We start from the raw sequence: 72,089 nt of genomic DNA on the forward strand, positions 1-72,089 counted from the left end.
CTAGTAATACAGATATGTTACTGATCTAACAAAAATTATCGCAGTATTTAAAGAAAATATGTTAGAAAGACATAACATATTCAAAACATCTACACAAATAGACCACTATGAGCCCAAATACCATGCTTAAACAGCTGAGAGATACATCTCTACCAGAACAGCAATCCGGACAGACATCCGTAATTGCTGTAACATAGAAGCGATGTACAAAACCCTGCCGAATCTACTAGAAGTAGCTCTAAGGACTCACTATACAGTAAAACCAAAAAATATAAGTAAGTAGATAGATATATAAAGAAAACCCTACCCTACAGAAAACAATGGAGGTTCAAGTTCTCGTTCAGCCCTTTCGGTTGTAATGTTCCCAATCTGTGAATCCAACGAGATTCACATTGTAATAATTGTTGTGATCTATTACCACCCCGAGACCAAATAGGTACATTGTCAATGATAATATAACGGAGTGTAGCTAAATTGTGTTGTGCTTCCACAAAATGTCACTGACACCTGTCTTAATGGCTGTCCTAATAGCAGACTGATGTAAGGCCATCCTCTCATGTAATGTGCGGTCTGTTTTCCCGATATAACTCAGACCACTGGGACAGGTAATCATATATACAATAAATTTAGTTGTACAGGTCACTCTGTGTCTGATACTGTATTTCTTCCCGCTGTGAGGGTGGTAAAATGAATCACCAGATGTCATATATCTGCAGGTGAGACAGTTGAGACATTTAAAACATCCCAATTTAGACTTAAGGAAGCCCTCACCTTCCCTATTATCAATGTCGCTGATGTCAGTTCTAACCACCCAGTTACGGATATTCTTACCACGTGTATAACACGATATCAAGTTGGTATCACTCAAATTAAGATCCACATCATTTTGTACAATCGGCCAATATTGTTTGGACACACTATTGATCTTATCACTAATTGTATTAAAGTGTTGTACCCATGGAAAACGTTTCCTAACATGTTTCTGTGTCTGCATGCATAATAAGTCATTGCGAGATTTTAAAAAAGCGCGATCCTTCGCTTTAAGTAACATTTGTTTATCATATCCCCTAGTTACAAAGTCATGTATCATCTCATCAATCTTGCGGGATGCAACCTCGCTCTCACTGCAAATCCTCAATACACATAAAAATTGGGAATAAGGTAGCCCAAATTTAGATGATTTGGGGTGAAAACTCGTAGCATGTAGTAGCGAATTACGGTCTGTGGGCTTCTTATACAGGGAGGTAATAATTTTACCATTTTGATTATGGACCTCCACATCAAGAAAGGTAACAGAAGCCTCATCAATCATATATGTAAATTTAATTGGACTGGCAGTAGAATTATGTTCTTCAATCAATTCAATAAATTTATCCCGTGAACCAGACCAAATAATAAAGATATCGTCAATATATCGTGTGTAAAGCCGACTACACTCCGATATATCTGGCCTAGATAAAAAGATATCTTTTTCCACAGAAAACATAAAAGCGTTGGCGTACGATGGGGCCACATTCGACCCCATCGCACACCAGCTGCACTGGAGGTATATTTTACCATCAAATAGAAAGAAATTGTGAGTCAAGATAATTTCAAGCAATTTGATCACAAACCCACACTCAGGACCTGTATACAAGGGATTCTCATTAATAAGAAGCCAGACAGCCTCTAACCCAGCAGGATTAGGTATCACGGTATAAAGATATGAAACATCAACACTACATAGTAGGCAATCCACCGGTACATCACCTAACTGTAACAGTTTATTAAGAAATGATGTTGTGTCCAACAAATAATCAGAATGCCCCATTACACAGGGTTGTAGAAGTGAATCCAAGTAGACAGACAGGGGCTGAAACAATGACCCGCGCGCCGAAATAATCGGATGTCCCGGGGGATTGCTCAGTCCCTTGTGTATCTTTGGAAGCATATATAGGACTGGAGTCATTAGATCTAGAGGTAACAATGCATCCCGCAAATTATCAGAGACTAACCCCTCCATAACAGCCCCATCCAAACATTCTTGTAACTCAGCTCTAAAACGTGTTGTGGGGTCATGCTGAAGTGGAGTGTAAACATTGGAGTCACCAAGTTGTCTCATAATCTCTGCTTTATAGCAATCCAGATCTTGAATAACAATCGACCCTCTCTTATCGGCGGGTCGTATAACAACATTGGTATAAGATGCTAGTGACTTCAATGCTTTAAACTCATCATGAGACAGGTTATTCCTAGTCACATCATTAGATTTTAATAGATCAACAACATTCCTATCAAGCATATTCATAAATGCTTTAATGGAATGATTATTGGATACTGGATCATAAATAGATTTAGATGTTAATTTAGCTACCACAGAGGGAACATCACTCGATTGTTTAGAAAAGATTGGTTTAGCCCTAGTACAATTAAACTTTTCATGTAGTTTAAGTTTTCTGTTCAATTTATATTTTTCAATTTCCCAGTCCATCTCATTGAACTTCACCGTTGGAACAAAAGACAGTCCTTTAGTCAATACCTGAACTTCAGGAACACTAAGAGTTCTTTTAGATAAGTTGAAAATTAGCGTTTCCTCTGTAATGGAGGTCTCCCTGGTCGTCTTTTTCCGCGACCATTGCCCTCCATGCCTCGTGTGCCGTCTCCTGGACCTGTGCCTCGACTCCGGGTATGCGTCCCTAAAGGGACCTGTGATGAAATCCCGGAAATATTATCAGCATTGTCAGAGTCACTAGTGGTCACAATATCAGAGTCACCATATGGTCTACGATATCCACTCCGTTGTTGTTTATGCTGGTTAGATGGTCCACCACTAATCCATCTATACACATTATTATGCTCATAATCACTGATTACTTTTGCCAATTTCAATTTTTTAAAATGGATTAGGTCTCTTTTATAATTCGCTAGTTGTAAATTGAGCTTTTCAAACCAGTCAACCTGGGTATCAGCACCAAGGGTCTCTTTATGATCAGTCTCGAATGCACAGATTTTATCCTTAGTGATTTTTAACTCACGAGATGCCTCCTCAATCACGAGGAGCATAAGATCATAACTACATTTGTTAAGGACACTAATCCATCTTTTACAGAAAGAGACATTATGGCGACCGATGGTCGGGCAATTGCGTACACGGAAGCCACGAGGAATGCGTTTGTCCTTATAATAATCACTTAAAGTCACTCCGTGATAATAAAAGTCAAGTTCCCTTTGTTTCAATTTCAGTAAGTCACGATATAATTGTTCAGCAGGCTTTGTCATAGTGTCATAAAATGGCTCCTTGAACAATATATTATCAGCTTCAGAATCAGAAAAGGTTAAAGTCATGCCTTTAGTCTGTAGTGCGATATTAATAGCATCATATGACTCATCAATAGCCTCCAGGCCCCCTTCAGCCATGATAACAGGAAAACAGAAGATGTAGTAAAGGATAATCAACATATACAGTGGGTGCCTCTTTCCAAGGAAAAACCAGGGCCTGCCACCAGTATTCCTGAAGATATATAAAGTGTGGATGGCACTCCCACTTACTACCCGAGATCAGGGTGCCCTCTGGGGATAGCCAAAAATCAGCAACCAAACATACACATGTAGCCAGCGGCACTCCACACATACCCATTTTATCCCTTTAGCCCTTTGAATGGTACAATTCATTATGTAAATGCTTACAGTTTGCACACCAGAAGCTCCTTGAGTGGTTAACATTATAGTACATGTTCTGATTTTTCACCACTGCATAATAAATAAAAATAATTTAAAAACACCATATTACTGGCTAACAGCTTTCATCTGAGACTTTTAAAAAGAGGTTTGCCATTCTCTCAATGATTAGCCTGCATCACCTCTTACACTCAGGGAAAAGAGTGAGCATATTCTCAAGAGAGGATATAACATTAAAGAGAAAAATCAAATTAGTCAGTGTTATTTAAATTTGGATTGCGCAGAACTGTTCACTCCCAAGATGAAATTGATCGCATTGTATCTTGAAGCAAAGTTTCAGTCACAAGTGATTACAAAACACAGAAACATTGGTATATTATGATCCTCTTTTGGTAAAATGCTTCAGGGTCATCCTTTGTTTTGTTTCAAATAGAGTTTAGACATTAAGGGCCGTATTCAAGTAGTTGCGAAAAGCCGTTTCCGGTGAAACGTCATTTTGCCAAGTGAAAATTTATCCCCATATTCAATTCCAAATATTTTTCGCCGGTGAGGAAAGTCAATGCATCGGAATAGGCGAAAAGGATTCGCCTATGAAAACTGTTGAAAAAAGTGCAGAATTGGGTTTTTTGGGTGCAAACTTGCGGGAACCACCCTGCACCCTTGGGACAGCTCCCCAAAGAAAAACAAAGTTAGGGAACAAACTTAAAAATTAGCTAAATAGACTCCAGGGGGCTCCCCAAGTATTCCCCAGGTGTTTTTAAGACTGCAGGTGCTTGCGGGAGATGGATTTTTTAAGTTTTTTAAAACTTCACATTAGCAACTTAAAAATATGCTAGCACCCATTTTCATGTACCCCAAATTTGCTGGGACTAGTTATTTTGATGAAAAAAAAACAGCAAAATGCTATTCTTCATCACTTGTGCAAAGACGCTAATTAGCAGCTGTTGAGAGCATTTAAGTACCCCAAATACCTTCAGTAGGCCTATTCGGGGGTATATATAGTGATCCCCAATGTCAGTGCATCTTTTGGGGGTATCAGGTGGATTTCCCCAAATATGATAGCACTTTTCGCCAGGTCCGAATTCGCCAGGTCCCGTTTTTGCCGATTTCTAATTGAATACGGGGATAAGTGGGGACAAGCGCGATACTTTTTCCCATGGAAAACCAGCGATGTCGGCGAATAGTCTGGCATGTGAAAAGTACGGAACTTTTCGCACCTAATTGAATATGCCTCTAAGGGGTATATGTATTAGAGGTCACTTTTAATCAATTTGATTTATTAAAAAACAATACAAATTCGAAAATCATCGATGTTGTGTTTCCTGGACTAAATCACACATTTACTAACAGACAATTTTTGATTTGTTTTATTTTTAAGTATTAGTACTGTAAATGGGTGATTTAGCCCCACAAACACAAAATCAATTTTGATCGATTTTATACATTTTAAATAAATCAAAATCGACCTTTAATAAATATACCATTAAGGCTATATTGGTGAAATCTGGCTATCCTTACAGCTTGGAATCTACAAATGCACTGGATGCATATACTGTGTTTTTTTTGAAAGTCGAGTATTCATTTAGCATACTACTTGAGCTTCATTCAAATTGTCTCACATACAAGAGCAAGCTGGTGTACATTATTACTAGCGATGTGTTGTTCATGTCTCTAGAAAGCTAAATCCACCCAAATTGATGAATCCAGACAGATCAGAGTCACGGTTCGGTTCTCCCAAGGAGCTCCAAGTCGCAGTTCTGGTTTTCCCGCAGTTTGGTATTTGGATTTTAAAACTGAATTTTGAGAATTGGATTGCAAACATTACATGGTTTTAGCCATTTTGAAAACATTTTATCAATTAAAAAAAAAAAAATGCAGAACCAGAACACTTTATTATTAATTATTATTATTATTATTATTATTATTATTATTATTATTATTATTATTATTATTATTATTATTATTATTATCGTTTATTTAGATGGCGCCACAAATATTCCACAGCACCTTACAAAGTACACAAACAAATAGATTGATTTACAGTGACATACAGTACAGTACGATACAATACATTACAGGACATGAATAATATACATTGCTACATTCGCGACCATAACACCCAGATAAGCAACAATGCAAAGCAACCAAGTGTTAGGTGCCCTGGTAGAGAGTAAGAAGTAGATGAAGGTAGAGTAAGGAGAAGCACAAGAGGGTAGAGGGCCCTGTTGATAGGAGCTTACATTCTAAGGGGAGGAAAAGACAAACAGGGGTGACAGAGATGGGGAAGGCAGGGAGGAAGCAGCAAGTTAAGATGAGAGCTGGAAGGCTTTGATGAAATAGTGGGTCTTGAGAGCCCGTTTGAAGGATTGAAGGGAGGTGGAGAGTCTGATGGGAAGTGGGAGAGAGTTCCAAAGGTGGGGAGCAGCGCGGGCAAAATCTTGGAGGCAGGAGTGGGAGGAAGTAATCAATTGGCATGAAAGGCAGTGTGCATTTGTTGAACAAAGAGGGCGGACAGGAGAGTGAAGGGAGATGAAATCAGAGATGTAAATGGGAGAGGAATGGCTGAGGGCTTTGTAAGTGAGCGTTCTATTAAATTGGGTTCTAAAAGGGAAGGAGAGCCAGTGGAGAGCTTGTAGGAGAGGAGAGGCAGATGTAGAGCATTTTGAGAGGAAGATGAGCCGAGCAGCAGCATTGAGGACAGACTGGAGAGGGGAGAGAAGGGATTTGGGGAGGAAAGATAGGAGGAGGTTACAGTAGTCCAATCTGGATATGACCAATGAGTGTATGAGGGTTTTAGTGGCATCCTGGGTGAGAAAGGGTCTAATCTTGGAAATATTTTTAAGATGAAAACGACAGGACTGTGAGAGATTCTGGATATGTGAAGGAGAGGGAGGAGTCCAGGATAACTCCAAGACAGCACACTTTGGGGCTAGAGGAGATAGTTGTGCCATCAATTGATAAAGAAATGGTGGGAAGTGTGGTTATGTTGGGGGGAGGGAAGATGATTAGCTCAGTCTTAGACATATTAAGTTTAAGAAATTGCTGGGACATCCAGGAAGAGATGGCAGAGAGACAGTTGGAGACACGAGTGAGAAGAGAGGGAGAGAGGTTAGGGGAGGAAAGGTAGATCTGAGTATCATCAACATAGAGATGACATTGGAGGTCTAAAGAGCTGATGAGTTCATCTAGTGAGGATGTATAGAGTGAGAAAAGGAGAGGTCCAAGAACAGATCCTTGGGAACACCTACTGCAAGAGGCTGTGGGGAAGAAGAGGAGTCATGAGAGAAGACAGAGAAGGATCAGTCAGAGAGGTAGGAGGACAGCTATGAGAGGGAAGTGTCACATAGACCAAGGGAGTGAAGGATTTGCAGAAGGAGAGGGTGGTCCACAGTGTCGGAAGCAGCAGAAAGGTCAAGGAGAATGAGCAGAGAGTAGTGGCCCTTGGATTTAGCAGCAAGGAGATCATTGCTGACTTTTGTGAGGGCAGTTTCAGTGGAGTGGAGAGACCGGAAGCCAGACAGAAAAGGGTCAAGGAGGGTGTGAGAGGAAAGAAAGGTGGTAAGGAGCTTGTAAACAACACGCTCAAGGAACTTGGAGGCAAAAGGGATGAGAGAGATGCGACAGTAGTTGGAGAGAGTGTTAGAATCAAGGGTAGTTTTTTTTAGTATGGGGGAGACAAGGGCATGTTTGAATGCAGACAGGACAGTGCCTGATGAGAGGGAGAGATTAAGGAGATGGGCAAGATGGGAGCAGGCAGAAGGAGAGAGGTAGCAGAGGAGATGTGAAGGGATAGGGTCAAGGGGGGAGGTGGAAGGGGGAGGACTGGATGAGGGACTTGACTTCCTCTCCAGATACAGGGCAGAAGAACGTTAGCGACTGTAAAGTGGAAGGAGAGGGGTGATCTGGGAAGAGAGGAGGTGGCTAGCAGGGGGACTGGTGGGATATGATGTCCTGACATATGGAGTCAATTTTAGATGTAAAGTAGGTAGCAAAGTCAAGGGCAGAGAGCGAGGAGGGGAGGCGAGGAGAGGGTGGGCGGAGGAGGGAGTATAAGGTGGTGAAGAGACATTGGGGATTTGGGGACTGAGAGGAGATGAGGTTCTTGAAATATGACTGTTTAGAGAGGGAAAGGGCAGCACTGTATGACGAGAGTATAAATTTGAAATGGAGAAAATCAGCCTTAGAGCGTGATCTTCTTCACTGTCGCTCGGCAGTTCGAGAACACTTTTGCAGGTATCTGGTGCATTTGGCATGCCAGGGTTGAGGTGTAAATCTGCGAGGGTGAATAGTGATCGCCGGAGCAACAGAGTCCAGAGCAGGAGTAAGGTAGGTATTGTATAGGTAAATGGCTTTTTCAGGGCAGGAGAGAGACAGGATGGGGAGAGAAGTGAGTCAAGCTGGGAAGAAAAAGAAATGGTGTCAATAGCCTCAATGTTACGCTTAGTGATGGTGGCCTTAGTAGGTAGAGGAAGAGAAGGTGATGGTCAGAGAGGGAGAATGAGGAATTGGAGTAATCAGAAATATCACAACGGTGAGTGAAGACCAGGTCAAGCGAATACCCACTCACATGGGAGGGTGAGGAGGTCCATTGGGAGAGACCAAATGAAGACATGAGGGTAAGGAGTTTGGAGGCAGAGGTTTCTGTGGGGATATCAATAGGAATATTGAAGTCACCTAGGATAATAGAGGGAAGGTCAGAGGAGAGAAAGTGAGGAAGCCAGGAAGTGAAGTTGTCAATGAATTTGGAAGGAGGGACAGGGGGATGGTAAATGACAGCAACTCTAAGGTGAACTGGTTGGAAGAGGTGTATAGCATGAATCTCAAATGTAGAGAAAGTAAGAGATGGTTCAGAGGGTAGGAGTTGGTAGGAGTAACCAGGGGATAGAAGGACCCCTACCCCATCACCATGGCAACCCCCAGACTGAGGGGTATGAGAGGAGATGAGGCCCCCAGAGGAGAGAGCAGCAGGGGATGTGGTTTCAGTAATGGCTAGTTTTTTTAGATGAAAAGGTCATGGGTGGGTACGAGTTTGTTACATACTGATCTGGCATTATAACTAGCGTGCCTGTGTGACCTACAAGTCACGCATGCGCACAAGAGCCCCTGCGTCCAATGGAAGGAGCCAGACCGGGGTGGAAGGATCTGGAAGGATCCCTCTTTGTGACCCAGAAATTCTTCCCATAGGGAAAAAGCAGGTTGCGGGAGCAATTCTCCCACAGTCAAGCTCTGAAAATTTTGTATTTTCAGAGCTTGATGAATTCCTGTCTCCATACTAGTATATGGGGACAGAGGGCAATTCCAGGAGAGAAAAGTAAGCAGGAGATATCTATGAGGAATGTGGTCATTGTCCCAACTGCTGGGATTCCCGGGGTCAGAATGCCAGTGCCGACACCTGTCAGAATCCTGGCGCCGGCATCTCAGCCGCCAGAATTCCGAATGTAAATAGCGGGGTTAGGGGGTGGTTTAGTGTTAAGGTTTATGGTTTAAGCACTAGGAGGAGGGTTAGGGTTAGGCACTAAGGGGGTGGGTTAGATTTAGGGTGCGGGGAGGGGGGAGTTTAGGCACTAGGGGGAGAGGTTAGGTTCAGGCATCGGGGAGTGAGGGTTAAGGTCAGGGTATGGAGAGGGGGAGGGTTAGGATACTGACCAACAGGTGTCGGTATCCTAACCCTGTCGGGATTCTGACCGCTGGGATCCCAAGCGCTGGCATCCCATACCCATCCCAGCTGTGATATCTCCTGCATTATCTTTTTGATGAATGACCTACAACTTAATTTCTACAATTGCTGGTAAAAATGTTAATTTTCACCTGCTCATATGTTATAATAATAGAGCCCTATGTGAGGTTCTAGCTGCTGTTTTATATTTTTGAGAATATTTTAATTAGTTTATCTTTTAGTGCCTAAGTTATACAGTATTTTTCATGTTGCTTATGTACTTTGAAAAACAATATATTTTTGGATGGGACTTTTCATCTTTAGCAGTTAGTTTCTCAGCTTCAGTCTTTGCTAACCTGACTTCTTTTTTCATATATTGCTACATTCCTTGTATTTCCACATGCATTTTCATCCCTTTCTAGTTGTAACAATCTAAATGCTCTTCGCTACTTTTTCCAATATCTTCTTTTTAACTATAGTACACTTTGCCTTTTAATCCTTGGTCTCTGGGTCTGATTCAGAGTCGGACGCTCTTTTGAGAGCGCTCGCTCTGAATCAGGGCGTCCCTTTTTTTTTTCTTTAAAGACGGCCTCTTGGCCGCTCGCATAGCTGTGGGTGACCACCCACATCTTATGCGAGCGGCCAGGTGATGGTCGCGATGGTCAAGACCATCGCGACCATCGGGCTTGCGACGAGACCCTTGTGGTAGGGTCTTGTGGCCACAAGCCCCAGTGGACTTCCTGCTCTAATAGAGCAGGAAGTCCAGCTACTGACATCACAAGTGATGTTAGTAGGACCGCCCACAAACAGCAGGCATTACTGCAGGAATGCCTCCATTTGCCCAGCCACCCCACTGCCCGCCTCCAAAATGGAGCCCACTCCGGCGTGTGCATGTGCAGTTGGGAACCATCGACCCGCTTGTGAGCACTGTGTGCTCGCGAGCCGGTCTGAATGAGGCCCTCCGTTCATTACCATTCTTCTAGCTTCAGTGATCATCTGACCTGATCAAACTTTAGCTATCTAAAATTCAAAGTTTTTGCAGCTATTCCCTTCAAAAATGTTTGAATATCTGAAGTAAAATGTTACCAAGTTGTGAACACTGGGCCTGATTCAGAGCCGCTTGTAAGCAACCGCTCGTTCGCTCCGAGCGATGTTCGAACAACTGCGCATGCATATGGGTCATAAAATGCGCATGCGCCAACCAGTCATTGCGGTCGGAAATCGAGCACTCGCAAAATAGCGAGTGCCTGCTAATTTGAGTGACAGGATGAGGCGTTTGTGGGTGGTAACAGAGGAAGGTGCTTGAAAACGGGGAGTGGAGATCCGAACGCAGGTGTGCCAAACCGTCAAAATGGGCGTTTTAAGGGTGTGCATAATTAACAAAGCAGCATCATTGACCACGTCACTTGGTTGTTTCTTAGCCTGAACTGTTCGCATGATTGTGGTAGGAAAATCCAACCACAGGCACTGTGAGCAGTTCAGACGCCTTTTGATGTACTCGATTAATCAAATAAATAGCCGAGATGATGTATGAGGCGAGCGGCTAGGGGGCGTCAATACAAAATAGCGAGTGCATGTTTCGTTCGCTCGCTCAGACATAGAGGCGTCAACAGACCGCAAAGAGCAAGCGCTCAATTTAAAATGTGCAGGCTCGGTTCTACTCGGTTCCGTTCGGGTGTTTTTACCGAATCTTATTGGCTATCCAAAACTCGTGACAGCTGATACCCAATAAGATTCGGTAAAAACACCCGAACGGAACCGAGTAGAACCGAACCCGCTCACCCCTAATTTAAATAGCCGCCCCCTTTTTCTGAATGAGCGAGCGTAAATAGCGTCCGGCTCTGAATCAGGCCCACTATTCCCTACTCTCCTTAAGATAAAATATAATAGTCCTATTAGATAGTGATAGAGCTTTCCTTGTAGTTTATTCTTCTGTCACTTGCAAAATGTTATTATCTTTTAAACAAGTAGCTCTGGAAAAGTAAGCACATGTTTAATTGCCACAGTTTATATTTGTAATGGTATAATTACCCACCATTTAATTTGTAAAGCTGCATACACACACAACGATTTAGTAAATGAACGATTTTAGTAAACAATTTTCTCAAGGGAAAAATGAACGAAAATCGTTTACTAAAATCGTTCATTTACTAAATGTAATGAACGATTTTCTTGAACTACAAACAATTTTTGCATATTCCCTTACTGAAAATCGTTGAGTTGGTCAGTTTGACTGAACTACAAACGTGAACGCACTTGAACGATAATCGTTCATCGTTTTAACTCAGAAAGTGAACGATTTTTTCAGTGAACGATTTATAGTTATCGATAATCATTCAAAAAATCGTTGTGTGTATGCACCTTAATACAGATTGAGTCTCCCATATCCAAATATTCCGAAATACGGAATATTTTTAGCATGACTGACCTATTGAAACCTTTGCTTTTTGATGGTTCAATGTACACAAGATTCTTAAAACTATTGTATAAAATTACCTTTAGGCCGTGTATATAAGGTGTAAATGAAACATAAATAAATTTCATGTATGTACACAAACTTTATTTGAGCAACAAAATTATTGAAAATATTGTATAAAATTACCTGCAGGCTGTGTGTATAAGGTGTATATAACAGACAAATGCATTCTGTAATTAGATTTGGGGCCCATTCCCAAGATATTTCATTATTTTATGCAAATATTCCAAAATACGTAATATTCCGATATCCAAAATACCCCTGGTCCCAAGCATTTTGGATATGGGAGACTCAACCTGTAGTTATATTTCAGTGCATTAATTAAAGCTAAAGGTGCGTAAACACACAATGATTTATTTGAACGATTTAACTATAACGACGTCGTTATCGTTCAAAAAATCATTCAGTGTAAAATGATAAATGATAAATGATGAATGATTATCGTTCATGCGCGTTCACGTTTGTCGATTGTAGTTTGTAGTTCAGTCAGACTGGCCAACTGAATGATTTTCAATAGAAATTGCAACATTTTTCCTTCAACACACAGAAAATCGTTTATTAACTACTTTGTAAAACAATTTTTGTTCACTTTTTCAAGGGAAAAACTGAATGAAAATCGTTCAATGAAAATCGTTCATTACTTACATCCTTGTGTGTACGCAGCTTTAGTGACTTATAGCGACCCCCAATCAGGTCTATTCATAAAGAACACAAAGTGGCTCACGATAAACATCACTATATATTGAATCACATCGATGCAATATATAGTGATGTTTAGTAGCCATTCATGTACACTTACCTGTCCGGCTTCTTCGAAAGCTATCTGGCCCCTCCGCGATCCCTGGACGTAGTAAGAATATAGACATATCGGGAGTCCGTAGTGCCTGTATTCTTACTGCACATGATCCAGCATCCGAGAGCAGCAGGTCAGGTCAGACATGCTGCAATGGATGCTGGGAAAGGGGGGCAGAGCCAGCGCCAGGTGCTGGGAACATAGCAGGGAAGTATCAGATGGCGAATATATACCGCAGGAGAGGAATGGAAAGCTGAGCTTTCCATTCCTTCATGAATTGCACTCACCAGACAAAATGGTGTTGGTGAGGCGATTTATACACGAAGCTGGAGAAGGAATACTCATCTCCACGGTAACCACCTCTATGAATCACTGGAAAGCAGTGAAAACCCCTGTTTTCAGCTAAACAGGTCTTTTCACTGCTTTATGAATAGACCCCTTTTCATATTTATCTACCCATATGTACTCTACTTACCTTGCTATAATCTTCACAGATATTACTACAGAAATGAGATTTGGTTTCCATGGAAACCGAACACACCCGAACTTAGGGGTTACAAGTTAAATCGAGCCAGGGCTCAGGTCTTTCTGCTATGTTCGGATCTCAAAACGAGTTAAAACGTCATCTTCTCTGCATCTGATCTTGCATGTTTTGGACTGAATATTAATGTCCCTCCCTCATGATTGGGCACCATTTTACACTAGAGACCAGATGGTGTAGGTACTGGGCTGCAGGCCCGCCGAGAGCAGCAGCGGGCCTGGATAAAGGGGGTGTGGCCTAATCGCAATAGGCGTGGCCATGCCCCCTTCGAGGGAATAAAGAAAGATTTGCAGCACCGCTTGCTGGCGAGGGGGGTTCTCTGAGCCCCCCCAGCCCAGCACATAACCAGTGGGGGACGTGATCAGCTTGATCACTCCCCCCACAGGCATAGTAGACTGCTGTGGCTGCTTCATAGCAGCTGCGAGCAGTCTCCCAGTGCAGTCCAGCACACAGCAGCATGTGCTGGGCTGCTGTGATGAAAGAGGGGGGGGAGTGGTACCAGACCTGGGCCCCTGCCGGGCCCCTCCAGCAAGCCCAGGCCTGGGTAATTTGTGCCCGGCCCCACCCCCTCTCAGCGCCCCTGCTGGCTGCAGTACTGAATAAATGCCAATAAGAGGAATGAACAGGAAAAGCCTACATAGGGGCACTTTGTATATATACAAAAAGGATTAGGAGCACTGTTAAGGCAGTGGTACTGTGGGCTAGCTGCTGCACTTTGAGGCACAAAAAAACATAGGAGTGGACTGTAGCATTGTGTTTGTTACTAATATAAAAAAAGCCCACTGAGAAAATGATTAGGAACACTGGGCCTGATTCAGACCCGGTCGCAAGCGCTGAGTGCTCTTAACCAGGTCGATGTTTGCCCACTGGGCATGCGCACGATGGAGTCTGCTCCATCGTGCACATGCGCGAGACCCGGCTAGTGACGGGTGCTCCGTTACTCCGGGTCTCGCACCAAAGGGGGCGAGCTGTCGATGGTGATTGACAGCTCGCCCCATTTGGTAGGCGGGCAGTGGGGTGGCTGGCCAAATGGAGGCGTTTCCGAAGGAACGCCTGCCGTTTGGGGGCGGCCCCACTGACATCACCAGTGATGTCAGTGGGAGAGCTTCTGGCTCTATTAGAGCCAGAAGCTCTCTTGGGCTTGCAGCCACGAGATCCTACCACAAGGGTCTCATCGCAAGCCCGATGGTCATGATGGTCTTGACCATCGCGACCATCATCCTGGCCACTCGCTATAGCTGTGGGTGGTCACCCACAGCTATGCGAGCAGCCAGGAGGCCGCACAAAGGAAAAAAATTGCCCAGATTCAGAGCATCTGTCTCTGAATCAGGGCCACTGTTTTAAAGGGGCACTTTAGAGGCACTGTGTTCTGCTGCAGCACTGTGAGGCCCAAAAAATTGGCTACAGAACTGTGTTACTTAAAATCCTACTGGGGCACTTTTTTACAGAAAATGTATTATAACATCCACCCTAATACTAGGATTGCTGAAAGGCAGTTTATTTTGTGTTCAGACACTTTTAAAAAAATAGAATATAAAACTTGTGTTAAAAAATAGAATGTCATTATTAGGGTGCCACCCTTATACTAGGAGCATTGTAAGGCAGTTTGTTGTGTGTTCAGGCATAGTTAAAAAATGTTAATATAAAACTTGTGGGTTGAAAAATATAACATCATTATGGTGCAACTCTTATACTAGGAGATCTGTGAGGCAATTTGTTGCGTGTTCAGGGCCTTTAGGCAAAAAAAATATAACATCATTGCCACCCTTATACTAGCAGTGCTGTGAGGCAGTTTCAGGATTGTTCAGGCACAGTTAAAAAAAGAAAATAACATCTTTAGTGTGCCACCCTTATTCTAAGAGTGCTGTGAAACAGTTTTTGTGTGTTCAGGGTCTTCAGGCACAGTTAAAAAATGTTACAATAAAACTTGTGTGTTAAAAATATAACATCATTAGGGTGCCACCTGGCTTATACTAGGGGCATTGTGAGTCGATATGAATCAGTCGATAGAAGAGCAGGAGCAGCAACCCAGTACTACGGCTGCAGCTGCAGCAATCAGTCATGATAGTACTTCAACACCTACTAACAGTTGTCCAGGGGAAATAAAGTTAAGAAAGGACAACTAAAATCTAAACAATATTTCACAATGTTACATAAAACATCACCTCTAATAATAAAGGTAAAGTTTATTTCCCAAAAATGTAAAATTGCCAATTTTCCATACACCACACACAGTGGCAAGGAAAGGCTCAAACCATGGCCTTTCTTAGCAGATGGTGGTCCTGCTACTGATGTTTCATTCACTAGAATGCCTATTGCAGAAGCTGGGGCCAAACACAGTCGGGCACCTTCTGAACCCTCCCATGCAACAACTTCTCAGTCTAAGTGTGTCACCTTTAAAGCAGGCAAATAAGTTAATCAAAACAAAACTAATGCTGAAGAACAAGCTATGTGTTCACAAACAAAAAACCCAGAGAAGAGTCTGTGTGTCCATGAGTGCTATGTGTGAGTATGACATTTCTGAACTGTATACTTAGAGAAGCCTTCTTCCATGATTATCACACTCTCTGCAAATGTGGGGATGAGCAGCAGAAAAAGTAAAGATGGTGACTTAGATATTGAGGATGCTACTGTGGAAGTGCAACAGGATGAGAGGGATATTTGTCCATATAACACTAATGAGGATGTTGATGATGAGGATGTTGTTTGTGCAAAATTAAGTCAGCCATTAGTGGCAGCAGTTCTTGCCCATGATTAGAAGGTCTTTGTCATGCCTGGTCATAAGACCAAAAAAGCCATCTCTTTTGTGTGGAATGATTTTTACCTAAATCCTGACAACATTTGTCAAGCCATCTGTAACATTTGTGAAGCTAAAGTAAGTAGAGGTAGGGATGTTAACATCTAGGAATCTCCTCTCTATTACGTAATTTGCAGCAAGTTCATGCAAATTATTTGGAAAAATCACAAAAATCCTGTAAAATGATAATGACTACAACCAGTCCAGCATCAGCAGCCAGCAGCATGAATAGATCCCAGCACATACAATCTCTACCACCAACACCTTCATCATCAGTCTCCTCTTTAATGATCAGAGGTAGTCCTCTTGCATCCAATTTGCCAAGGCTAACTGACTCCTCCTCTATCCAGGGTTCCCCAGAAGAATCCTTGTGCACTAGGACTTCTGCTGCTGGTGGGTGTGAATCTTCATCCCAGAAGGGAACCAAGAAGACTAGTTTGAAACAGTTGACTGTGAAACAATCCGTTGCAAGAGGAAGCAAGTATGAAAGCTGCCATCCATTTGCACACCAGATCACGAAGCCATGATGGCTTTGCTAGCATTAGATCTGTGTTCAATATCCACCATGGAGGAACAGCAACAAGCTATCCAAACAAACACAACAAGCCATGACATAGGGATAGGAGGAGAAATGTACCTATACTCTGTTTTATGCAAGCTACTGAATTCATTGGATGTAGTAACTAAAGAAGTGAGTTCAGACACGTCCAGCTTGAGTCAGGTGAATCTCTTAATGGGAAAGTAGGTAGAGAAACTGAAGGAGGAGATGAAACAAAGTAATTCCACTAATTATGTTAGACTTGTAGATCAACTTCTTTATTCGCTTCACCAGGACCAAAGGGTTGTCAAGATCTTGCAAGTGAATCACTACAAAAAATTGGCAACCATGTTTTATCCTAGGCTTAAGTCAAATGTAATGTCTCTCTTTCTAACTGACACAGGCCCTGATTCAGAGCTGGACGCTCTGACAGAGCACTCGCTCTGAATCAGGGCCGTCCTTCTCTTTTTTTAGAGCAGCCTCCTGGCTGCTCGCATAGCTGTGGGTGACCACCCACAGCTATAGTGAGTGGCCAGGAAGATGGTCAAGACCATGGCGACCATCGGGCTTGCGACAAGACCCTTGTGGTAGGGTCTCGTTGCTGCAAGCCCTGGAGTACTTTTGGCTCTATCAGAGCCGAGAGCACTCCCACTGACATCACTTGTGATGTCAGTGGGGCCGGCCCCAGATGGTAGGCGTTCCCATGGGAATGCCTCCATCTGCCCAGCCACGCCCCCAGCATGCCCACCAAAGGGGGCATGCTGTCACTCACCATCGACAGCACGCCCCTTTTGTAGCGAGACCCATAGCGATGGCTTGCCTGTCGCTATCAGATCTTAAGAGATTCAATCATCTCCTTGCCAGCAAGTTGTCAGCTCAAATGGCACGTAACACAATCTCCTGCTTCAGTTTATCCTGCAAATGCAGCTGCCAGGAAAAACATTACCTTTTTAAGAGACCCACTGGGGTGTCGATAATGAGTCAACTCAGCACACTGAAGTGAAACACAGTTTTGACATCTGGTCAGGCTTTTAAGAATTGTCCACAATTATTGACACCTAACGTTATTCAATCTCATACACTAAGCATCAATAGGATAGTGGAGGTTTGACAATGTACAAATTAACATGTAACACAGTCCTTTTGATTACTGGGAGGTAAAAAAAAAGCAATTTGGAGCCCTTTGCAAAAACTTTCTTTGGCGTACTAAAGCTGCCGACCCTCCAGTGTGTACTCTTCTTACATGGGATTTTTTTTGTTATGATTATTATGAATATTTTATATTATTACTTTTTTTAATTAGATATGATTCAGTACAAACAGGATAAACACCTTTCATTCTTTGCTAATGTTTTCCAGATATTATTTGTTTGCAAAAGACAAGGAAGCATAACATCCGATTTATGTTTTTGTTAAGCAATCTGAAGCATACGTTTTTCTACAAATTGATGTTTTCTCTTTGGAATTTTATACAACAATTCTGAGTCACATGCCTTGGGAAATTCTGGCTTAACATGACACAGCGGGAAGAAGATTCTTGTTAACATCTCATTAAAACTCCAAGCAATTCAGCTTCATTTAATATGCAGAATAGGACCTGTTAGATGCTTTTGATGAGAGAGAAAATCTGTGGGTGTAGTGATGCACAGCTGGATAATAAGAAATGTTTTAAAACAGTAGTTTGGTTAGATCTATGTCTGCACAAAACGTCAAGTGCTTAATTTCAAGACTCATCATTTGGCAGAGCGCAACGTTAATCAACAGTAGAATTGCTGTTAACTGCCAGGCACAAGCTCCTAGCTTTAGTTGCCAACTGCTACTTAGTATATACATACTGTATACATCATTTTGATTCAGCTGTGAGTGGCTGCTCTCTGTAATAAGACAGTGGACTCTAATGTCGAACTATCCCATTTCTATCCCAGATGCCGGTGGTCGGGATACCGGAGCCAGGATCCAGACACTGTTGGGATTTCGGTGCCGGTATTTTGACCGTCATCGTGCTGACTAAATCCCCCTGCAACGAGTCCAACATCACTGGCGTTGGTGACATTCAGATATAAATAGTAAATTGGCAAAATTAATAAATGTTGCAGTGTTACAGTATAAAGGGAGAGATTGCACCAACCAATATTTTACACTACTTGTGTTTCAGGACCACCAAGTGTATGATGTGGAAAAAGTCCCTTTATGATTATTGAACAAATAATTCTGATTGCTATGAGTTACTTTCAGTACTTCAATATCATTTAACATGATCCTTCATCCACCATTGTTTATTTACGTAGCCCTGCCAACAAAACACAGTGCCTGATTCAGAGTTGTACACTATTCAGATCTTTACGCAGCTGAGCGATCATCGGCAAACTGCGCACGTGTTTGAGTCGTAAAGGTTCATTACCATAGTCGCTCGTAGTGACTATTTACTTGTAGTGTGATTGACAGTCTGGGATCATTTGTGGGAGGTAACGGGCAGTGGCGGCAAGGAACGCAGGTGTTTCACGACTGTTTCCTGGGCATATCACTTCCTGCATCTATATGCAATGCAAATGGCTCCAGTGTCTCAGTTTCCGTGGCCATGAGGTTACTCAGAAGACTGATAAACAAATGATCTGCCACCGATGCTGCATCTTTGCACACAAATGCTTGGATTTGCAAAGCCGCAGGTGGGTGTCTCAATGCATTTCTTGGCATCTGTGATATTTGCATTTTTTGCACAGCAGCTCTGTACAGTATCGCAGCTGCAATGGCATTAGCATACAGTCAGGCCCAATGTTCATAGTGTCATATCAGGCATTTCTGATTGCTGCACTAAAGATATTGGCATCTGTTTATCATATGCAGCTATAGTAAGGATTTTCTATCGCTGTTTATTGCAATGGCAGAAAGTCTCCATTCCCTTCAGTTTACCACTAAAATATTCCTTGGGCATCTCTGCAATGGTCAGCTCCCCGGCGATACTGGTTTACAGCAGTAAGAGGAGACTTTAAGCTGCATAAGGTGCGTACACACTGCGCAATAAAGTGGATGACTGAATGATAACGATATCGTTATCGTTCAGTCGTTCACTATATCGTCCATTTTTTACACCAAACCGATGAACGATAACGACGATGTGCGTTCCCGCGGCTCGTTCATCATTGTCGTTCATCGGGCAACCATGCAGGCCAACCTGACGGTATCGGCAAGTTGCTGCATGTTGGGGAATGGGGGAGAGAGCCGGGCACTGAACGATATCGTTAATTATATCGTACAGTGGGTGTGCTCAATGTCATGAACGACATTGAGCACACCCTGCCAGGGACACACTAGACGATATCGCTCAGGGAGCATATCGTCTAGTGTGTATGCTCCTATACACATGGTACAATCTGAACCACCAACGACTTGTAAGATATCTTTCAAAGATATAGTTCAAATATCTTTCAAAGATATCTTTCAAAGATCTTTGAAAGATATCTTTCAGTGAGTCATCCTGCCACTCTGAACAAGCAAAGTTGACGATATCGAGCTAGTTGGCCTGCATGTACGGACGATCATAGATATCGTTATCATTCATGCAGGAACGCGCATCGTTGGTTGTTCACTGCATTAAAATGAACGATATGAGCGATATATCGTTGAACAATATAGTTATCGTTCATAAATACCGTACCGTGTGTACGCACCTTTACAGCTCAGCTGGGCAGTTCTGGGCTTAAATTTATCAAGCAGTGATTTTGTATTTTTTGGGCAGGTCACAAACTGCTGAGATTTATTCAAGCCAAACAGCCAGAAAACCAATGCAAAACCGGCATTTCCAAAACTGACACACATCAAATGGATATGCCAATTGTTTCTATGTAAAACATAAATAAATATTTTACATATACAGTATAAACAGGTACATAATAAATATGTTAAAATAAACAAGGGGTCCCTTATAAATATTTTCTATATAAAGGGGGCCATTCTAAATATAATTTTTTCAAACACAAGGGGCACACATTTAATTTTAAAATAGATTCAAAAACTGCTGTATGGTCTGGAGGGCGATGTCCAGTGCCCCAAAAAACTCACATTGATAAATTTACCCCTGATCCCCTCTGTGTATTTTATCGGTTTACACAATGCTCTGCCATAGACGCCCAGACTATTGGAGGTAGTTGGAGAAGGGGATAACTTGAGGTAGCAGCTGAGAACTATTGTATATCAGATTTAGGGATATTTTTCCCTATGACAAACAGATTTTGGTGTCATTTCTCAGTATTGCTATAATGCACTCACTTTTCATGAAAATGAGAAAAGACCTAACATAGTGCTTACACAGCAGTTATTTTTATCTAGTTATTTTAGAATGTTATAAGGCAATCATGTATTGTGTCTACCATCATAATTATATCTAACTTCATGTTGAATTGTGAAGAATGTTTTGACATTCACTGAATAAAAGGTTGTATTTTGAAATTGTATAGCCATGTTAATTTCATGCAAGAATTGAAACATAATTGCTTACAGCTCCTGATTGTATGCTCAGTAGTGCCCTAATCAATATGGGTCACAAAGCACAGTCTTTCGCAAAATCACTAGGGAATGGTGCTTCACAGATAAAGTAAGGAAAAGCCTTAACATTTATTTTTAATTACCAGCTAATGCACAACTATCAGAATTACAGTAACTCACAGTTCACAGTTTAACTACCAGTTAAGCAAATTGTGAGGCCACCATCTTTGCTTAACTTCCCAATTGTATTTACAAATAGATAAGTATTTTCCATAAATAAAATATTAATCTTTTTCAATATTCTGATATCTCTGAAGAGGGGCGGTGAGCGTGACACAATGATGTGACCCTGAATAAAGTAATCTAATAATACGCTAAAATATTGATTCTACATTAATGGAAGGACGATAAGAAAAAAATGCATGTATGCATATTCTAGGTCATAAAGCTGATTTCATAGGCTACATTTACAAATGTTTCATTCTTTGGGAAATTTTTAAATTGCTACATATCACAAACGATTTTGCTCTTCAAAACTTCTAAATCACATTCAGTTTCGCCCAGATTCCATGCGATTTAGGAAAACCACCATTAACAAATACATCTTAAAAAATAGTTTTTAGGAGTAGGTGGATCTGATCAAATACTGATTAAGCCAATAATGATTGAAAGATTCCAGATAAGCATATGTTAATCTCACTATGCAACAGAAAGCTTTTTGGGAAAAATATTTTAGTTATTATACAATACAGTATGGACCAATATTATTTATTTGTATTTAAGGGGGCATATTATTTAAGTATTTAATTGATGGGGCATCATTTATTTTCTTGGTTAATTTAATAATGGTGCATTATTTGATTGTTTTTAATATATGTGGAGAATCATTATTTTTTTGTTCAATAACGGGGACACTATTATAGATTTATTTCGAGACCTGACCACTATGCTTTATTTAGTTATTATTTTGCAAACAATTTAACAGTATTTACTGTATTATTTTGTAGCCACCAGAATGAGTAGCAGCTACTTAGCATTGGGCTGATATCTCTGTCGGCTGTTCCCCTAGAAGATTGGCCCTGAGGATGAGTAGCAGACTTTTACAGTTGTTTTACAGTTTTTTGTACCTACAGTATTTCATAATTTTATTTCATATGATTGAGAGACCAGAGGGCTCAAACTGCATGTGGTATGAGCTATGCTAGGTTTCGCTATCTCAATCATGCTAAAAAAAATTCCATCTTTCGGAATATTCCGTATTTTGGAATATTTGGATATGGGAGATTCCACCTGTATTACAGAGTGCACATTGGTGGATTTAGTACTTAACATAAAAAATTGTATCACAATGTGTAATATGATGGTTTGTAAAATGACAGTTTTCTGGTTTGAAAACCACAATAAAAATTGCTGACAAATTTACAGTTTCCCTAGAGTGTACTAGGGGTCTGATCCAGAGCGCTCGCTCTAAATCAGGGTGGCATTTTTTTTTGGAAAGCCGGCCTCCTGGACACTCACTAAGCTGTGGGTGACCACTCACAGCTTTTATGAGCAGCCATCGGGCTTGAGGCGACACCCTTGTGGTCCATCACAAGCCCCAGTGAGCTTCCGGCTCTAATAGAGCCAGAAGCTCACTACTGAGGCCGCCCCCAAATGGCAGGCGTTCCTTCGGGAATGCCTCTGTTTGGCCAGCCACCCCCCCCTGCCCGCCTCCAAAACGGGCTGAGCTGTCAATCACAATCGACAGCCACCCCGTTTTGTTGCGAGATCCATAGCGACAGAGTGCCCATCGCTGGCCGGGTCGCGGCGTGTGCATGCGCAGTGGGGGACCATCAACCCGATTGCAAGCGCTGTACGCTCGCGAATGGGTCTGAATCAGGCCATATGTCTCCAAATACTTTATTTGGATCTTAAGGTGGGTACACATTAGATGATAAGTCGCCTGATCTGGAAGATTGGGCTGACCTATCGTCGACATCAGCCAGGGTGTATGCGAGGTTGTTCATCGCATAGACAGATCTGCCATACTTGCTGCTCAATCTGTGATGAATGACCCCATGAATTTGGATGCGGCTGGTGAACAACATATGGTGCAGTTGTTCACCCAATCTGCGGTGTGTACTGACCGCACAATATGTCATCTGATGCATCAAGGGTTGGCTGGATACACTGGTCATCTAATGTTTACTCAGTTTTAAAGAACATCTACCCCATGCCAATATCATTCTCTTCTCAATAAGCTAATATTGAAAGACAGTATGTTTTAAGTGTACAGTAAATGGTTAAACTTACCAATCAGAAATAAAATGAACCTTGTTCTAGTGAATGCCACTTTGTAGCTTCCATAGTTCTACCTAGCTCATAACATTGACAGGAATTTAGTGGGAGATTGATCTCGCTACATTCCTCAGTTTGACCTCTTAAACATTTTGACTGACACCCCTGTGTGCAAAGAACAGTCCCGGCCACTGTCCACAGGCCAGGACAGATTAACCACTCACGTTTAACAATCTCTGTGCAAACAGATTAGGATCCAGTACCAATAGTGTATGTCAAATGAGTCCATGCTTGCATGTTGGAGTATATTTGTGAACAAGATGCAGCCTAACCTATAATGTTCACATTCATACTCTCACTGTGGTTTGCAAACATTATCAACATTCTCAACACACTGCAACATTTGCAAGGACTTGTGACTATGGGATGGCGAGCACTCGTGAAGCTCCCGGAATGTGGTCTGACAGACAACTTGCTGCTGCTAAATGGATTTTTCCCATTTCTGGCTCCAGAGTCTGCTGTCCTACCAAGAAAAACACATATGTGCGGGAACTTGTAAAGGCAAAATATTTTTAAAATGTATCGCAAAGTCTTTCCAAATCCTGTTAGAAGTAACAGAGGTCTTAGTAGATGCATTTTTATTCTACTATGTCATTTGTAGGATTGAAAACAATGTGAAATGTAAATATATTAGGGGTTGCTACAGTATTGGTTTTATGTGTGTTCAACTAAATGTCTACTTTACTACAAAAGTAATTTCATTATAAAATGTCAGATTGTTTTTCGTCCATATATTCTTCAATTTCCATTTAGTATAGTTTAGTAATAGACAGAGATTAGAGAGATTGTGCTGAAATTGCGTTCTGCGACATACTGTAACAGGTCATTCTGCAAAAGTCTTCGATATTCCTGTAATATAATAAGTTTTGCTTTTTCCTCATTAATCCAAAGAATTCTGCTGTATTTCTAAATTCTCATTTTGCAGAAGTTATAGGCTTTGAATAGAGCTAGGTCAAGAGTCAATTAATTCTGCTTTGTGGTGTGATTGAGGTAGGACTGGGAATACTTAGGGCCAAATTTCATATGTGAAACATGAAATATGTTGGTGTGAAATGCAGAATAATAAGATATGTAAATTTTTTAAGAGTATTTGTAAGTTATATATGTATATATGATAATTTTGTGGTAAATATGTTCAAAGTAGAGCCGGAACAATGCTCCCCGGCACCCTGTACTGACCCCATCATCAGCCTGTGAGGGACAATTGAATTGCTCTGTAGTGCGCCATCTAGTGGCCGCCGGTGCATAACACACTTGAATTCTACCCATAGTGGTGAGAAACAGCGTTCGCCTTTTATATATATGATGGTGTCATTTTAGGAAAAGTTCAACCAATGTAATGAAAACATTATAATGCTTGATAATGACACATGTAATAGAGACAGTCACCTTACTCGCAAGATTCAAAGATGGCTTTAAATTTATCCTAAAGTAGTAGCATTCTGGACTTTTTGCACTGTCAAAATATTGGTATAGGGTGCAGGTGCAATGATTGGAGTGTGCGGATAATAAACCATATCTGTTATACTGACTATAAACAAACCATCCTAAGTAAAAACTACAGTAGATATACAAAGATGCAGAAACAGATTTGACCCATTATTTGGCAATGAATACTCACAATTTTATTTTAGTGTAGTACTGTACATGCATCTTACCTGTAGATGTCCCTGCTGCTATTGTTAAACTATAGCAAATAAGCAGTAGCAGAATAAGTAATGCACCTTGTGCTTCAATTAACAAATTATTTTATATTATTTTTAATTTACCTTTTTATTCTCAACAATCTCATGTTTTAGAATGCTTGTAACTGAGCAACAAATATGTACAAGATCCCTGGTTTCAGCTCTTTGGTACAGATCTTCAGAGTCTTTGCATTGCACTGTGTGGAAAGCTGATATTCCATCATCACAAGCTATACTAGGTATGCAGGTGATGTGATCATACACACTTCTGTAATGTGCATGCCTGGTAGATCACACTGCCACAGTATCCAGCAATGTCTGTAAGTCAGGATGGCGAGTGGATCCTCTGCTTTGGACAACACATTCTGGCTTGAATGCATTGCTAATGACAGCACTGTTTTAGGACTAAATCCACTTATATGTTTTTTTTAAGATTTCCAAAGTAAATACCACCCAAAAATATAAAAAAACAAACCACAAAGTGAAAGAAAACATGACTTATCTTTAATTTACATATATATATATATATATACATATATAAAATTATAAATATATATATATATATATATATATATTATATATCAAATGTCCTGACTGACTCATCAACACCCAGCCCAAACCGCTGAACCTAGAAACATGAAAATCGGTGAGTATATTCCTTCCATGATGTAGGTACCCACTAAGCAGGGATTTTTTAATATTCGACTACTAAGGGGGTGAAAAGAGCTAAAATGTTTCCTCCCCCTGTGCAATGTCCTGACTGACTCATCAAGGCTGCAGCACAGTTCTATATTCTAACACCAACTGTCATCCCAAGTTCTACCAAACATCACTGGCAGTTGGTGTGGCACCCCTATTTGAATAGTGAGTGAAGGGAATGAGTTACTACCGAGGTGAGAGAGGAAAATGTGTTACAACAGCAGTGAGAGGGGAATGTGTTACTATAGTGGTGAGGGAGTGGAATGTGCTACTACACAAATAAGGAAAGGGAATGTGGTATTACACAGGTGAGGGACGGGAATGTGGTACTACACAGGTTATGGAGGGGAATATCAAATGTGTTACTGAGGGGAGAGTGAAGGGAATGTGTTACAACATGGAAAAGGGGGGGAATTTGTTACTACAGGGGTGAACTGGTTCAATATGTTACTACAGAGGTGAGGGAGGGAATGTGTTACTACAGAGGTGAGCAGGGGTAATGTGTTACTACAGAGGTTAGGGGAATGTATTACTCCAGAGATGAGGGAGGGGAATAAGTTACTACAGGTGTGAGCGAGAGTAATGTGTTACTACATGTTTGAGTGAGGGATTTTATTTCTACACAGGTGAGGGAGGGGAATGTTGAATGTGTTACAACATGGACGAGGGAGGGAAATGTGTTACTACAGAGGTGAGCAAGGATAATGTCTTGTATATAGCAGTGAGGGAGGGGATGGATGAAGGTAGTGGCATATTTATAATGGGTGCAGGGGCCCACATCGCACACCCTGCACCCATATTTAGTTATACTTACTTCTCCGCAAACTTTGGAGTGCTGCTCCACAGCGCCGAAACAGCGCTGCAGAGCAGCAAAATATCACAGGGAAAATGGCGGCGGTAATTTTCCCGGTGACTTGTGCATGTGCAGAAAAGTTGTCCCCGGTAAAAGGGCATGGGCACCATTTTCTTGGAGACCTGCACATGTGTATTAGCCACTTTATTGTTGTGAAGCAGTTGCATGAAGGAATACCCAGAAAACACTGGTGGGTCATTTATTACAGTAGGTGCAAAACATAAACTTCACGTCCCAAAATCTGCCTTAATTTATTTAAGTGCACCTAGATTTTTGCCATGTCACATAGGTTTACAGAGCAAGATGGTCACAGCAGTTAACACAGGCTGGAAGGAGGAGTTGAATGTAGTCAAACATTCCTAGAAAAGTACAGAGTAGGCAATTTAAGTCATGTTGTAAAGCAGAGCAGATATTTAAAACAGAGCAGATATGTAAAGCAGAGCAGATATAAAAAGCAGAGCAGATATATAAAGCAGAGCAGATATATAAAGCAGAGCAGATATTAAATATTGGGATTTATGTATCAAGCAGTGGAAAAGTTGCCCATAGTGTAATACCCGGCAGAGCCAGGTTTAAGCTCCGTCCCCGTAATTAAGCCCCGCCTTCCGGTGACATCATCTGTCAATCACCAGGAGGACAGGAGGAAGCAGGCTGCAAAGGGGGCGTGGCCTCATGGGGAGAAGGGGGCGTGGCCTCACGGGAGCGCAAAAAGCTTCCTTAGGGAGAAGAAGAAGAAGCTGTGTGGCCATCTTAGGCTGGGGCCGTGGGACAGGAGGAGGGAGGTCCCGCGGTTCCCTGAGGTTCAGGGGAGGGAGCATGGCTGCTGCCATGAGCCACATCTCATATGTACAGGGGAATGCCACTGTAATGCAGTAAGGGGCCCCCTGCGAGAAGCCCCTAGGCTATAAGGGATCTTGAAGTCCCTGGATACAGACAAGGGGGGGAGTCACCCTTCCCCCACCGTCCTGCAAGGGAGCTGCTGTATGAGGAGCAGCACTATTGATAATGAGACTCCCTTATTAGAAGAGGATTGGGGAGTGCTGCAGAGGTAGCAGCTGGAAGCAGAGTGCCTGTTAAAGTGAGGAAGTCACTGCAGAGGATCTCAGGGGAAGTGCTGCCTGATGCCACAGTGGAAGATGAGAGATCTCCTGTGAAGAGACAGCCCATGTGATGAGAGGGTGAGTGTCTGTGATGCATAGTGCTGGATCCCTGGTTGATAGCCCCTGGAGAAGTGCCCCATAGTGAGGGAGGGCTCAGTGCAAAATGGCAGTGTGGCTAGAGGGGAGTCCTGTGGTAGAATCCTATGTAACCATGTGCTGAAGTAGAGAAGCCCAGCAGTGAAAGGGTTAATGGTCTGCATGAAGTTGCCAGCATGTCAGAGGAAAGGTCCCTTGATAGTGGGACTTGTACTAGAGGCAGAGTTCTGGGAAATACCGGACGTTAGTATGCCTGAAGAAAGTGTATGCGGGGTGATGGAAGGAGAGAGGGTCCCTGTGTAATGGGATATGCAGCATGTTAGCAGTTTCTTGTGAGGATAGAGATGAGTGCGATGAACTTCGAATCTGGAGACCCCTGTATGCTGTATGAAGTTTTTGTTGGACTGACATGCGTAGAACTCGTGAGCCCAGCAACACCGGGTATGTGCTACTATTTCACTGCTGTGTCACATGTTTAAGTCTGCGCTGGAGGTGTTCGTTTGGAGTGGAACGTAACTAATCTTCTGTAACCATTAAGCGTAAAATACAGCATTTACCATCTGCTGCAAGAATTGTGCTGGAGGAAGATGTCGAAGTAGAGCTTGTAACCGTTACGCTTACTGTGCTGGAGTATATGGAGGAGTGTAAATAAAGTTTCCTGTTATTGCCTCATGAGATGGTCTGGCGCCCAACATTTCTTTATTGCACTGCACCTGTTGTCCACATGTGTTCCCTCTATCAGGTACTTTGTGCTAAGCACCCAAGTATTCGGGGGCCCTGCTGGTCATGGATGCCATACCCACGCCATAGCCGAAGCAAAGAAGAGTCACCGTGAAGAGGTGAGAGACAGTATTCAGGTACTTCATGTAAGTGTGCCACAGTACCAGTAGGGTTTCACATTAGCACAATCAGCTTTGAAGTAGCATTTATCTAGTACAGTAGAGCTGATTGGTTGCTATGGGCAACTTCTCCACTGGTCCACTTCTCCACACTTTTTACTGCATGATATATAAACTCCATTATTTCATGCTCTCATTACCTCCCGTATTGATTATTGCTATTGCCTTATTATTAGTTTTCCCCTAATAAGACTTTCACAATCTATTTTGAATGCATTGTTTATCTTAATATTATATTCATGCACCAATCACAGCTCCAAACTATTCATCTTCATTATATACTACTATTGTGCTTATATATTTACCAGCACTGTTCTTTTTATCTGCATATGTGACATTTTAACTGCACTTTTTTTGTATCTCACACTCTCCATTCCTACTGTTATTTATCCTCACCCTATTACCCTCATCTACTCCATGTTCCTCCTTATTCAACTCCCGCCATCACTCAGAGGCTATATAATCCTCTCTTCTACCACCTTTTTCCACCTCTTTCCTCCCATCTAGTCTCCTCCACTTCTTCCTTCCCCCCTCTCCCCCCTCTCCCTCCCTTTCACCCCCGTTTCGCTGTTCGGGTATGACAGCTTTTTCGAAGGACCTTTGAAAAAACTGTCATTCCTAAACAGCAAAATGCATCAGCTGATTTGCCTGCCACCTACACAAGTGACTTTCATTATGGATCACTTTTAAAGAAGCCTGGACCAACTTACCGGATATACTAACAAGCATTGCCACCATCTTGGACTTTGGAATTATCTCCATTTCGGGACTGAGCATTACATATACACCGTGAATATCTGAGGACTCCGAACCCTATGCATGGGATACATATCAAACAGTATTATTCCTCTATCGGTGAGAAGCTTGGTAATTATACCCAAAGGACAGTACTATTCTCTCATGGTTGAGATTGAAAAACACTGTTGCTATTGCTTGATTTACACCGGGAGTATCTATAGGAGCAGGCTTCATATATTGTGGATGGGGGTGAGGCACTCAGCTCTTGTTTTCTATTTTATATGTTTTCTGGATTATATTTTCTTATTAAAGTGACAATACATTTGAATTATTCAGTAATTTACTGCATTTGTTTATTTATTTATGCAATATTTATACATTGATTATAGCCCTATCTCTAAATTCCTTGACATCTTTGCTTCATGACAAAACCAGAGTTTTGAGGAATATATTTTAAATAAAATGTATTGTAAAGTTATGTGTGTTTACATTTAGTTTGTACTATTTTGGTATAAAGGGCAGCAGTTTGATACTGGGACTACTGGAGTGCTAAGTTTATAATTCAGGTCATCTCAATCTTGTTGATAAAGAAATGAGAAGAGCCCTAACACTTTTCAAAGTGGTGCTGCACACATATCATTCAGATACCAAGACATTGGACTGGCATACTCATCCCAGCCTCTTCTCATTTTAATAGGCACAAAAGATCTTACCTTATTCTCCAAACAAAACATCAAAGTAAAAAAAAAAGATTATGGAATCTGATGGTCAGACTCTTATTTACAATTCACTATTGCTCCACTGGAGCCTCAGTCATATTTCATTACCACCAACACAGCCATGAACCTATTTGAAGATAACCTGACTACGGGGCTTAGACATGAATACTTAGCCACCTTGTGTCTAGCAGCCAACCCATTTCCCATATATTTATTCTCCTCAAAGTAGCACTATCCTCTCTCTTCATTCTGCAATAATGTTTCAACATAATTTGAAAATTAGAGATGAGCGGTTTGGTTTTGGCTCAGATCTTCCTGCTAAGTTTGAATTTCAGAACAAGGCAAAAGTCATCCTTCATGGACACCAGTGCCGAAATGTTTGTGAAAGATTAGGTTTTGCTTCATTCTGAGATTTGAACTTGGCGGGAAGATCCGAGCCAAAATAGCCACTCTTCTCTAATGAAAATACACTGCTAGGCACAAACAAATTATTTAACAAAACCTCTTTTCAAACCATGTCCAAATGCCCAAGACTCCACACATCCTACCAATTTAATAATAATAATAATAATAATAATAATAATACAGATGCCCTCATGTAAAAAAATAGATGAACTGTGCCTATGTCAGACAAACACTAAGCAGCCATATGCATTGAGTTCAAAGAACTAAAATACAAACAGGATGACCATGAGATCAAGACTGGAAGAAACAGTTTTAGACATAATAAGATCACAGAATCACTGGACCCAAAGAGGTTCTGAGTATTCCTAATTAGACGTTTTAAACAAATCTTTCCAGACTCCACTAACAAAGAACTTGCACACATAACACTAAAGCTTTCCATGGAAAAGCTTCCAGGAATGTATGTATAATAATTACAACAATCCAAAATTGCCTCTTGATGGAATACCAAAGTTCCCAGAAACAATTTTTCCACAATCTGTACCACAGTACATAAAGGAAGGGAAATTCAGGGAGTTAAGTACTCCATAACTAAAAATATCATTAGGGATTCTAAACTGCATGCACTAATGATTTAACGCGTAGAGATGCAGCTTGGCAGTTTTAGTTATAAACATGAACAATGCAGTTTGATGAGGTCCTCACATTCTTCTCTTCCACCTCTTCCTCCCTTTTTACCTGTCCCCTTGATCCTGTCCCCTCTCAATTAGTCAACTCCCTGTCTTCAATGCCTGCTTTCATCTTGCTTACCTCTTCAACCTCTCACCGTCCTCTGGCACCTTCACCCTCCAATATCAATTATGCTTTTATCCCACCAATCCTCAAGAAACCATTTGTTGTGTTAAGCTCTCTCTCCAGATACCATGCAAAAATTCTCCTCCCTATTGCATTTAAAATAGTAATCACCTAATCCACTTACTCTCTGATCCCTTTTTGCTTAATGCTCTGCAATATAGCTTCCATCTCCACTCTACAGAAATTGTCCTTACCACAGTGACCAATGACTGGCTCATGGCCAACCTCTTCTTATTCTTATACTCCTTGATCTCTCTTCTGCTTTTGAGACATGTGACACACCCTCTTCTCCTCAAAACCCTTCACTCCATAGACCTTTGTAATACTGTCCTCTCATGATTCTCCTCCTTTCTTTCTTAATGCTCCTTCAATGTGTCCACTTGTTCCACACACTCTCTTCCACTCTCTCTTTCTGTTAGGGTTCCACAAAGTGCTGTCCTGGCCACTCTGCTATTTTCTCTCTCTGCACCCCTCATCTTGGTGTACTCACATGCTCCTTTGGCCTCCAATACCACTTCTGCACTGACAAAACACAAATCCAGCTCACCTCTTTATGCTTTTTAACTCCACAATTACAACTGCCTCTCTGCCATCTCCACCTGGATATCCCAGCGCTACTGTACCTCAAACTCAAAATGGACAAAACAATGCTCATCATTTCCTCCATCTAGGAGTCAATACCCCTTCCCTAGTCTCCATCAAACTCTACTACCCAGTCCCACTGCTTTGACTTTGCCCTCAACTCCTCCCTTAGCTCAATCCCTGCATATAGTCCCTCACCATAACCTGCCACTTCCTCATTTGAAATATTGTCCAAACTCCATACCCTGTCATAGGATGTTACTAATCCACTACCTCTTCATCTCCCACTTATATTAATGCAACATCTTGCTAGCTGTCCTTCCCCACTACCTGCTCTACCTCTTATAATTCAGTGCACTATAAACCTTATGCCTCATATCTGTGCCTTGTGCCTCATATCCATTTGACCACTGTCCACCCTTTGTTCTATCTCTGTGTGATTATCACATGATTTGTATGATTGTCACATGCTCTGGGTTGTATGATGATACTTGCTCTGAGAACTTACACGCATCCTATCTTGAAGTTCCTGTCACCATCAGCATCACCATGGATATTTACACCAGGACATTGCTGCCAACAAAAGATATACCCCCTAAGATACATGTATTTGGATGCCTTCTAGTATATGTACAGTAGGTTATGTCTCCAGGGAGCATGTTAAACTTGTCTGTACATACTCTGCAAACTCTTGCCCACTCCTGACTTGGTTCTGCAGGCATTAGGGGCCGTAAGTCTCAGATATGCTCAAATCTAAATAAGGGCATATTTAGGTGTCATGTACAGTATGGATATGTGATCATTTATGTATGAGAATTGTACTTATGTAGAATTCTAATTCAGGCCCTATGTTGTCAGTGGCAACCCAATAACCTAAGCTGATGGATCACATGTGTTACTGTGGCACCAAAAAGTCACTAAGCTCATCAATAAAACTATAGCTGTGAAAATGTTGTTTGTTTTTACAGTAGGAACAGTAACTCTTTTAAATGCACTTCTGAAAGGACAGGTATGGACAGACAAAATAGCTTTAAGAAAAGTTTGAAAAGAAAAAAAATAGAGATATTGGAAAATGTATTAACTTATTACATAGGTGAATACCTACACAGTGCAGTCACTTATAATAACCAAACAAATATTTGCTTTCAAATTAACTAACAGCTTTCGAGTTGTATATGCATTTTTGCAGTTTGAAATTGGTATTGATAGCCAATTTTAAATAGGTTATTCTTCCTTTATATACAGTGCTGTTAGTCTATAACACATTGGACCTGATGCTGAGGTGGGTGCAAAGCAAAAAAAGACAAAGGAACTGTGTACCTGGACAAACCATGTAGCAATGCAAGGGGTGCAAATATTTTTTTAATTTTTTTGCATGCAAAGTAATTACTGGTTGCTGTAGCATCCCAAATCTCTATTCTCTCTACACATTTTAAATTGCCCCACCTGCAGTGCAACATGCTTTTGCCAAGGTGCAGAGTGACTTGCTGTTTTCTGCTTTACCCCAGCCCCAGAATCAGGTCCAATGAGTTAATGAACTGGTCCAACCTTAGTCATGCATCACTTCTAAAGTTGCACTTGGCTTTATTGTCAGGAGAGAATGTACAGCCATATTAGCCTGTTGAATAAGGCAAATCAAATAAGCATTGTAAAAAGCAGACGCTAATGAGAAGGTCTCTCTTCCATGTGAAACAGCCCTATTATCCATTAAATTGCAGAATTACTGAATATAAACTCAGCCTTAACTTGTAAAGATTTTTCCCATAAAAACCAACCTGCTGCATTTACTAGCAAATCATACATTTGATGTTGATTGACAATAGATCCTAATTGCTAATATCCTGAGTGACTACTGTATGAAACAAGTTAGCCAAGAGGTCCAGTGATTTGTGGGTTGTAATTTGTATAGTCTCATAATCATGATGAATTTAAGAAAAATTGCAATTGCAACTTGTACAATATAATTTAGGCTATTTGTGCATTGCTGCCAAACTATTCTCAATTTAAGGACAATTTCACTTTTTAAAGTGTGAGTGTGTGTATGTGTGTGCTTGTGTCTGTGTTAAGCCATCCTCTTTCCTGTGTTGTTGGGGGTTGACTTCTCTGGAGAGTGCTTACTTTTCTTTGAGTTGAATTTCCAAAGTATGCAAATAGTTATAACGCAGGACCAAATATGAGAAGACTAGTGGTAAATAATGTAATGTACATCTCTAACCATTTTGTGTGCTACAGTATTTGTTACTATATGTATTCAAATAGTTTACAATCCTGGTTTTTTAAACATGTTGGTACTGTACATTAGAAAAGCCCGGAACACTTTGTTTTCAATTGCTGTACTTGTGTTTAGCAATACTTTCCCAGTGTTAGGGCCTGAGTTGCATTGATGTCCAAAAGCTGACACATCCAGCATGTTTTAGAACTCGGCTTTGCACCATGTATAAGCTTGCATACGCACCTTGACGGAGGCACCATGTGTGGCCAGTTCTCTTAGTCCATCTAATGGGCATTTTTGGGTGTCAACTGGGTATTCACATAGCAAATGCATGCAAGAGATTAGGTTAGAATGGGTTAACGTGCGTTAACTCATGTTATCGGATGTTAACACCCAGTATCCATGGCAAGTTCATAGATTCGGGCGTTGAGTGGCTGTTATCCTCCAATAACAGCATAGTTATCAGGGATTTCTTTTAGAGTCTCATGAGACCTGAAAAGATATCCCCTTTAAGTGGGGCTAATTGAATAGCCCCGAGGGATTAATTAGCCTGCAGAAAATGACCACCGCTAATTGAATCTCACCCATAGTTAGATTCCCAATGCGCTTACATTGTGGTAAATGCAAAAATATAACAAGCTTAAAAACTCTACCACAATGCAATTAAAATCGCAGTTGTAATAGCAGAAGCAAGGGTTCTAGAGTCTGACCTACTATATTTTTGTGTTTTACTAGTACAGTTATAATACCCATTGAGAAAGCAGCATATAGGAGCCCTACATTGGGTTGTGTACATAACAATTTCAATAGCCAATTTGGTTGGATACTCTATTACTGGAGGATGTATACTGCCTTCTTACCTGTCTTCCCCCGATGTGGAACATGATCTCCATACACTAGTATGGGGACCTCCTTATTTCCCATTTCATAAAATTTTGGGAATTTTGAGATGGTGCCCATTCTCGATGCCCTGCTTCTTCCTATGGGAAGGATTCCTGGGTTATGAAAATGTATCCATTTGGATCCCTCCACCAGACATCTGGAGCTTTGTAGGCATGCGTGAACCCCAGTACATGCATGCGCATTAATGCTGTCAAGTCAGACTTGGCAGTGCTAAGTTTAATGGCTACAATTGTAGTGGTGAAAGGGAACATGAGGACAGCTGACTTTCAGATTAACTGTTCCTGCACCAGACCAATGTTGAATTGCCCAGGTGTTTTAGTATCCACCACAGCTACTCTCCGCAAATTGCACACTAAATTAGCATTGCCCAGCAGCAGTGCTTGATGAATAGGCCCCTAAATGTACTATATCCATTAATGTTAATTGCATGATTTCATAAACCTAAAAATAATATCATTAAAAGAAAGTAAAAACATGCAAATGTTGTTCGCTTTATCAGTGAGTGATAGATGGACATGCAACAATAAAAATAATTATGCTTCACTTGCATTGTATATGAGAATGTAACTCTAATAATAGTGAAACAATATATATCTGCATGCCATAAGTGTGCAGATTTATTGTTTCTCAAGGTCTACTTTTTTGATACTTTTTGCTGAGGGGACATTGGGGATGCAGCTCACACACAAAGCCTCAACAGTGTATTACATAATGAACAAACATCTTGTATGCTGCTATGTTACCTTAGAATTGAAAATAGTAGGACGGTAACAAAAAAAATTAAATACTATAACTGCAACATAACTGTAAAGGAGATGGAATTATAGCAGTGTTTATTTTATGTATAGAATGCATTACTGAGAATTGTCCAATATTGAAGAATTAATCAATTTACATGACAAAATATTTTCAAAAGAAGTAAGATTTTAGTAGAGACACACATGATACAGGCAGGGCCGGCAACTGTGGATCCCTAGAATCTTGGGGCTGGGTAAGGCTGTGCCCCCAGTCCCCCCCTGTCGCTGGGCCTGGATACAGGTGTTACTCTGCCTACCAGGGCCGTAACTAGAGTAGTGCAAGCAGTGCCATGGCACAGGGCACCGCAGGGCAGGGTGCGCTGTTTGGGCCTGTCAATTTGCCTATTTCCCAGTATTTCCTTGCTTCCCCTATTTTTTTCCCTGGGCCTTCCCCATGAGGCCATAGCCCTTTTTCAGGTGCTCTTATGTCCCTAATGGGGGGTAGCCACTGCTCTCTTTGGAACAGGGCACCAAAAAGTCTAGGTAAGGCTCTGTTGCCTACAATACAGTAAGTGATGTTTTGTCATGATTGCTTGCTAAACATAAACTAGTATTCTACCATTTGTTATAATGTTTCATTTGAATTTACAAATGATAAATAAATAAAACTAAATTAAACCTGATGCTTGCAGACAATTAAGACATCAATTTTGTGGCTATAGTATGGGATGAGCACAAACAATATATTCTCCACGTACACTTTAGTTCAAATATAAGTTTAAAAATAAACTTATATATGAGATCCTTATAATAATAATTTTGCCCACAATTGTGCAGCCTTGATACACACCAGTTACGCAATGATGACAAATGAGTCACAGTCACTGGAAGTCTTGCAATGAAGATTTGGTCACCTTGGATATGACAGTGTTTAGAAGCTACAGTGCAGAATGGTCATAGGAATTTCAGTGACTAATGCAGAAAAGTCATCAGCTGTTTCCAAAATCAATAAACAGCTACAAAACCACTTGAGATTGTACATTCAGATGTGTGTGGTCCAATGAAAGCAAAGTCTGTGAGTGGATACAGAAACTTTATGATGTTTATAGATGACTTCACAAAAACGACACGTGTACTTCACCAAATAAAAAAAGATACTTGTAGAAAATCAAACAAGTTACAGACTCAAGACCTTGACTTCTGATAATGAAGGATAATATTTCTACAGAGAGGTGGAACAATTCTTAAGAAATTATGGAATAGAGCATTATTTGACCTTTGCCTATACTCCTGAGCAAAATAGTGTCAGTGAATGAACAAACCATACAACAGTAGAGACAGCAAGATGCATGCTAAAGAAAGCAAGCAATTTTTGGTGGAAGTCATGTCCACAGCAATTTATCTTGAGAACTGTTCTCCTACAGTTGCACTAAAGGACATAACACATATTGAAGCACGTTTTAAGTGTAAGACATCTCAGAAGCTTTAGAAGTACTGCCTATGTGCATGTACTGTACCAAAGGAGAAAATATGAAAGTTGGATTCAAAGTCAGTAAAGTTCATAATGTTTGGCTATTGCCATGATGGCAAAGGTTACAGATTGTAAAATATAAATACCAGAAAGACTGTTAAATCACAAGATGTTATCTATAAAGAAACAACACGAATTGTAGAAAAGTTGGAAGCTGATTTGCAGAGCAAGTATGTGTCACTGGATATGCCCCAGCAGCTGAAGTTATATCTAAGCCAGAGACAATCAGCATGGAAGTTCAACCAGAGAGAAGATATTCTGCAAGATCAAATATCAACAAACCATCTAAGAGGTATGATGAGGAATTTGCAAACATTGCAGTCAGTGAGCCTCAATGTATCCAGAAGCCAAAACCAAACTCTGATTGTTGTGAATGGAAATTCAAGATGGGAAAAGAGATTTAAATACCACAAGTGTGAAAAGCATCAAGAATCATTAGTTGAGTAGTAGCAAGGGGTTGTGTTAGAAAGAATCGCTCACCTGCACTGTTTTCTCACTGTGCAAACATGGGCACTAGGACTGAGAGTCTGTAGGGAGATCTAACCTCCAACCTGATATGTTACTGCACATGTGAGTGCAGCCATCTTTACCCTTTACTGTGTATAATGTATGTGAGTGCAGAAGTCTCATGCTTAACTCCTATGAGAGACCTGGTTTAATGCCTGTATATAATGCTTTTCCAGATTCCTGCACCACTTCCTGTTTGCAGCATACAATCACCAGCTTTTAAGCTACATAGAACCCCACTTTGCTCAAGCTCTGCTCCATTACTAATGTGCATGTAACAGTGAGTACGGCTGTGCCTACTATCTTTTAATAAAACAACACCACTGGTTAAGGAACTGGGCTGTTCATAGTTTGAGTTATGCTCTTTTATATGCCTATATAACTCTCTAATATCAACACCTGCACACACATAATTTCCAACATAGCTATCAAGACTTAAGCTCAGGGCTACTGCCACTGGAGGCTGTTGTTATACTCACTGAGCCACTATAGCTTCTGAATAGCTCCTTGCCTTTGCCTTGTGTCCATCAGTCTTACTGTTGCCCTGATGTCTCAGTATGTTCTAACGCCACACCTGACATTCTATATATATCATGCACTGTAATTTCCTCCATTGTTAGATTATTGAGCTTTTGATCAGTAAACTGATTGTTGCTGTTCCTGTTCCATTCTGACATTAGACACTTGCTTCTTGTATGCATTTACTGGCTTGTCTAAGACTTCACCTCTGTTGTACACTTTTGCTATTGTTTCTGGTTTATTAGATACTCCCTCTGAACTTTTTTTCTCTAGAGAATTTGTCTGCATCTTCCTTCCTTCCTTTCAAGTTATTGGACTTTGTTTGCACTTATGAAAGTAAGATCAAGGAATGGCAAGACCTTGCTCCCTCTCAACAAGAACTAATAAGTAATTTGCAGGAGGAAAGAATAATCCTGTTGTTTCTCAGGTCTTCCTGTGTCTCAAACTATCAATATAATTTGTTGCCAATACAGATATTTCTGAGTCGATGCAACATTTGTTTATAAATGCAACCTGCACAGTTCATCATGACAAAATAAAGCTTTTCTACATAACTCAACTTTTGACTGTGAAAGCACTTATCTGGACCTTAGCTTTTATGTAAAGCAAGACACTGATATCTTGTGAAATCTGAACCATATTTCTGGACTATATGTCTGCAAAAGGTCACTTTTTTATACTCCTAAATAGAAATTTGCAGTTCGGTTTTCCAGAAATCTGAATCCACCTGAATTTTTTTAATCTGGACATATGCGAGTCGAGGTTCTGACCTACTGAGGAGATCCGGACAGATCTGACTCTTGGTTCTGATCATCCCGTGGTTCGGAATTCAGATGTCAAATCAGAATTTGGGGTTTTGGACTGTAAAAATTACATGATTTTATCTGTTTTTAAAAACTTTTTATCAATTGTTTTTTTTTTTAAATCCAGATCTAAAACTCTTGAGAGTGGTTTTGCAAAATCAAAACACAAATATGAATCCAGATCCAAAACCAAAACATGGGGTCAGAGCACATCTCTACTCCTATTTAATGTGCTGCTGCTTTAATTAACACTCTCTGGGTGAGTATACTTCTGAGTTCCGATGATGGATTACTGACACTACATTGAAGTCATCTTGTGTTGTCATACAGTAGCTTTCCAGAGCAAGTGTAGGATAATACCCATCACTGGACAGTTCTAATGCTTCACCTGAACTCATACAAACTGAAGTTTTTAGGAAATGTCTCAGTATTAATTGCTAACAGAGTTATCATTATAAACATATTTATTTTAAATAAACCATTCCTCTGCTTAACCATTCAAAAATCTGTACAATTCTTTTGGAGTGATTTCATTTAATCCATCACTAAGCTGTCTATAAATAAATATTTTATTTATATCTACCGTATCTATCTATATATCTATTATTTTTTGGACAATATTTTTTTAAAGAGTCATTATTATATTGCATATTTAAATATAAAGCATGTTATGCTGGTCTCTAGCTTTTTATTAAGTATTTGTGGAAAAAAAATATATATTTATTTATATGTATGTATATATATATATATATATATATATATATATATATATGTATATATATATTATATATATATACATATGTATATATATATATATGTATATATATATATATATATATATATGTATATATATATTATATATATATATATATATATATATACATTGCATTGTATGTTTTACCTTATATTTATCTTATGTGTTTAAGGGACATTTATCATATGCATTATTTATAATACTTTGCACTTTATTGTATGCATCATTTGCACAGGGGACTAGTCATACCCGAGGGTAATTGATAAAGCCCATCAGAGCACGTGGAGGCTCATTATTTGTTAGATGTGTTTGTTTTGTTTTAATTACACATTGGCACTGCATAGCATTTTTTGTATGGTATATTTTTGCACTGCACTTTATTGCATATATAATCCTAATTTATTATAATTCTACAACACAAGCACATTAGTTGCTAAGACCTTATACATTTACCTTAATGCCTTATTAAGGTGCATATCCAATGCCCCATTACATTTGGTCTAGCTGACCCCCTTTATTTATAAGGAGAACATACTATTTATTTATTGATTTTTCACATTTGTTATTTAGTTCACTTCCTGTATTTCTATATGTCATCTAAGTTGGCGCCTATACACACACACACACTCCCTCTCTCTCTCTCTCTCTCCCCCCCCCACCAAACCTGGAAAATTCGCTGTCATAAATTCAAATGCATATTCTCCAGTGAATGTTTTTGCCATTATTTTTAAATATGAATTGAAATGTGTTCTTGGAATTTATATTTAATAGTCGAGATCCTTTCAATATTTCCATGAGACTGCCAATTTGAAGGCTAATATGATTAGAGGACCTTTTGTCTCTAAAGCATTTTTCCCTTCCTCTTTCTCAACACAATTATGTTAAGAGAAAGCGTCTGAGTTATATGCTTCCCTTTTTATGGCTATATTCCGTGAAACTCTCCATGTGTTTACCTTCACTTTTAGACTGTGTGTTCTCTGTGGTTCCTGGCAGCACCTTGAATTCCTCCCTGTCTATTACTTTACAATGGAATGCAAAGCCACAGAATGTCGAACAGTGGATTACAGAAGTATGAAAATGTCAGTAATCTCAAATAAAATGCACATCTTGAATAAGGATTAAGAGAGACTTGACGCCTCTCTTTCTCTATTGCAATCTTTCTCTTTCCATGGTCAAGGTGCTGATTTTCAGACCACCAAAAGGAGGCACTGTGACACTCTCCAAGCATACACAACACTTATACTCTAGTTTATTACATGGCTATTTACAATGATTCCGCAGAATGATATTGCCTTATTAACATCAATATACATGGATTGTATATTATATATGATGTATTTATATATTTGTTAATTACTCTTTTAATAATTGTATGAAGTAGTGCAATTCTAAATTGTATCTACTAAATACACAAGCTTGTACCTGGTTTATTATTATTCAGCATTTTGCAGCTTTTGTGGTATATTTTATGCTTCTGTAGACTATTCAAGTGATGGAGAATGTGTCCACAACTCTCAACTACAAATATAACCGTCAAGCTCTCATTAGATACCCCGCCATAAACATAAGTGGTCAAAGTTAGTATGTCTTTCACCTTTAGTAGCCCCTGACTCATGTGCTTATTGGAACTTACTGTATTTGCACCAAGGATAAAGATCAATTGGGAGTCAGCCAAGGCAAAGTTGTATATGAGAGGTCAGACAAAATAAGGGATAGTGGGCACAAAAATCTGGCAATGATAAAGCTACTGGACTGCCTTCTACAGTATATGGGGAAAATGGGTTTTGAATGGGAATTTCCCCATGTTGCTGGTTTGATTGGGCTCCATTGCTGGTATTCCACAGACAGACCCATAGCGATAATATTGTTTGAGTTCTATAACTGAATGCTTAAACATGTTTGCCTTGAAAGGATGCTGTTCAGCATATGATAAACATAACTGACCATGTCACCTATATTTCAAAACTTCTGCCAGTTTTGCTAAACTCTAGGAAATCAATCACCATGACAACAGTGAATACCTTAAAGAGCACATAGCACATAAAGGGGTAAGTCTAGTAAAAATACAAATAAATGAATAAACCAAGGACTTTTTTTATTGTGTATTTGTACATAAACACACTGGCAAAATGTTTAGGGGTGCATAGGAGAAGGTGGGAATCAGGGATCAGCAAAATCACAGCAAATATTCACACAAATTAAGTTTTTTGGCAGAACAGACTTTTTCTTATAGGTGAAGTGTTCCAATGACACTCCCCTGGAGTTATGAGATTTATTCACCATACCATGGAATGTCATTCTGCATGGTGTTTTAAAATTTGTAGAGAACAACAATGATTAATTCTGCTGTGTGCTGCAGTTTTTGTAGGAACATTTAAGGCCAATTTCCATAGGTGAAACATGGAAACTTCTTAGCAGCATGTGGAATGAGTTGAAACTAGAACAATTTTCAAAATTTCACCCATCTCTAGTGGGGTTAGATACAGACCTATAATGCCCACAGCAAAACAGACACATCAATTAAGTAATCAACACACATATTGCTGCATTAAAAACAATACATTTTGTAATAGATTGTCTCAGTTCCTTCCCCCTCAGCAGAACTATTAGTTCCCACAATTCACATTATGTCAAAAAGTAGTGCGCCCAATTCATATTATGGAAAACAGTAGGGGCCACAGTTCATATTATGCCACACAGCATTACTCACAGTTCATATTACACCATTTATATTATACCAAAAAGTTGTCCCTACAATTCATATTATGCACAAGTTATATTATACCAAAAAGTAGCGCACCCAATTCATATTTCGGCAAATAGTAGGGGCCAGTGGCATCACAAGGGGGGTGCGGGCCACACCGTGGTGTCACCTGCCGAGGGGTGATACCAAGGTGCTGGCTCCCCCTCAGTGACAGGAGCCGGGTGCTGCACTGTAGCATTAAGTGCAGCACTCGGTTCCTGTCACAGTGAGGGAGCCGGCACTCTGCACCTCCGGAACCCCCCACCACCACAGTGATCATACCTACGGCACAGACTGGGGTTCAGCCCGCAAGACCATGCCCCCACCTGCGAGGCCCCGTCCGCGAGGCCACGCTCCTTTTTTGCGGCTGCGCCATGAGCATGGCATCCCTCCCTGTACCAGGGGCCACAGTTCATATTATGCCAAACAGTACTATTGCCAATTAATGTGATGCCAAACTGCTTATGCAAATATTTTATGCAAATAGTAGCGCCCACAGTTCATAGTATGTTAAACAATAGGGCCCATAGTTCATATTGTGCTACACTGTAGTGCCCACAGGTTTTTAATGCCACATGGCAGTGTTCACAGTGCACGTTATGCCAAATACAAATGTCCACAGTTCATATTATGCCAAACAATGGGACCCACATTTCATATTACTTTATGTCATGCAGTAGTGCTAATAGTTTGTATTGCAATATGCCTAACCATACTGCCCCAATTTATATAATGTCAAAGAGTAGGGCCCACAGATTATATTATGCCAAACAACAGGACCCACAGTTCATATGATATCATACAATAGTGCGAACAGTTCATATTACAATATACCTAACAATAGTGCCACAGTTCATATAATGTGAAACAGTAGACCCCACAGAACATATTATGTCAAATGTTAGGGCCCACAGTTCATATTATTCCAAACAGAAATATACCCAATGCATTAATGCAAACTGTAGTGCCCATAGTTCTTTATGCCAAACAGTAGTGCCCACAGTTCAAATTATGCTAACAGTAGTCCCCAGAAATCACATTGTGCAAAATAATAGTGCACACAGTTCATACTATGCCAAACCGAAGGCCCCACAAATCATATTATACCAAATAGTGCTGCACACAGTGCAAAGAGTAACCTTTTAGTGCTCTGGACATATAAATTTTCAGACTTGCTAATCACTTTTGGTACTTTGGAACCATTATCTAGTATATTTAATTTCTGTAACTTGTATTCTTTCAGAAAATGGCTGTCATTAGGCATTATTACAATACCAGAAGTAGACAGAAAAAACACCATATTATATCTAAATCATAAAAAAATATTAATAATGACTGGTTTAACATAAAGACCATGGGGCTGAACGCAGATTACCGGGAATCTGCGCATGCGCTGGACCCATTCTGTGACTGTGTAGAATGGGTCCTGCATAATCGCACGCAGCCTCTTCTGTACCTCTGCCTGATTGACAAGCAGAGGCATTTAAGGGGTGGTGCGGGGGCGGCAACCATTCACGGAAATGGGGAGCGTGTCTGCCCCGTTTTCCGGGAGTGGCAAGCCAGGCCTTGCAAGCAGGCCAACCTGAGTAAGCTGAGGCATACTCAGCTGGCCGGAGGCCCGGCGCAGTCCACCATCACGACCTTCGACCACCGATGGTCGCGATGATGATCCCAGCCTGCGACCTTGGTAGCAATGCTGGGATTGTAAATGCAGCTGGGATTGTCATACACCTCCTGCTGTATTTGCATATTTACAATGACGGAATTGCCTGTGTGCAGCTTTGCAATTCCGTTCCAACCAGAATCAGTCCCCATGTCTACATGTCATTATCTTTCTCTAGATTTCAGAAACAGTAATAATTATTACATGTGCTGTCCTTGTTTTCTACCTACCTAGACTTGTCCTCCATTTGCATAGCTATTGAATTAAAGAGAAACCCATTTAGGGCTAGGGAAACCCTTTACTAGTCCTAGAAGTAAAATGATTAATCACTTATTTATGTAACTTGCTTGTGATTTGTACTCTCTGGGCTTCCCGAGTCCTGCCTGACCACCCTCAGTGGCTGATGGGATGAGCTGCTGTGGCTTGGCATGCACATCAGATCCTATTTTGACCATAAAGGGCAAATATAGTTGCACCATGGTGCTGCTCAAATAAGAGCATCACTCGTGATGTTGTCTCACTTACTGGATCCTCTTTCTATGCACCACCAGACTACCCTGTACTTTTCCATTGATCAAGGAATGTGTTAAAAGATTCAGACTTTTTTTTCCATAATTGGACCTGGCATTTCAAGAAAAATAATATAGCCCTATTAATCACCCAAAATTAATGCAAAGCACAGCACATTCATGTAAAGCCCCAAATTGCACAACACAGTGTACTTATAAATTCCCAATATTACCATATGAACTAATGAATTTGTTTGCTCAATTTTTTTAATATTGCAAAATGTCAAAATGATTGACAATTTTAGAAATAACATTGTAGGTTCTTTGTCTTGTTACCAGCCTAATGCATTTCCAGCCTGTGAGCTCTTTATCAAAGGTCGTTTGATAAATTGTTCACAGGCCTGAAATTTGGGAGGCTGCTGCATGCAGCTAGAAGATCCTATCCAAAGGAACTACAAACACATCAGTTATATATATAGATTGTAAACTCTACTTGGACAGGGACTGATGTGAATGGCCAAATATTATCTGTGAAGCGCTGAAGAATGTGTGTGCACTATATAAATATATGGTATTAAATCATTATAAATAAATATTTGTTTATTGTTGTGTGGTTACGATTAGCACCATACTCTAGGTCATTGATTCCCAACCTCGGACCAAAGGCACACTAACAGTCCTGGTTTTATTGATTTCCATGATTGAGCACAGATGGTTAAATCAAAATAACTAAGGTACTAAATACAGTAAGTCACTTTTGCTCAAGTATGGCTATCCCTAAAACCAGGACTGTCAGTGTGCCTTGAGGACCGTGGTTGGGAACCCCTGCTCTAAGCGAAGCATTTTAGGTTGCTTTTTAGGCGCATTTCTTATGTCTAGCTAAAATTTTGTTTTAACAATATTTTTACCAAATTCTCATATAACTCAGAGAATATCGCTTACAATAGCATTTTCAAATAAACATGTCTAGGACACAGGATAGCCCTTGTCAATTTCAGCAAGGATAAAAATATAAGAGATGTATTCTCATATTATTATTACAGGTTGAGTCTCCCATATCCAAAGTGATTGGGACGAGGGGTATTTTGGATATCGGAATATTCCAAATTTTGGAATATTTGCATACTATAATGAAATATCTTGGGAATGGGACCCAAATCTAAACACAGAATGCATTTATGTATTATATACACCTTATACACACAGCCTGCAGGTCATTTCATACAATATTTTTAATAATATTGTGCATCCAAAAAAGTTTGTGTACAGAAATTAAATTCATTTATGTTTCATATACACCTTATACACACAGCCTGTAGGTTACTTTATACTATATTTTTAATAATTTTGTGCTTTAAACAAAGTTTGTGTACATCAAACCATCAAAAATCAAAGGTCTCACTTTCTCAGTCATGCTAAAAATATTCAGTTTTTCGGAATATTTGTATGTGGGAGACTCAACCTGTATTTTTTTTTAGTATAATGTCCCTTTGGAAACAGAGGGCAAAGGGGTCTATTTACTAAGCAGTGTTGTAGACATAGTGAAAAGTGATAAGAAAGTGATAAGGTGCCAGCCAATCAGCTCCCAACTGTCATCTCACAGGCTGTGTTTGAAAAATGTCAGTTGGGAGCTGATTGTCTGGCACCTTATCACTTTCTTATCACTTTTCACTCTGTCTCCTAACACTGCTTAGTAAATAGACCCCTCAATTTACTAAGCGGCAGGTTTAGTGTCATTTAGAACCTGCAGGTAACCGCAGTCAACTGCCAGCAGTTTTCATGTCAATTTGGTAGCATTTACAAAGGGACAGTTTAATGACTAAACATAGTCCACCATCAATAGCCGTCAAATTAGAAATAACAACACGTCATGGCATGTTCTATATGGCGGCGGTTTGTATTGAAACCACTGTGGAATAGAAGCTATTCTATTTTATTACTTGTGCTACTATATTCAATTGACTTCAAAGAAACAGACCATAGTGGATTAGAAGTTATTCTACTAATTTTAATTTATTGGTGCTTTTACAGAAACAACATTCACCTGACATCATAGAAATAGACAGCGGCTACTTTCACTTTATCGTTTTATTTTAAAGTCCTATGTGTGATTTTTTTTTGTGTGTGTGAGTATAGTGTGATTGTGTGTTTTTGTGTTTTATGTTTTATATTTATGTTTGTATATTTCTGTAAAAGAGCAGACATGTCTGGTGAAAGACATCATAATCCTCTATAGCCCAATTGGATTATGTTCTTGTCAATCAACCTTGCATGTCAAAATCAATTAATTTACCTACTGTTTCAACAAGCATGCCTGTCTGAGCCTAGTCACTTTATTGGGTGGGTTTGCCTGCTGTTTTATGGCAGTTTTCAAAACCACTCCTTGATAAATTATGGGTTTCTATTTGATTTTTTCAAAAACAGGGGTGGGAAATAAGCTGCCCTCTAGCTGTTGTTGAACTACAAATTCCAGCATACCTTGCAATAGTTTTAGCATAGCCAAGTAGCAAAACTGTGGCAGGGCATACAGTGATGTGTAGTTCTACAACATCAGGGGGGGGGCGCTTATTGCCCACCCCTAGTCTAAAACATTGATGGTGCTTTGATATTCTTATCTATTCTGAAGTGTGCTTTCTTGGTGGTTTTGTGGCGGTTTTTGCCTTAGTAAATCAGCAGGTTACAAAGCGCCAGGATTTAGAGCCTGCCGCTGAGTATATTAGCACAATGATATTATGGAAAGGACACAAAACCTGAAGTACACTAAAAAAATGCATGATGTCTGCATCAAGTTATTTATTTGTCTTACAAAATTCTTACAATGGGGTGTGGTATGTTAGTTCGACAGTTCTCATGTCGACATGCATCAGGTAAACATGAGAATTTTCACATGGTTAAAATGTTGACATGTGGCATGTCAACAGTGACCATATCGACATTCATCATGTCTACACATAATACATGTTGACGTGACAGAATGTTGACCTAATGTACCTGGTGACCCAGCTGTCACCTACCTGTTCCTGGCAGCAGCTGTGTCTTCAGGGTAGTTTTCTGGGTTCCAGAGGTGATGTGTGCAGCATTTCCAGGTGCAGACCTTTGAAGAGCTGAGGTTCTAGTAAGTATTTCTCCCCTAACCCTTACCTTACCCCTAACCCTCCCCCTAGTGCTTAGTCTTATCCTCCCACCTCTCCCGCAACCTAACCCTAACCTGCTCCCATAGCCTAACCCTCCCAACAGTGCCTAACCCTAAATGTCGACATTCTGAAAAAGTCAACATATCAGAAGTTGACATTGTGAACATGTCAACATTTTGAGGATGTAGACCTGGTGTCTGTAGACATGTCGACCCATGTCAATATTTTAGTGTCAGCATTGTGATGTTGACATGATCACTGTCGACCATGTGACTGGATCCCCTTACAATGGACAAAAAATATATAATTATTATTATTAATAATAATTAAAAAATAATTAAAAAATAAAATATCATGTTAAATATGTGTTCCTGAAATGTGTCATTTGGAGCCATTTACTCAATTTTTTGCTTAGCTAATACTTATTTAGCAGACATCCTACTGTAGTAGTTTAAATAATCACCATAGCTGCAGTGCATTGATGAGAGAAATTAAAGATAATTACAAAGCTTTTTTTTAAACCCCAATCGAACTTAACTTAAATACTTGTTTAATATTTTAATAATGCAAAATGGTTTAAAGACAAGTACAGTTTTAAATCCAAAAATGTTCTCTAAATGTAAACTAAATCCTGAGTAATATATAGAAAAGCTACTGGACTTGTAAGAGGATGTTGGGAAATTATAAGTCCTGTTTCACTTGAAATGAATAACATAAGAAATGACCAGCATTCCAAATTACATGTTTTTTATTGTGAACCTATTTAAATTAGGCATTAGGCTTTGTTCCATGTGCCTCATTCTGAGTGGTGAACAAGGTCAGTGACTCATAGCACAACAATAGTGGAATGTTCAGATCCAACAGCGGACTTGAGCATTGCTCCGATATTAATGACAGAGAAAAAAGAATGTGATGCCTTTGTGGGGACACTCTTATAGTTATCGAATGGGAAATAATTTTTTAAAACATAACTTTTAATGACATCCTTTTTAGAATAAATTTATTATAGTAGTTTCAAAGAATTATCAGAAAAAAACTTATTAAAAAATGTAAAAGAAATTAACTCAAAATGGGGATCCTGAATATAATATTCAAATCAATAGTCTCCTGGGACCAGGGCATTTTTGGATTTGGTCATTTTATACAATATTTTTAATAATTGTGTGCCTTAAACAAAGTTTGTGTACACTGAACCATCAAAAAGCAAAGGTTTCACTATTTTAGTCATGCTAAAAATTCTGTATTTCGGAATATTTGGATATGGGAAACCTGTATATAGTATACACATCCAGTTATATATATCTCTACCAAATTCCAATGTAAAGTCAAAAATAGTATAGAAAGGTATGTGTACAAAAATACAATGGGCAAAATCTACAAAGTGGTGAATTCTAAACCCTGTAGCTTGATGGCAGTTTTGCTATCCGTAGAGAACTAGTCGTCCTTAATAGATGTCACTTTGATTCCAGCGGGTACCACCAACATAAGTTACTAAACAATGGTTAGAGTGAAATACTCTTTTTTTTTGGGGGGGGGGGGAGAAATATTTCACCATAACAATTTACCCTGTGCGGAAATCCCCTTTTGGAATCTTCTATACATTGCTCAGATATGCAAAGTGGATGTTGCAGGGTTTCTTCAGTCCATTACATGTTACTGCACAAGGATAATGCTTTTATCCTTACAGGCATTGTATATTTTTGCAACTGCAAATCAATAAGAAATTTCATCCTTGCATGAATAAAATCCACCTCTAAGTCAAGCTGCCTCCTCCTCCGCTGTGTGTGCAGTAAAAATTAATGCACATTTGTGAGGGGGCTGGACCTGGAGTCACTCAGGGCACCCAGCAGAGGCTAATGAGCAGAGTTATCAAATCAGGACAGTGTCAAATGGTGCCCAGTTAGCAATTTAGCAGCCAGTTTTGCTGCTAGTTCTAAAGAAGCCAAAGGGGAAAAAAGGGAAAGTGTTGGTATGTCAGTGTGGGAAGATAAGGTCTTCTCGGATAGTGCTTGTGGTATCTACTGTAGCTGGAGAAATATATTTATCCAGGTATGTGTGAGATTGTAAGATAAGGCAGATTTATGGGAGATAACAGAGGCTGGATAAAAGGAGGCAAAATAATCTTGCAAAGAAGTCTTTGCCAATTTCGGGGTCTGAAGTGGTGCTAGGGGCATTGGAGAGAAAATATGGGGAAGGGAGATTTATCATTGTATATTTGCATCCATTTTCGGGACAAATATTAAGTTTCCCCCAGATGTATCACAGAGGGACCGCATCAGGTAGCGGAGATTCCTTCATTCCTGCCTGCAGCCACATCCCCTATGGGTTTCTTAGGGGGACACGATGCTGCAATATTTCCCAATTTCTGGAATACAAAGCATTTCAGAGATTGCTCCCTGCAGCTAATGCCCTCTGAAGATGGCAGTAGCCCATTGTTGCCTATGGTCTACACATCACAGATTCAGCAGGCAGAGGGTTCCCCCAGAACCCTCCCCGGAAATGGGCGCTGCACAAATGCAGTCAGTAGGACCGCAAATGTGTTGTAGCCCCATCAGCACTCGGAGCACATCACAGGGACATGCTCTTTTCAGGGTGCTCTATATTACATCCCGATGATGTAATCGCATTCTGCTTTGCGATCATGGGCGTTAATATCACGCACAGATTGCATTGTAAATGTGATTAATGATAAATGGGCCCCGTAATCCTTTTCTTGTTTTCTTCCCCATGAAGCCACATCCCCTTTGTGCCTAATGTCCCTGTTTTAAAAATGGAGGGGGGCTTTGACACTTTCTGGCACAGGGCACCAACATTTTTTACTTATGCCTCTGACTAGAGACAGTGCTGTCAAATTCTCTAAGCTCCTTCAACCTCCAATACTATCTATATGATGATGAAACGCAAATCTTACTCTCATCCCCTGACCTCCCTTCCTCCATCCTCTTTCAAGTCTTTAATTATTTCCTCTTAGATGTCATAGCTTTTTATGAAACTTAACATGGTCAAAACTGATCTCATGTTTTTTTCCCTCTTTCAGGGTACTTACACCTTCCCCATATCTCTTTCTTTTGACAATATTACCATCAGTTTTGTCCCTCATGTTTACTGCCTTAGTGTCATCCTCAACTCCTCTTTCTTTTTCACTTTCCACATTCTCACAATACTGCACCTCTGCAAAATCTCTCATATACAGTCCTTCTCTCACCTTGGAGGCCACCAAAATTCTCTCCCATTTACTCATCATTTCTATCCTGCTTGGCTCCCTTTCCCCACAGAATCCATCTGAATCTCCTCACCCTCACATGTAAAGCCTTCAACCATTCTATGCTCCCCTACATGTTAAACCACATCTCTGTTCACACTGCCTCCCACCATCTTTGCTCAACAAATACCTCACTTCCACTCACACCCAACTTCAGATTTTGTTCCTCCCACTGGAAATCATTTGCACACCTAGGGCCGAATTCAATTAGGTGTGAAAAATCGCGTTTGCCGATGTGATCTTTTCGCGCATACCAACGTATCGTGATATTCAGTTCCCAGAGTTTTCGCATGTGCGAAAACCTCATAGACAGGAACCGGCAAAAAGTTTTCACCATCTCGTAGGCAGATGAAAAAATGTGCAAAATCCCTATTTTTGGCTAAAAATGTGGGGACTTGGTTCAGAACCGTTTGGCACCCTCCTAATGACTAATTAGGCCAAAAAAATAATTAGCTTAGGGGGTCATTCAGACCCGCTCGTGAGCGGCAGTACGCTCGCAAGCGGGTCGATGTTCCCCCACTACGCATACGCACGACGGAGGGAGCTCCGTCGTGCGCATGCGCGAGACCCGGCGAGCGACGGGCTCTCCATCACTCCGGGTCTCGCACCAAAGGGGGCGTGCTGTCGATGTTGATTGACAGCACGCCTCCTTTGGTGGGCGTGCCGGGGGCGTGCCTGCCAGATGGAGGCATTCCCATGGGAACGCCTACCATCTGAAGCCGGCCCCACTGACATCACTAGTGATGTCAGTGGGAGTGATTTTGGCTCTGATAGAGCCAATATCACTCCAGGGCTTGCGGCAGCGAGACCCTACCGCAGGGTCTCCGTCGCAAGCTTGATGGTCGCGATGGTCAAGACCATCCGACCATCATCATGGACACTCGCTATAGCTGTGGGTGGTAACCCACAGCTATGCGAGCGTCCATGAGGACGCTCCAAAAAAAGGTAGGAGGGCCCTGATTCAGCGTTCAGCTCTGAATCTGGCCCTTAATTACCCCTAATAATGACATGTCATTTTTGGGGTGAAAATGTAAAAAGTGTAGGAAAATGGGTTTAAAGTACTGGGTCAGGTACTTTGGGTGGCTGTATGGATGGTACAGGTGTTTTTAAGTTTGCAGTAGTTTTTTAAAACTACACTTTATAGCCACAAAAATATACTAACACCCATTTTAATGAACCCCTAATTTAACTACAACTATAATTTTTTTCCAAAACAAATTGCTTTATATAATTTTTCAACACTTATGCAAATATGCATATAACAGCCATTTGCCTCAATTTAAGAACCCAAAATTCTTTTATTAGGACTATTAATACACTTCAGTTACACTTTTTATGGGGTACAGACCGATTTCCCCAAAATGTGCTGTACTTTTCGCTGGTTTCGCCATTCGTAAGTTTTCGTACATATGCTTTTTCTTGTGTTTTGCAATTGAATAGGGCGAAAAGCGAGAGCGCATTGAGAAAGTACACAAAAAGATCGCATCAAAACTGGCGTATGCGGCGAACACTTTGCATCGGAAAACGCTTTTCACTGATCACGACTTTTCGTGCCTAATTGAATTTGGCCCCTAGTCAGATTCTCAACCAGTCTATACAACTATAAGCCTGTTCTTAAGACACACCTGTTTATTAAAGCTCCTCATAACTTACCACTTATCTCCTCAACCTTTCCACCATGTATCCTTCCAAGTTCAGCCTCCGCCTGTTCACCCCATTTACTAACAATCGTGTTTGGTGTTGATTTAAAATTGCTAGTCATCGCAGGAACGTTTGACGTTTCCAATCTCAAATGTACCAATGGTGATTCTCAGCGATTTGTGACATATGCAATTTAAATCATATTGATCTCGTTTCGCTTGAACTCACAAATCCAGTAATTCTTTTGAAACCGATTTCAATTGAATTGGATTCAGTCGAATTGTTGAATTTGTGAGTTCAAGCTAAAAAACACCAATTGTAATCCCAACATGTTTTCACAAATATTTAATTGCTCCTGGGTCCTTTCAGTCAGATGATGGAATCCAAAATACAGAAAGCGTTGTCCAAACACCTTAAAATAATCTGTTTCTGAAATGTTTAAATCACAGGCAGTTGATTTGTCTCCTTTTATAAGCATTAAGATTTAGGCTAGATGAATATAAAAACTTTCCACATCCAAACACCTTACTGATTTGGTCATCTACTGACTTTGTGATTTGAGATGCAATTTAGCTGTGATTCGAAAACACTACTCAGTGTGTAACCTCTCACAGGCAGTGCCCTCTTCCCTCTTGTTCTACCCTAGCACTATACTCGACACGAGTGCTCCACCCATTTTGCCCAACCAATAGCTACAGTGCTGAACTGACCCCCCCCATTCTTGTACTACCCAGTTTGTATTGTTGTTGTAATATTTTGTACTTATGCTATATACTTACACTTTTGTTACCTATTCTGTAGATTGCTAAGCTCTGTTTTTTGTATTATTAGTATTACCAACTTGACCAGTGATGTGCACACTTTGTGGTACCTTAGAAATAAAAATAATAACTGTGAAAATGAATATGTAGCCATAAATTATGTATGCTGGCAATCCAGGAGTTTATGAGCAGATTAAAGCCCTGACAGCAGGTTGTGAGGGATGCCAGAAGATAAAGAATGCACTCCCACCTGATCCATTACACTCTTGGAAGTGGACCTTATCTCTATGGCATTGGGAGCATGTTGATCCTGCCGTTCCATTCATGGACTACATGTTTCTGATTGTTGCGATTGCACATTCTGTTTGGCTTATACTACAAAATATGAAGCTAACCACCTCTGAGAAGACTTTTGGTGTCTTGAGAATAATATTCTACAGAAATTAGCTACTGGAACCAGTTTGCAGGGATAATGGGAAATAGTTTGCCAAAAGAATTTTAAAATTCATGAAAGAGATTGCTATGCAATACTTATCATTGGCCCTGCACCACTCTCTTACTAATGAGTTGACAGAGAGAGTTGTCCAAACAAGGGTTATTAAAACTATATCTCTCATAAAGTATAATAATAAACAACATTAACTAGGCAATTTCCTAATTGTATATTATAAAGCTGACCATATGACTACTGGGCAAACACCAACGGTGATGTTCCTCAATAGGAACAACCTGAACATGAATTGGTTTAACACATGTTCAAAATTGCAGACAATGCACAAAGTGGTGTGATAAAAAGCAATGGTTGCTAATATTGGAGCCCCTTTTTACACAGATTCAGACTCAGATGTACAAATGGCACTAGAGCCAGTGGTTAGTGTACTCTAGTAATGTAGTTTGTCACTTCTAGTTTTAGTTTTCCAAATAAGCACACTTTGAGCTAAAAAGAGGCTCGGCATCAGTGGCAAACGCAGAAATCCTAGATGGGGGTTTCCAAATGCTGGATTTTAGAGTGTGTGTGGACAGTCCATGAAAAGGGCATAATTAGCACTTATACAGCTTTAATATTCCTCATACAAAGTGTATTGTGAGTCATAACTCCAGCATATACTGGACCAGTGATCACAGTAAGCCATTATATGCAGCAGTAGGGCCATCCTGCCTGAGCTGAGTGAAGAACCTAGCACTGCCCTGGACATAGATGTACATATTGGTCTCATCATGCACTGGATAGTGTATTGTTTTATGGTATTAATAATTAGCCTATTGATGGTCTATACATAGCAGTGCACCCCTAACAGTGCATGTTTTTCAGATCTAGTTGGCACATAGGTGTATTTATTACTGGCTGACATATGTTAAAATATCCACAGGTGGTGCAAATTATTTAATTTGGGATAGTGGGAAGAACATGCAGCACTAGTAAAATTTTATGTTACTATTTCTAATGTGGACTGGGGAGGAGGGTTTCCAGGCAACAGGAACCCCCCCCCCCCCTGCGTTTGCCTATGGGCTTGGCCAAGTTGCACCAGGTTTGAGATGACAAGAGTGACTATTTGGCACAACTTGAGCCACACTGTATAAGGACACATCTGCTAATTATACGGTAAGAAGGGAGGGGTGTAGTGTTTTGTTGATACTACTATCAGCTCCTGGCAGATGCATACACTGGGGCATATTTGCTTTGCAAGGCAAATTAATATCATGTGATGTGTTTTTTTCTTTCGGTATGCAGTAAATTGTGGATTCAGTGGCTACTGAACCTCTCAAAAAGTCTGCATTGTGATTATTATATTGCAACATGCACCACAAATTCATCATACAAAGATAAATTAAATACAAACATCTGTTGTTTTCACTTTGATAATCACATGGGAATTTTCTTTCCACAGTTGTCCTAATTTTATATCAGTGAAACAATGCAAAGAGATGTCCGTGATTTCATATAATATAGATAATATAGATAAGATGTTAGCATCTCCAAGAGCTATCTGCTTCCTAATGACTACAGTATATTAATGAATGTGTCCTTATCTAACCATTGCAATTCTATAAACACAGACTTACAGTATTTGGCCTTCACTTGCCTGTCTCTGACCATCCCCAGTTTTCCTCACCAAGTTCAAATTAGACACCAGTCAATAATATGCAAAAGCCATGTCTGTACAGTGCTGTAACAGGACTGCATTGCACCCTGTGCCACCCCCCTATGTGCCTGACGTCACACAGATGAGACGGGGCCGAAGGTACCCGGAAGTGCAGCTCTGCCCGGAGCATTCTAAGGATGCTCTGAACAGCTGTACAGAAGGGGTGCATGTCCAGAGAGTCCAAAGGACACTGGTTGCAGGATGCCATTCCAGGCACCCTGTTAGTCAAAAGCAAGGACCACCGCTTGCACACCCCTAGTTATGGCCCTATGTGTCTACTCAAGTATTTGGTGGGCATGTATTGTACAGAGATTCCTATCATACACAAACACAAACCTACATCCAACTATTTGTGTACTTTACGTATATTGCCTGGATGCAAATCCCCTAACATCCAACAATGGGTGCAGTTCAAAGTACTATTCATGAAGTGGTAGTAAACGGTCAACATGTGGAAGCTATTTTTAGGCAAATGATGATCCATCATCTTTAGTATATTACACCTTACTTTATTCCTTTTGAAATGTGCGATGGTTATGGTCTCTTTAAAAGATATATCATGTGAAATAAGCATGGATCCATTATTGGTGGAGACAATGGGACGGGTTCAGAGATGCACAGTAATCATAGGCAAACGCAGGGGGGTTCCGGTTGCCTGGACACCCCCCAGCCCACACCACACAAAGCAAATGAAATAATCAGTACCACCTGTTGATTTAAAATGTGTGGGCCTGTAATGAATACACTTGTGCACTAACTAGGAGATCTGGAAAACATGCACTGTTAGGGGTGCACTGTTATAGACCATCTATTGGATCAATTATTACTACTGTATAATAGTACACTATGCAGTGCATAAGGAAACCAATGTGTACATATATTTCCAGAGCAGTGCAAGGTTCTTCTGCTGCTCCCCCAGACTCCCGACTTGCTCAAATGATCTGGAATGAAGCCCACATCTAAAATGAAAACTTTCAGGTCAGGCGGATGGCCCTACATATAATGGCATACTGTGATCGCTGGCCCTGTTCATGTCAGAATTATTACATACACTATACTTTGTAAGACGTATATTATGACTGGTTAAGTGCTACAGTAATTATGTCCTCTTCATGGACTGGCCTCAATTGTTCTAAAATCAAGCATTTGGAAACCCCCCACTGGAAATCCTGCGTTTGCACCGGTAATGCCACCCAGCTGTGGATTTGTATGCAGCCGTGGTTTGTGAAAATATACAAAAATCGCAGCCATCGGAATTTGTACTGAAACAGTCAATAGTGACATCACAAATCTAAGTGATTGCGTACAGAGATGCAGCATCGGTCGCAGACCAGTCGATAATCAGCTTTCTGGTTACGTAGAATGGCCACGGGAACTGAGCCATTGTTATCCATTGTTACTGCATGAAAGGTCGCAGTTGCAGGCTGAGACAAGCTCTGAAAACAGTTGCGAAACTTCCCCGTTGGTCCCTACCTGTCATTTACTTTGCAATTATATCCTCACTGCAAGCAATAACGGTAATGAAACTTGATGCATGCACAATACAACTCAGACATATGCGTAGATCACTGATAATCGCTCAACTGCATAAATGTCAAATAAATAGGTGCCTGATTCAAGTATATAAGTGAATGCTAATACTCACTGCCTATTGTGGCTATTTTAAATCCCAGCAGTTATTATACAAGCTTGGAATAAAGGGTCATTAAGTCACACTATAATGTAAACTTTAGCTTGCTTTACTGGTTTTTCATATACTCATTGTGGAAGAAAAAACACCACCAGATCGCAGGAGTAGGAAGTCGTAACTTAATTTTATGTTGAATATTATGACTAACTTTAAATGCTTAATTCTTCAAATGAGTTGTCCAAGTGGCAATCCGTCAGTGCAATGTACTGGAGGTAAAGTCACTTAATACCAATAAGATACTATAAATAAATAGTATATACAGGGCTGTAACTAGGGTAGTGTGACCTGTGCCATGGCACAGGGCACTGCAGGACAAGGGGGCGCTGTTTGGGCTTGTCAATTTTCCTTTTTATTATCATTCCCACGTCTAGAACCAGGCCTCCCCTATCTCTTCCCTGGCCCTTCCCCTTGAGGACATGGTCCTATTTAAAAAATGGGGGGGGCGCCAATGCTCTCTCTGGCACAGGGCACCAAAAAGTCTAGTTACGGCTCTTAGTATATATACTAATGAATGATGCCAGTTATTCATATATGTGCAACCATGACTATCCTACCCCACACAGAAAGGACAAGTATAGTTTGATCATCTGTATGAACACCTTTCTCTGATCTGTGCTTCCAACATCATTATATGGAATAACAAAAAAGCAAACTTTCCTGGCTGAGATGTTAGCGTCTTCCTTGGCAGCATGAAAACAAGAGCAGAAAGACTGTGTGGGTGCCACAATGAGATACTGTCATTGCCTTCTAATAAACATATAGAGAGATAGTTGTCAACGGTGACTGTAATTCATTAATACCAGAGCATTTAGGAACATCTATTAAATATACAAGGACACCTTGTAACTCTGTTTAATTGTGTACAGCACTAGTAATTGAGTTTAAATGATTTTGCTAAGTAATTAGAATCTTGTATGGCATCCTGATAATATTTGGGCATGACAGTTACAGTTCACGAGGAAAAAGTGAAATTAGGTTGTCAGGCAGAACATTCTGCTTCAAAGTATAAGGAGGTGGTCCTGCACAGAAATATGCTGATAGGAAGTCTTTTATTTTGTTCTCTTCCTATACTCCCAGTTACTCTATAATTTAATATCAATGATTCTTTGGTATTATAAAGAGAAAAGTGGTGCTACCAAACTCATGGTTATACTCACTATGCAAAAGAAAAAAAAAGTACAGTTTGAGATCAGATGGTGCACTGCGGGAGCACTAATAAATATACTCTGTAGGAGATGTGTTATTATTTTCTTAAAACATAACCTTTAATATATTTAAATATAAATGATAAATAATTTACACAGGCACAGCGGACAGGGGGCCTAATTCAGACGATGTTGGCCCAGTGCGCATGCGCACGAGGGAGCCGGCTCCGTCGTGCGCATGCACGAGACCCAGATAGCGACGACCAAGCCATCGCTCCGGGTCTCGCTACAAAGGGGGCGTGCTGTCGATGGTGAGTGACAGCACGCCCCCTTTGGTGGGCATGCCGGGGGCTTGGCTGCCCAGACGGAGGCGTTCCCATGGGAACGCCTACCGTCTGGGGCCGGCCCCACTGACATCACAAGTGATGTCAGTGGGAGTGATCTCGGCTCTGATAGAGCCGAAAGCAGAACCAGGGCTCACGGCAATGAGACCCTACCACAAGGGTCTCCTCGCAAGCCCGATGGTCGCGATGGTCTTGACCATCGTGACCATCTTTTTGGCCGCTTGCTATAGCTGTGGGTCACCCACAGCTATGCGAGCGGCCAGGAGGCCACTCTAAAAAAAGAGAAGTCTGGCTCTGAGTCAGGGCCAGAGTTTTTATTCACTTTATTTTAATCTTTAGCACTTCTCTATACTTTTTATTACTTTCACCTATATTCAACAACAGTGGATCTAATATAATTGTAATAATTAAATATATTAAAGGTTATATTTTAAGAAAATAATAACACATCCCATACAGAGTATATTTATTAGTGCTCCTGGAGTGCACCATCTAATCTCATACTTTTTCTTTTCTTTTACATAAGAACATTCTGCTTGCAAAGGACCAGCAAATACATGTAACTGAAATATTTGCATTGCTTTTAATATGTAGGATACAAATCACATTTGCTGGTCCTTTGCAGTGTTCTGGCGAATTCTGTACTTTTTTCATAGTCCCTTCCCTACAAGCACATGTGATGCATCAATAAAGTGATTTGAGCAACTGACATCCTGAGTAAAACATTCTGCGGGCAAAATTTGCTAAGCGGCGGGTTCTAAACCCCGGCGGTGTGGTGGCAGTTTTTAAATGACAGCCCTGTTCTATTCTATTCTAAAATATGTTTTGACTGCGGTTTGTCGGCGGTTTTGCTTTCTGCAGATTTACTATGGCCAAAACCGCTGAAATACTGCCGTCAAAAAACATTTTAGAATAGAATAGAACAGGGCTGTCATTTATGAAACTGTTGCAAAACCGCCACCAAACCCCCAGGGTTTAGAATAGAACCTGCCGTCAAACCGCTGGGGTTTAGAACCCGCCGCTTAGTAAATTTTGCCCTGCTTCTCAGAACTGAGGTGGAGATGTATCGATACTTGGTGGTAAATTTACTAAAGTGAGAGTTTTTTAGAAATAAGATGTTGCCCATAGCAACCAATCAGATTCTACTTAAAATTTTAACTAGCACCTACTAGACGATAATAGCTGGAATCTGATTGGTTGCTATGGGCAACTTCTCCATTTCTAAAAACCCTCACTTTAGTATATTTACCCCGTGAAAGTACCAATTATTCAGCATCTAACTGTCATATTTCAAACAGAGACTGTACAATCACAGAAGCTATTTGGTTAGTACTTTATCTCTCTCCACTTTATCTCTCCCAAAGCTTTTATAAATCTCCCACTTAGGGCCGTATTCAGTAAGGTGCGAAAAGTCATTTTCTACGGAAAAGTATCGCCGGTGACGTAATTTCACCTGGCAAAAACTTATCCCCGTATTCAATTACAAAGACTTTTCGCTGGTGCAGAAAGTCAATGCATTATAATAGGCAAAAGAGCTTCGCCTATGAAAGCCGTAAAAAAAAAGTGCAGAATTTGGGTTTTGGGGTGCAAACTTGTGGGAACCACCCTTCACTCTTGGGACAGCCTCCCTAAGGATTATTTTTATTTATTTATTAACAGTTTCTTATATAGCGCAGCATATTCCGTTGCACTTTACAATTGGAAACATAAATGGAACAAAACTGGGTAATAACAAGCAGATATATAGGTAGGAAGACCCTGCTCGTAAGCTTACAATCTAAGGTAAACTGTGTAAAAAAAATGTTTAAAAAAATAAGAACACCCCCAAAAAATACTTTAAAAAAGGGGGTGAAAAAGTACAAAGTTGGGGGACAAACTTAAAATGTAGTGAAATAGACTCCAGGGGGGTCCCCAAGTATGCCCCAGTTGTTTTTAAGATTGCAGGTGCTTGCGGAAGGTGGATTTTTTACTTTTTTTAAAACTTCACTTTAGCAACTTTAAAATATGCTAGCACCCATTTTCATGTACCCCAAATTTGCTGGGACTACTTATTTTCCCCCCAAAAAACTGCTAAATGCTATTCTTCACCACTTGTGCAAAGACGCTAATTAGCAGCTATTGAGAGCATTTAAGTACCCCAAATACCTTCAGCAGGCCTATTCGGGGGTTTCTATAGTGATCCACAATGTCAGTGCATCTTCCTGGGGGGTGTCAGGTGGATTTCCCCAAATCTGACTTTACACCAGGTTCGCATTCGCCGGGTTCCATTTTCACCGATTTTTTATTGAAAACGGGGATAAGCAGGGACGAGTGCGATACTTTTTCCCATGGAAAACCAGCGATGTCGGCGAAAAGTCCGGCATGCAAAAAGTACGGGACTTTTCACACCTAATTGAATATGCCCTTAATCTCTTTTGAATTTAAAGTTTTTGACTTTCATAGCATATAAAGGTTACACTGCACGGGCTTAAAATAGAGACCAAGGGAGAGATAATATCAAGCGTTCTAAAGAGTGGAAAAGTTGTCAATAGCAACCAATCAGCTTCTACCTATCATGTTATAGCATGTACATGATAAATTCTAGCTAGAAGCTGATTGGTTGATCTCTACTTATTATTGAGGCACTTGCTATTTTACATTATTTGAGGACATCTTTCCCTCAGTTGTGTAACTCGCTCCTCTATTCCATATGCATTGAATAAGAGGTACAATTACAATGGGGATGAAGGTTCACCTTGCACTTTGTGGGTTGTGTGTGTTGTGATTGCAAAGATGCATACAGATGCGTAGTTGTATACTTGCAATCGCTGTAGGTGTCTGGAATAACAAATGCAAAACATGCGATTCAGAATCAAGCCCTTAATCAAAAACTGTATTTAACTTGTCTAAATAATCAGCCAAAAATGTTCTCTTCTATATTTAAGACTAGTCAGTTTCTTTTGGACGCACTCTAGTAACATCTAATAGCCTGCCCTTTGCATTTGTTAAATCTTTCTCAGTGGGTTGCCATCCTGGCCAATTAGCTGCTTCATATAATCGAGTTCTAACTTCATTTGGCAGGGCGGTTCTGCAGAGCTGGCTAATGTGCCAAGTTTGTAGCAAGGAAAAACATCCAATTCCTCCTTGAAATTCTCAGTCTTTTGTAATGTTTGGTATACACTTAGAGAACCATATCACAAGTACAGCTCAGTGCTTGTTATCTCTTGTCTAAGGTAATGAACACCTTGACAGACAACCCTGATTTCTTCCTACAATCACTGTATTGCAGTAGGATCATGAAGAGTAACAACTAGAGCGGAGAAGGATATAGGAGACTCTTCTATAGTTCCCCTCATCTCCTTACCCTTACACCACAGATGCTATAGATCACCAAGCTCCTAACATAGTGATTTGTAAATTCATTTATCTTCTGCTTCATGTCATTGTATGTTATTTGTTTGTATTATGATGCCCTCAAGGGATGCAGTCACCAAGTCGACAGACGCAATGTCAACATTCATAATATCAACATCAGAAGGTCAACAGTCTTGATGTCAACATAGTTAAAATGCTGACATCAATAACATCGGCACCTGGAAAATGTTGATATTGACTGAATGGAAACATATGAAATGTGGGCATTGGCAAAATGTTTACATTTGTATTAGGCTTATGGGGGGTATCCACGTAGTGATTTAAACAAGCGATTGCACGATAACGATGTCGTTATCGTGCAATTGCTTGCAAATCGTGCATGCATCGTGCATGCATCGGGCATGTTTTGGACGGAAGCGACTCGCGATGCGTATGCCCACGGGTCACTTCCGACATCTGACATCACCCATACATGCAGGTCAACCTGATGATCTTGCAATGTCGCAATCGTGCTCTCGTTTGTATATCGCTAAGTGGATACCCCCCATTAGTGTTAGCATAAGGATTACTATTATGGTTATGGTGCATACACACGGTCAGATTTTGTGTCAGATCTGAACGATAACGATTTAAAAAATTGTTCAATTGTTCATATCTGAAAGAAGATCACGATATCTGACAACTGATGTGTTTGAACGATTTCAGACAGTATTAAAATGAATGAAATCGTCCAAATCTGACTGCAAACATTCAAATCGTTTGTAAAATCGTTCAAATCGTTGGTAAAAATCGTTCAATCATTAATCGTTCATCTGACAGATCGGACCGTGTGTATGCACCATTAGGGTTACCATTACAATTAGGGTTAATGTTAGATTTACAGTTAGGGATACAATCATAGTGAAAACACATTGTCAACATTTCAACAATATCGACATCACTTTGGTGAATGACGTTATGGTCAGTATTGACATAACAGCCATGATGACCTAATGATGTCAACATTCTGACCGAAGACATACTGTAATATAGTGAACCCCCCTCAATGTACGGGGCTGATTACTATTAAGGTGCTTTTTATGTAGGAGAAAAGCAATCTCAAAACTAAAAGCGATTACATATATCTGACCATTTTGAAAATATAAGGCCAGTAGATAACACTAATGCAGATATATAAACATACTGTATAACAGAGAAACAAACAGTACAAACCAAAGCAAAATTAAACATTATGAGGTTGATCCAATTATACGTGATGCACTCTCAGTTTTGAGTCATCACAACAATGGGCGAACTTGACGGCAGCCTGAACCAGCTCAAAACTGTGCGCAGCCCCGTAGTGCTGCGTACAAAATTGAGCAAGGTCGGTGCCATGGCTGGGGTTTGAACACTGTGGCAACAACAAAACGCACCTGATTTGCACCCTTGTGGCTAATCGGATTGACCCCCATGTTTGCCTAATGCTTTTCCACTGTGTGTTCTACTTCCTTACTGTAAAGGTGGTGCGTTATTACTTATAAGTTATAACTGATGATGATGATAATAATAATACAAAAATGTATTCTAAGACCATTGAAATTAGATAAGTGAATTTAATAATTAAATATAATTTACATTTCAGGAAAGTATTATACAATTCATAGAAAATTGGGCTTTACTGTATTATTTAAAAAATGTCAATGGCAGATGGTTTTGCCATCGATGGTGGATATGCAGATAGTTTTCCACCATCAATGGTAGCCGTATGCCGATGTTTTTTTTTATCTCCACACATGCACCGCAGTAGCCATCAATGGTATGCCATTAAATTGTTTCATACCATCAATTGTTCCATGCCTAGTATAATGTGCTACAATATTGGAAGGTTTTTTTTGAAATACAGTTTTAAGATGAACATGTAAAATAAATAATTGGAAAGAATTAGTGGACCAGTGAATTGGTGAAAATTATGTGAAAACAAGGGCCTCAAACAGTATAAAAACATTTACATACTCTCTTGATATGTGAGGGAGACTACACAAATTTTGGATCGATTTCATAGACACCAAGGAGTGCAGGGCAGCCTCCTGCATGCCGCTCACTGCCTTCTATTTCCCAAGTGATATGGATGGTCTGCAGGACTTGGTGACACAATTTGCATTGAATTGCGTCATTGTGGCCTAGCCTCATGCTTTACAATAAGATGCTGTAAATTGTGGCTTTGTATAAGGGTGGCGAGATAGAGATCACACTGATCATGCCCCCCCTAGATTTTCACTGGGCTGAGGGGCTCACAGCGTCCCCCTCCCCAGAGGCGGTGCTGCAAATAGGTATTTTCTTTTTCTTTCTAAGGAGGCTTGGCCACGCCTCCCATGGTTAGGCCATGCCCTCTTCCCTGGGTCGGCTCTCCCTGTCTGTGGTTTATGCAATTCGCTACAAAAACACCCTGTATTATGCCAATTATTATTTATCACCTTTATTCACTAAAACCAAAGCAACCAATCACCATTTTGTTTTCATTGAGATTCATTTATGTCTTCCAAGGTATTTTGCTAAATCCTCTTTGGTTGTGCTGGGAACCTTCATTTTTGCAGGTAAGCCCAGATTTCTGCCAAAAACATCATTTACATGACAATGGCCCATGTTATGGACTTTAACTAAGTGTCTTAAAACTCCACACTTCTCATAATTATTTATGTGATACTTTTATGGGGCCAATTCAAAATCGGGGTCTGGAAAAAAAAAAAAAGCAGCTGCCCCCATGATTAGTAGCACTGCAATAGGAAGGAGCAGGTCTCGAGAACCAGCACCATCTAAAGTTTACATTTTCAGAGTTTGCTGAATTTTTCGGTGGCCCTCTCGGACCCCTAATAATGAATGGCCTGTTATATAAAATATGCAGAGACTAGTATTTTCGCATGCGGAACAAACCATATATATATCTTAATTGTGAAGAGGGAGAGAATACTAATGTCAGTAGACTGACCTCACTCATTACTATCAAAATATTTACTGACACTTGGTAACCCAGATTTTGTGACAACTACATCAGTTGTGCTCCTGCAAATATGCTAATTTTTAGTGAGCTAATTTGTTCCAGTTACCATTTTTCTCCCCTTTATGTATTCATACTAAAAAAACTCCTTAGCCAGATTTCCTAGACAGTTTTCTGAAGTGACCTCAGAAAGTCGATTAATCTGTATTATTTTAGTTTTTCAGCAAGTCCTTAAACCAGCTGACATTCTCCTTAATTTGTTTACCATTTCTTAACCACCTGGCTGATTAAACCCTCAGCATTGCCCTTACAGCTGCTTAGAAACTTGCACTTTTTATTGGTATTCCCCTATAAAGATGAAACATTTATATTATACATATATTTATATTTTTTTAAGGCATAAATAATAACACATGGTTAAAATGAAACCACAATATTGCATTTGTTTTTGGGGTTTTTTTTTCATTAATTTGTGAAGTTTTCCCAAGCATGAATATGAATGCACTGTGTTGCCAGCCTATTAAATGTGTGTTTGTGTAAGGAAACATTAAGTTCAATTTACAATATTCTATTGCGCAGTGTTCTACCAATATGCTGAGCATTTCACCTCCTAAAATGATCATTTGTTGAACAAATTCATGTCTTTATTAGTGAAAATACAGAGAAAACAGAGACTCCCCTGTTCCATGATATTTGCTAATGCATGGTTAATTATCACATACAGCTTACTATAATTCATTTTACAGGGGACCTCCTGCAGCTAACATAGAAGAGGTTTATGAACCAAAATAACCTCACTATAGAGAGTTGCACTGTTTTTTTTTCTTCTTTTAACTACTAGTCAGACAGTTGCTGCTTCTCACTCCACATTACTAATTTGAACAAGGTTTTATTTTTATATTTGTCAGCAGCGAGACTGTAGGACGGTTGTTAAGTCTCTCCCAGGTCTAATTAGTGTAGCAATGCAGGCATTCATAATGAAAGTTGTGTCCCAGTGCTTAGAATCCAGCACTGGTCGTGCAGTAGCTTCCTGGCAGACAACTCCTGGCAGGTTTAAGGTAACTTGTAGCTGCAATATTAAGTGACTAGGAAAGGAATGCATAGGCTCCACAGTGGGACAACCATTTTACGTGTCTCCTGTTCAGTTATTCCAAATGGTGCTATTTAAAAATGTTAAAAGTTTAAAAGCTATAATAGCAAAACTAAAAGGATGGGGCTTTGTGGTGGATCAGTAACACACCTAAAGGTGTAACTGATTTATCTTATTTTTTGCTTTCATAAATATTTCAATCACCGGAAGAGTTGAGATTGTGTTTAATCTAGGTGTTTGTGTTCATTTATGGAGGTGTGAGTTACAGGTCAGTTTGCACTTATGCTAGAGTCTGGAGAGAAAAAAAGTTGACATCTTTGTGAATATTTAGTTAACATTAATGTTTTGCTTTTGATTAATATTATGGTTAGAGGCTATTGGCTGTAATGGATTGCTCATGTAGAGATGATGGATTTACAAAGAGCAAGCAATGATTAACAGTAATTTTTTTATGAGTAAAATAATAATTAATCTAGAGTTTTACATACAGTACCTGAAACTTACTATCTATTCTCATTATCTAACCTTTTTTGATAGAAATGGATTTAATGACTGTTTGGATTAATTCAATACTCCTGCTTGTCATAGCTAGCAATGTAGTATATTTTACATTTATAGTTGTTTTTATATGTTATAGTGGCATCAAGCCTCCTTTCTAAAGATGAGTGAAACTGATGCAAAATGTCATGAAAATAGAGTTGCATAGTAGAAGGGGCTGTTTATCAGAGGTGTAAAGTTCTAGCAATATGCTATAAATAAACATAAGAACTGTAAATGGTAGTTCAACGGAATGAACAGAGCTGGGACAATGAACTTCAATCCATTCTGCTCTGTGGTGGGACGGGAACACCTGAGGCCAAATTCCGCTGATGAAATATGTTAAATTTCACTGCCACGTGTGGAAAAAGGTGATTAATTTGAGGTACTAAGAACCACACACTGGATTGTGTCCATGGAAAAAAAATACATAAAGCTAAATACTGTATATCAGCAATTGCTTTACTAGGGATGTACGCCGACCCCCTTGTTTTGGATTTGTATCTCCTTCGTGTTTTGGATCTGAATTTGGTTTTGGCAAAACCGCCCTTGCGTATTTTGGTTTTGGATCTGTATGTTTTTCTAAACAATCATAATAACAGCTAAAATCAAATGATTTGGGTCTTTTTTTTGTTCCTACAGTATTATTAACCTCAATAACATTATTTTCCACTCATTTCCAGTAAATTTTGACCAGCGCACAAAATTGTATTCATCCAGTTTAGGCCATAATTTGCACCATACTAGCTGGCTGAGTAAGGTAAGTGGCAACAGTGGGCGGCACAAACATGTGGCAGTTCAACTTCAAATATGGCACATAAGGAAACCTATGTTTCCTTAATCTAGAGGACTGAAAACTCGTTCTGAGTACACACTAGAAGATGGGCAGCTCAAGTAAAGCAAAGCCAGTTTGTGCAAGGGACTCCAAATTGTCTTTTTTTTCCTGACACTAGTGAAACGGACTGTCTGACATTCCTATTTTGATGCTATCATTAAAATAGTCCTCAACCATTCTTTGAATGGTGACCGCATCAGATGGAGTCATGGTAGAGGTCTCATTAATTGTAAGCAATTTTAGACCCAACCAGATGTCAAAACTTGGTTGTGTTGACTCATCTGCCTCAACAGTGGGTCTTTTTTTGGGAAAGTTTAGTTTTTTCCTGGCAGCAGCTCTTGCTGGAGAAACTTAAGGAGCAGCCATTGCTGCATCACGTGCCACTTGAGCTGACAATTTGCTTACCAACATTTCTTTGCATCTCTTCAGATCTGTGTCCATTGGGAAGAAAGACACAACATATGACTTAAACCTAGGATTGAGCACAGTCACCAAATTGTATTGCTCCAATTGGAAGATACTGACAACTCTTAGATCCTGGCAAAGTGAATAAAAAACTTGAACTATAAGTCTGACATACTTAGAGGAATTGCGTCATTTCAGCTCCTCCTTCAGTTTCTCAAGCTGCTTTTCCAACAGTCTAATAATGGGAATTACCTGACTCAAGCTGGCAGCATCTGAACTCACTTTACAGGTGACACTTTGAAGGGTTTCAGCACTATGCACAACACAGAAAGTATTTTCCACTGAGCTTGAGTAAGGTACAGTCCCCATCCTCTTCCTATGTCATACTTTGTTGTGTAGCTTTGCATGGCTTTTTGCTGTTCCTCCATCCACTCAAGCATATAAAGGGTGGAGTTCCACCTCGTAACTATCTCTTGCTTCATCTGGTGACAGGGCAAATTTAACATTTCTTGCAGGTGCTGTAATCTTCTACATGCATCTACTGAATGGCAAAAATGGGCAGACATTCTGTGTGCCATGGAGAGTATCTCCTGCATGGCCCTGTCATTTAAAAAAAAATTTGCACCACCCAGTTAATTATGTGTGCAAAACATGGGACGTTTTGGAATTAACCCAGCTATAATGCTCTCACAATATTGGTGACATTGTCAAAAATCAGAAATACAGAGAAGAGTCCAAGCGGGGTAAGCCATTTTGCAATCACTTCCCTGAGTTTTCTAGGAGGTTGTCAGCAGTATGCTTCTTAGTGAAACCAGTTATACACAGAGTAGCCTGCCTTTGAAAAAGCTGCTTTTTCTTAGATGCTGTTGGTGCCGCTGAAGGAAATGCACCCACCCAGTGGACGGTTACAGTCATGTAATCTTGCATTTGCCCTGTTCCACTTGTCCACATATATGTGGTTAAGTGGACAGTAGGCACAATGGCATTTTGTAAGACACTAATTAATTTTTTTTAATGCCCCTGTGCAGGCTGGGAATTGCTTTTCTAGTGAAAACCTAGATGGGATTTGGTAGCTTGGACAAAGAGCCTCAATTAACTGTCTAAAACCCACTGCACTAATAGTGGATATCAAATGCACATATAATACCAGCATAGATGTTATGGCGTCAGTGATCCGCTGTGCAACTGGGTGACTGCTGTCATACTTGTTCCCCTCTGCAAAGGATTGTTTAACAGCCAATTGTTTTTTAGAACTACTACTAGTAGTCTTACTGGTCCCCTTCTGGGATGAAGATCTACTCTCAGCAGTAGCAGCAGGCATAGCTCTCAAGGATTTTTCTGAGGAATCCAGAATAGGGGAGGACTGAGTTAGCCTGATCAAATTGGATGCAGGACTACTTCCAATCATGATTGAAGATATTGTTGATGAAGGTGTTGGAGGTGAAGATGCCAGGTGCTTGGATCTAGCAGAGAGAAGGGAGCTATCTGACGCTGGACTGCTTGTTGTTACATCTTTAGCCAAAGTTTCTGAATTTTGCAATCTCTATTGATGGATGCACTGTAGATGACATAACAGGGAGGAGGTTCCTAGATGATTAGTGTCCCTACCTCTACTTACTCTGGCATAACAACAGGTACAGATGGCTTGACAATTGTTGTCCGGATTTGCATAGAAATTACTCCACACAACACCTGCACTCGTATGTGGTTCCTGCTCTTCTCTCAACTGATTGTTCTCCATATCAGAAAACACGAATGAAGTGAGGTACAGCACACACATCAATTTGTACCAATTTTAAATATTACACTGTGGTATCAATTACCTACACTGTCACAATATTCTTTATGAATAAGAATAAGACACTGCGCTACCACTTACAGTGTCACAATATTTTTTATGAGTAAAACACTGTACTGCCACTTAGTGTAACAATATTTTTTATGAATAAGAAAAGAATAACACACTGCGCTACCACTTACAGTGTCACAAGATTTTATATGAATAAGAAAAAATAACACCCTTTGCTACCACTTACAGTGACACAATATATTTTATGAATATGAATAACACACTGCACTATGACTTATAGTGTCACAATTAGTGGATGATAAACTGCAGTCTGGCCAGCAGTGTCACTGAACAATAATAGTATGGTTAGCACACACTAAAAACAAACTGAAAATATTATTTTTTATTTTTTGTGAAATGCTAATTTTATTTAACTTTTTTTTTTTACACTGGGGAAGAGCATTCCTGGATGAGGCCGCAGCTCCTTGATGAACAACTAAGCACCCCTGTGGAGTGCGGACAGACCGCCTGCAGAGTCACAAATACGTGTATGATAAACTGCGGTCTGGCCGGCAGTGTCACCGAACAATATTTTTTTTGCACTGGAAAAGAGCACTCCTGGACGAGGCAGCAGCCCCCTGATGAACAACAAAGCACCCCTGCAGAGTGCGGACGGACCACCTGCAGAGTCACAAATACGTGAATGATAAGTTGTGGCCTGGCCAGCAGTGTCACCGAACAATAATAGCATAGCTAGCACACACAAATATATTTTGTGGAATTATAATTATTTATTTTAACTTACACTGGGGAAGAGCACCCCTGGATTGACAGAGCATCTAGGGACGATGACATAGCACCCTTTTATGAACTGCATCCCTAGCCCCTTGATTGACTGGACAACAGTTACACAGCAGCACCCCCCACCTTATTTACTGCAGCCCCAGCCTGACAACACTGCACCCTTGAACCTCAGAGAAGAACCGAGCCCCTTCTTTGACAGGACAACAGTGACACAGCAACACCCCCTACTTTATGTACTGCAGCCTCAGCCCGACAACACTGCACCCTTGAACAACAGAGAAGAACGAAGCCTCTTTTTGACAGGACAACAGTAACACAGCAGCACCCCACACTTTATGTACTGCTGCTTCAGCCTGACAACACTGCACCCTTGAACAGCCATAACACTGCACCCTTGAACAGCCACAACACTGCACACTTGAACAGGAGAGAAGAACAGAGCACGTCTGACAATCTCCACAGCCAGAGTGAAAATGACACGATCACCGGGACCGTTATAGAATCCAAAATCCACGAGAATCCAAAAGTGGGATGATGACGTTTTGCCTCGTTTTGGATTCCAAGTTAGGCGGGAAAACCCGAGCCGGACTCGGATCCTACTCAGAATTGTAATGTTTCGGTGGGTCGGAAAAACAGACCCGCTCATCTCTAAGCTTTACCATTATAAATACAATACCTGACTGTACATATACCTTTTACACAATTTAAAGCTAGGGGCAGGTTTATTAATATAGAGCATTGGTTCAACAATAGGATGTAAATAAAACACAATAATTTTTAGTTCTACTTAAATAATACACAAAACATATATATTATACATAGAAATAATTAAATCTGGAAATAGCAAAGGAAGGCAGCAGGTGGAATTGGAGCTAAGGGCACAAATATCATGGAGAAAATGTATTTATAGAAAAGTTCTAGAAAAGACCTCCCATGATATTGTGCTATAATTAAGAACTGAGAGTCCCCTAAGTCATTGAATGATCTCTGGGTCCACATACAGTAGATAGTATAAATAGTTATGTTCCTCAGTTCATAATCAGAATCCTTTTAGTTCTCATGTAGTTGTATTGCGTTCATACTTTCTGCATTAGCAGTAGTCCATTTATATGCCACTCCACATCTGCTTAGGTTGTATTGCTTCTCCTGATGCATGTGTGTATATATATGTGTGTGTCTATATTAGGGGTGTGCACCGGCCACTTTTCGTGTTTTGTGTTTTGGTTTTGGATCTGGATCTTTCTTCGTGTTTTGGATCTGGATTGGTTTTGCCAAAACCACCCTTCCGTGTTTTGGGTTCTGGGTTTTGTGTTTTGGATCTGGATTTTTTTGAAAAAAAGCATAAAAACAGCTAAAATCACAGAATTTGTAGGTTTTTCTGCTCCTATGCT

The sequence above is a fragment of the Taudactylus pleione genome, unplaced genomic scaffold (genome assembly GCF_031769625.1).
Source record: "Taudactylus pleione unplaced genomic scaffold, aTauple2 ptg000016l, whole genome shotgun sequence".
NCBI lineage: Eukaryota > Metazoa > Chordata > Amphibia > Anura > Myobatrachidae > Taudactylus > Taudactylus pleione.